We start from the raw sequence: 72,089 nt of genomic DNA on the forward strand, positions 1-72,089 counted from the left end.
AATTTTCTATATACTTCCCAAATGCTTGCAACTTCCCCTAAGCAAATGAGACAAGATCTTAGGTATTAAGTAGTAAAAGAAAATACTGTGCTAGGCGATCCCTGAGGCAGCTCCAAAGATCCCCTCCTCCTGGTACTCACACTCAATTGCCATCCCCTCCCCTTGGGTGTGGGCTGGACCTTGTGGCTCTTGGCTAATGAACAGAATAAGGCAAAAGGGTGGCGTATCACTTCTGAGATTAGACTCCATAAAGACTGACCTTTGACTCACCAGTTCTTGTTTCTCTCTCTTGTGCTCTCTTTTATCTATCTATCTATCCCCTTCTCTCTCTGACCTCCCTCTGGGAAAAGCCAAGAGCCAATGACAATGAACTGATGCCTCTGGCCAACATCCAGGAAGCAACGGAGGCCTGACAATAGACAGCGAGTGAACTTGGAAGAGATCTGAGTGAAGTTTTGAGAAGACCACAGCTCTGTGACACACAGCTTGGTGACATACTCTGAGCCGTTCTGGATTCCCAATGGACAGAAACTACAATAGAGTAAACACTCATTGTTTGAAGCTGATTAGTTTTGGGGTAGTTGGTATACAGCAATTGATAATACAACTATTATAAGAAAAAAGAGGCTAAACACATAACATCGCTAGAGACCTTTTGAAACATCATGATTTCAACAAGGAGTCCATTCCTCTTATTTTGGGAACGTATCAGTTTGGTTGGAAAGGAAGGTCCATTTGGAAATAATCACTAAAAATTAAGAAACCCTAAGCTACCATCCTGCAAGAAAACATGTCTATTAACTGGCAATTAAACCAACAAGCATTTCTAAGACACCTACGATTTGTGCGGCGATGTTTTAGATGGCGGAATGAAAACAACATAATTAAAAGAGAGCCCTGCCATTTATGGAACTGGAGTCCATCGATGCATGAACTGCTCTCCGCGATTACGCGAGGCTGCTTCAAAGCCGTTTTCATCCTTCCAGGCCATCTGGATACCTCCCATGGAAACTCCAAATGGACAACACAGCTTCTAAGATTTGGTTAGCTTACTTCTAGAAATTAGTTTATATAATAGGAGGAGATGCAATTAGAACACCCACATCTGGCCATGTCTGTGTAAGACGGCATAAGGTGGAGGCAGGGGAGTCCACTTGCAAACTTCTCTTTAAAATAACCGTGAAAACACACCAATAGGAGAGTAGCTGCAACAATCATTAAGTAGCAAATATTTATAGAGCACCTACTGTGTGCTGAGGCTGTGTTGTGTGCAGAGGTGAATAAACTAGACACAGACTTTGCCTTCACTATGTTTGTCCTACAGTGGAAAACGTATGAATAAATTCTAATTGATATCACGATGTATGCTGTTGCATTGGGTTGGCCATAAAGTTCATTTAGCATTTTTCTGTACAATGGTTCTCATAGTGCTTAGTTGTCTTTAACTTCATTCAAAACAATTTTGTTAGATTGTATTATGACAGCTGTATCAGCATGCATTTAAAAAAAAACTTAACAAAATTGGTGAATGTTTGTGCAGCCATTTTAATATTGAAGATGGGAGAAAATACGTAACATTTTGGGCATATTATGCTTTATTATTTCAAGAAAGGTAAAAAGGTAGCTGACACACAGAAACATATTTGTGCAGTGTACGGAGAAGGTGCTGTGACTGATCTAATGTGTCAAAAGTGGTTTGTGAATTTCTTGTTCTATTGACATTTTGGCCAAATAATCCTTTGATGTGGACTGTCTTACACATTGGAAGATGTTTAGCAGCACCCCTGGCCTCTACCCTCTAGAAGACAATAGCAGGAGATCGCCAACATACTCAAAATATCCAAATCAGTGAAGTTATCGGTGAAAATGAAAAATGTGTCTTTTATCTTATGGAAAAAAACTAAACAGATCTTTTTGCCAACCCAATGTAAGGGCAAATACAGCATGCAGGGACCACTCCACTGAGGAAGCTTAGTTTCAGCTGCGACCTGAAGGGGGCAGGGAAACGAATCTTCCCGTGGAGGCGGCAGCATTCCCAAGGCCTCGGGGAGGGACAGAGCCTAATCCTCAAGGGACAGACGGAAGACCAGGGAAGCTGGAGTGCTGGGAAGCTGGAGGTAAGGGGTGGCTGGAGGGGAGGCTGGATGGAGACCTGTCACCAGTCAAGAATTTCGTGTTTCATCTGAAATGCAACAGAAAGCCTTGCAGGGGTGTCCAACCTTTTGGCGTCTCTGGGCCACAGTGGAAGAAGTGTCGTCTTGGGCCACATATTAAATACACAAACACTAAGGAAAACTGATGAGCAAGAAACGATTTTAAGTAAGCTTGTGATTTTGTGTTGGGCCGCATTCATAGCCATCCTGGGCTGCATGCAGTCCACAGGCCACACGTTGGACATCCCTGTGAGAGGATGTGGGGGTGGGGGAGCCTGGACTGGCTAATATAAGTCGCTTCCACTACCATGTGTTTGGAGGGTGGGAGGCACGGCAGTCGTGGCCTGGGCTGACTCCGCATTACGCCCACGACTGTCTCTTGTGCCCGCACTTTCTAGATCTACTCTTTAGTCCCGTCATGTCCGCTCTGGTCCCTGCCTTCCACGTCCTGAGAGGATTTACCGACTTCATCTTCTTTTTTTTTTAATTTTATTTATTTATTTTTAGAGAGGGAAGGGAGGGAGATAGAGAGAGAGAAACATCAATGTGTGGTTGCTGGGGGTCACGGCCTGCAACCCAGGCATGTACCCTGGCTGGGGATCGAACCTGAGACACTTTGGTTTGCAACCTGCACTCAATCCACTGAGCTACGCCAGCCGGGGCTCTGACTTCATCTTCTAATGGGCTAATTCAATTCCTCTGCAGTGCCCGATTCTCTGGTTGTGCTATTGTAGTTTAAAACTTTGCCATTGTGCTTTTACTCATCGTCACACAGACTTCTCAAAGTGCAACACTGAGTTTTCTTCAAGTCTGTTTTTATCTTGTTCCATGTGTGCAAGATAGCTTTTATCTTTTGAAAACAATTTCATTGTTTTTTTTTCCTTATTTATAAAATGCAGGACAACTTTACAAGAAGAAAAAAACTAGAAAAGACAGATAAGCAAAATGAAGAAAATGGAAAATATAGTTCTAACGGCGTACTTCAAAGATGGTAAGTGCATGCCCATAGGATGGTAGTTTGTACCCTTTCATTTCACTTAAAAGGCATCACAAAAATCTCTCCATGTGAGCGTTTATCTCTCACACACTTCCCTTGGGAATGACATGTGGACATCTATGCTGTCGTTTCAAGCAGCACCTCCTTTTCCTAGTGACCCCTACCTAAAATGCTGTCATTTCCATGGTCACCTTCGGCACTTCTTTCCTCTGATTGTACGTAATGGCCGTGACAGAGTTCCTCTGTTCTCACGTGTTCTCACAGCTTAAAGGATCGCTTACAATAAATGATGCGGGCACAAACAGTGCCTTTTGCCCAAACCATTTTCTACTTAACTCCAGACTAAGAGTTAGCTATATGTGCTTCATAGATCCATCCGGATATACTGCAGCACTTTTTTAAAATTCTCATTTGAAGACATGTTTGTTGATTTTTATAGGGGAAGAAGGAGAGAAAGAGAAATATCAGTGTGAGAGGAGAAACATTCGTAGGTTGCCTCCCGTAACAAGGCATGCAACAAGAAAGGCTGGGTGCGTCTTTGTCCCCCCTCCCTCCCCACTCTCACACCCAACCTATGACCAGGTCCCTCAGCTCTAACTCCTGGTGACGTTTTCCACTCGTCTTTACCAGTAAACCCTGCAATGGGGCTCTAATCACCCCTCGTGGGAGTTAAAGATATTCTCTCAAATGGTTTCCCTGATTCCTTTCTCTTGATCCCTCCACTTCGCTACCAAGTTGATCATTTAAAATGAATGACACCCTCATCTTGGCTGGCATAGCTCAGTAGGTTGAGTGCTGTCCTGTGAACTGAAACGTTGCTGGTTCGATTCCCAGACAGGGCACATGCCGGGGTTGAGGGCCAGGCCCCCAGATGGGGGTGTGCAAGAGACAGTCATGTGCCTCTCACACACTGATGTTTCTCTCCCTCTCTTCCCGCTCCTTTTTTTTACCTCACTCTAAAAAAAGTAAATAAATAAAATCTTTAAAATATTAAAAAAAAAATAAAATGAATGACACTCCCCTTGACACTCTCCTTAACTTAAAGGTGAAACATCAGGAAGCAGGTTTCAAATACCACCATTTCTTTTCCTTTTTCCTACAATTTCAGTCTTTCTTACTGCATATGGGGGTGCTTCACATGGCAGAGAATAGTTCTAAGCCCCAAACTGTACAGTTCCGTCTTCTTCTACTCAGAGGAACTAACTTGTTCCCCTTAGTTCCAATTAAAAAGAAATATCTTGAGAAAGATGTCGATTGGTCCATCCTGGGTCAGGTGACCATCCCGGAGTACCTAGAAAGCACAGGTGTGGCCACGGGAGACACACGTTAGGGGTGGCATCTCCAACACTGTCAGCCACACACTAGGACCAATACAGTCCCTGTAACTAGAATTCCAGAAGTCTGAATTTGCGTGAATACAAGGGAATCAAATTCCAAAAATAAAAAGAAAGATAAAAACTGACTTGGGTCGTCGAATCTAAAAGGTTCTGGGCAGGAATATTGAAACCACATTCTAGCCATATCTTAATGCCATTTTCAAACACCAAGGATAAATGACAAGTGAACCCAAAGAACAATGGACTAAATACTAGGAGATGTGGAAATGGTCACAGTTACAAGGAAACAGAAATTTTCTCTTAGAATTCTGTGCTCACACTTGCCCAAGCAAGAAGGGGAAAATATGATGTTTGTGGTGCTCAAAGACTGAAAATGGCACACCTACTATGTTCATTTTCTGGAAGCAAACTTTTAAATCCTAGAGTGATTGACTAAATGCTTGCCCCTAACAACAAAAGCAAAAATGACTCTGAATGGAGAGCTCAAGTGGGGGAAAGTAAACACACAATAATGTGCAACATAACAGCTAAATAAACACATCTACACAACTGTGGTCAAATGGTTGGTGGAGCTGTGAAGTTTAATGCAACACTTGGAGAAAAACCTTCAAGTAAAAAATGCTAAGTCAAAAGTATATTGAAATTAAAATTCTGGGCTATTAAAATAACTGGGACAAGGGCAGGTAGAAAGTAAATAAAAGCATATTAATGTTCTTCATTGTTAAAGAATGGAAAGTGCTATAAATGCTATTAAATTCTGGTTGTTCCAAGACAAAGTTCCAGTCTAATACATTTGCTCTAAAACTAAAATGAGATCAGCAAACTAGAGCCCCAGGGCTAGCTGGCTGCTTTTATAAATAAAGTTTTATTGGAACCACGGCTAGCGTCAGAGTGAGGCAAGTGAGAGGCAAGGTGTGCGGTGCAGGATTGGGTGCCTGCGTTTATGTACAATTTTGGTATGTTGCTCATCATGGACTTTTGGCATTGTTTCGATTTTTTAAATATATTTCATGAAAATAGTCTTTATCCTGATCACTGAATTTTTGGTGTCCTCTTAAATTTTACACTCAAGGTCCCCTCTACCTCCTCACTCTCGTCCTGACCTGCACGAAACTATTTGAGCAAATAAAAGAGAGCAATTTGGTTAATCTTTTAAAAAAAAACAAAGAAAAAAGAAAACTACACACACACACACACACATACACATTGAGGGAGAATTGATAAAATCAAAATATACCATATAAAAACTGATGATAAGAAAGCAGAGGAACAGAAATCTCAGAAAAAGGAAAAAATATCAAACAGAAGGAGTGTTTTTTATCTACAATATAGTTATTAGTATTTTTCTACTTGATAAGTAGTATTTATGGATATTTCTATTATTCTGATTCAAAGAAATATAGAGATATCATTTCCCAATCATTATTGCATTGAAATGTATACATCAGTGTCAGCTGGAACACAAGGACATTTATATCAAGTTTTCAAGGATTTTCCACTGTTCTTAAGGGGAAATTAGAAGTCTGCTCAGTCTTTCCTGAGCCCCGCATGATCTACTCCTAAACACTCTCCTCTTTGAGCCCCTCCTCCACGCCAGCCACAGACCCCCCGTGCCAAACTGCTCCCAAGTGGGGTGAGTCCTCCACAGAGCCAGGCCCTCCCCCGGCCCCTCCTTGACCCAGCTAACCTCGCGCAGAGTGTCGGGGAGGCTCTCCTTGGGCCCCACTCTGGAACCTGTCACCCTGTCCTGCATCTCACGGCACCTTCGTTCTTCATCCACGGCACGTCTCATACTTTGTAAACACCCAGTCTGCAGCGAGGGCAGAGGCTGTGCGTTGCTCATGGCCTTTGAACCAGAGGCCAGCACAGCATCTGCTACGTAGTACGGGCGCCACAAATTACTTGTTGAATGATTGCAATTAAGTGTTTACTACTGTTTCCCACAATTTATTTACTATTTCTATTCCAGTACCATAGGGCTTTTATTGTGGTATTTTTAGTATCTATTTATAGCTGTGAGAGTAAATGCCTCCCACTAGTTCTTTTTTTTAAAATTCTCCTGACAATTGTTATACATTTAGCACCAGCTTGTCCAGGTTCAAAGACAAGCAAACAGAAAAGACAGTTGGGACTCTTACTGTAATAACATGATATGTCTCTATTCACCTGGGAAAGATCAGCCTTTGCATTACTGTGTCTCCGTGGCCAACTAGACGCATTTTTCCCCTGCTGCGGTATCCCCCAGGGTAAATGTGCGATGTTTAATGGTTGACAAATTTTAGAGGCTTTAGTTATCTTCATGGAGAGGACCAGAAAAGTCTGGCCACGCCCCTCTACCAACACAACACTCCAGCCACCCACAAAAAAAGGGCAGAGCCACGGAGCATGGTATCAGGATACCTTCGACTCTCTTCACGCTTAGTCCTAGGAGTTCTCCGGTGAGCTCCTCCACCCACACAATTTTCCCGTCACTCACGCACCAAAGCATCCAAGCACTGGTGGCATCTTGGAACCCAGGCCCAGCCTCTAAGATCCTAAATGTACATACTAGTTAGAGGAATTCAAGCACGCTTCACCTTTACCACCTGAAGCCTTGTTTACAGAGGGGTGCAACAGGGCGAGAGTCCGGAGGCAGCTACACTTTCTTAATAGTGGAGCTTCTGAAGCTCAGTTAGCTGGGGAGCAAAGCAACACAGGAAAGCAGATGTCGAGTGGTTCCAAGTACCGTATTTTGCTGTGCATAATGCGCACCCATGTTCTTGGCCCAAACTTTCAGGAACAAAAAAATCTTTCATTTTAATGTTTAACTCAATTATTTATTTATGTATATTTAGATACTTGTTTTTTGAATTATAAAGGGATTTTAGCATTTATTTTTGAACACGGCACAAGAAATTCTATGTGACAAATAATTACAAAACACAAGAACAGATACAAAGTATTTCAGGTACTACTTATATATAATGTGCATCCTTATTTTTCCCTCAAAAATTTGGGTAAAAAAGTGCACAATACACACAGCGAAATACAGGATCCTGCTTTAGGATGCCCCCAGGAATGAGTGCAGGAGCGAGCAGAGCTTCACAGTTGTCTGCCTCGTTTGACTCTTCTGTGCATTTCACGTCCATCTCAGACAGCCAGATGTTTAATAAGATGACAGCCCCAGGCTCTGTGTCTCCTGGTTTCACTTTACATTTTTCAGGGAAGCTGCATACCACAGTGCACACTCATCTTACACAAGCGTCGGTTTCCAAAACCAGCATTCAAGGGGACAGTTGCTTATAGTCAAAGTTATCCCTAAAAATCCTTTAAACCACAATGAGATACAATCTCACACATGTCAGAATGGCTATCATCAGCAAGTGAACAAACAACAAGTGCTGGTGAGGATGTAGAGAAAGGAGAACTTTTTGCACCACTGAGGGGAATGCAGACTGCTGCAGCCACTGTGGAAAGCAGGATGAAGATACCTCAAAAAATTAAGAATGGATCTGCCTTTCAACCCAGCAATCCCACTTCTGGGAATATATCCGAAGGAACCCAAAACACTAATTTGAAAGAACATAAGCACCCCTGGCTTCATTGCAGCATTATTTACAATTGCCAAGATATGGAAGCAGCCCAAGCGTCCATGAGCAGATGAGCAGATGAGTGGATAAAACAACTATGGGACATTTATACAATGGAATACTACTCGGCCATAAAAAATAACAAAATTTTACCCTTTGTGACAGTGTGGATGGACCTCGAAAACATTATGATAAGTGAAATAAGCCAATCAGAGAAAGACAAATACCATACAATATCACTCATATGTGGAACCTAATGAACAAAATGTACCAGCAAGGAAATGGGGACAGACTCATAGATCGAGAGCAGGGTGACAGCTGAGGGGGGAGGTTGGGGGGTGAGGGGATTGAGCAAAAAGGAAAAAGGACTCATGGACATGGACAAGAGGTGGGGATTGATGAGGGGAGGGCAGGTATACAGAAACTAAATGGTAATGGGAAAAATACAATAAAGATTAAATAAAAAATGAAGAATAAAATAATAAAGTGTCCCTGAAGAACAGTATATGGATGTAATATATTACAGTAAATACAACACATTTCGCTTTTCCGCCAGTACTGAAACAGATAGCTATTTAAGTTGCACACCTAGTAAAGACTTGGCCTGTATTTGGGGGCTGTAGTGTGTGAAATATATATATCTTTTTTTTAAAAAAGGAGCATTTGCAGCATGCAGCAAGTTTAAATTTAAGTCATTTATGATAAACAGGCAGATGATGTGACTCCACTATATATCCCTTTATGTAGTTTTTAATGAAATGTATTTCCAAGTAGTTTATGGTTTCTATGGTCATTATAAATGAGGTTTTATTTTTTATTTCAATTTTTTGCTAGTTATAGTCATCAAATGGGAAAGGTATTGATTCTACAAAATTTTCTTTTGTACCCCACCGATTTAATACATTCTTTTTAACTTTATTACTAGGCATGCAAACAAGCAGAAAAATATGGCCCAAAATGAGGAGAAAATTAATCAAAAGAAATAGATTCTACGATGACCCTCATAAGCCCTGGCCAGTTGGCTCAGTTAGCTGGGAGTGTCATCCCATACACCAAAAGGTTGTGGGTTCAATTCCCAGTCAGGGCATGTAGGGGAGGCAACCAATGTTTCTCTCTCACTTTGATGTTTCTCTCTCTCTGTCTCTCCCTTCCTCTCTCTCTAAACAATCAATAAAAACATATACTCAGGTAAGGATTAAAAAAATAAATAAATATAAAATGAGCCACATGACAGAATCAGAAAATAGCATTAAAATAACTTATGGTAACTTAGTCTCTAAGTAACGAAAAGATTGAACATGTCAAGTAGAAAGATGCAAGATACAAAGACCCACACAGAACTTTTGGAGATGAAAAATGACAGTGTGTAAGATGAAAAATTCATTGGATGAAATTAATAGCCACTCAGATAATACAGAAGACTGGTGAACGTGAAGACATAGATATAGAAATTACGTAAAATGAAACACAGAGAGAAAAAGCCTAAAAGAAATGAACAGGAAATCAGTGAATGCAGCTTAAAACATCCCAGTCTTCATGCAATTGGTTGTTGGGAGAATGGGATGAGGGGTCAGGGAAAATATTTAAAGAAATATGGCTGAAAACTTTCTAAATTTGCTGAAAACTGCAAACCTGCAAATCTAATCTCAACAGACCCCAGGCACAAGACATCTGAAGAAAGCTGCATGAAGTAACATCAGATTCAAGTTGTTTAAAACCAATAAAAATGAGAAATCTAAAGAACAGCCAGAGAGGGGGGAAAAAAAACCCTACAGAACAGAGAGTAAAAACGATAAGAATGGCAAAAAATTTCTTTTCAGAAACAATACGAGCCAGAAGTCAGTACGACAACATTTTTAATGCACCGTAACAAAAGCTGTCAACCTGGAATTCTATGCCCAGCAAAAATAACCTGTCAACAGTGAAGGGAAAACAGACTTTCACAGACACACAGAAACGGAAGTCACTCATTGCCAGCACACCTGCGCTGCGAGGAATGTGAAGGGCAGCCTCGCAGGCGGAAGGAAAATGACCAATGACACTGGACTGTAATCTGGAGCCACACAAAGGAATGCACAGCACAGAAAATGGTTAATAGGAAATTAAATATAAAATAATTTTTGTTACTTGTTAAATATTTCTAAAAGAGACTTGGTTGTTTAAAACACAAATAAAAACAACGTATGTGCTCGTTATAATGTGCACGAGAAAAGTATATGACAAGAACAGCACTCGGGCCAAGAGGGGTGGGTAGATGCACGCAATTGTAAAGTTCTTAATGTGGGTATAAAGTCGTATAATATTACTTGAAGGTAATCAAGTAATATTATGATCAGTTAAGATTGTGATCGGTTAAAGGCGTATACTACAAATACTAAAGCAACCACTAAGTTACACAGAGTTACAATAAATGAGGCAATAAAGGGGATAAAATTGAATCATAAAATGTCATTAATCAAAGAAGGCAGGAAAAGGTGGAGATGAAATAAAGAACAGATGGGAAAAATATACTCTATTCTGAGGGGATCATCTGAAGTATGGAAGTCGGAAACAAGGGTGTTCATCGTGGCACTTGGACAACACAAACCATTGAAAGCAACCTACCCGGTGATAGGGAAATGGTTAGTAAAGGCACCGTGGAACACTACCAGACACTGAAACTGATGTTGCTGAAGAGCTTGCAATGATGTGAGGAAATGCTGATGGTGTAAAGCAAATTGAATTAAGGCAGAATGTCGAGTTTTATAGTGAGTATTACCTCATCTATAAAAACGACAAAAGGAAAAGGGCCCAGAAAAACCTAGACAATGTGACAATGGTGATCTTTTTTTTTCTAATTTTCTATAATAAGCTTATGGTCCTTTCATGACCTGAAAATAAAACAGTATTTAAACTCTTACATTTTGTCAGGTCCTGTTCTATGTCTATTTGTATATTATCCTGTGACTTCCCACAATGACGTGGCTTCAAAGGAATATTTCCTGAGGTGTTTTGATAAGGATATTGAGGCTCTGAGAGTATATGCCTTGGTTTGTGTATCAAATAATGCCAACCGTCCGTTGCTGGTGTCTCCTGGTTTCATTCTTTGACTTGGGTGTTATAAACCAGGTATGTCTGGTTCCGAACACCTTCGTAGGTGTTTGTTGCAGAACTAATAAGAAACGGCATGCAATTACTTTTATGTGTGTACATTTGCTTTTCAATTCCAGGGATAAAAGACATGTAAGATTAACTGATATAACTCAATCAATTATCCTGTAAAAATCTGATAGCTACACATAAGCTGAACCTGTTAAAATAGAAAACAACACATCTTCCTTCTAAGAGGTACAAAGAGCAACATGGCACCTACAAAAATCCTTCAAGTTCTTACGAGCATGACCTTCACAAAGGAGGACTGGTCTTTATTGATTAGGACCACAAATACTTCCCCTGATGGAGTTTAGGACATTGAAGAAGACTTTATGCATAGGACAGTAAAAACAAAGGCCACCGTGCTGTTTGGTCAGTCCCTATACTCGGTGGTCTTAGGACACACCAAGCCTTAGCACGCGGCTGGTGTTTTGCACACACTGGCACTCGCGTTTACTAAACACACGTACTGTATGCTCACTTGTCATCCTTAATCACAGAGTAATTTGATCTCTACAGCAACATAATTGAAACCAATGCTAAGTACTCCTACTATTTATAAAGGCAGAGACATCTAGTCTTTAGGCTATCTCTAGTACCACACTCGGAAGGATGATCTATTTTAAGATCAAATAACCTAAATGAATCTGCATTTACGGTATTTATGGCCTGCGAGCACATGGTCTTTATGTCATTGCCACTTGAATTTCTTAATATGTTGAATCCTCTGGCTAAAGAAGTCGGATGCAAAGAGGAAGCACAATATTGTGGGTTTGTTTTTGTTTTTTTGAATGCCGGTTGCCTGGAGAGCAGACACAATGCTTCCACTGCTATGAAAAAATCTGAAGCTTACAAAGATGATTTTCAAAATTAAGGGCAACTCACAGCTGAAAATCGTACCTTTGGGCAAAGGGCCAACTCGGGATGCATTTCACTCTGATTTGGAGCCATGCCCAAGTCCCCTGGTCCCATTTGCTCGCTTTCAGAGCGAACAAAAAGGAAATACTGAGAGGGTAGCTCAAAGGGGGCTGCTTGGAAGTCAGAATTTAAGGTCTTGCTAAGATGCACGTTAACACGGAGCGTTGCTCGGTGAGAACAAGAGTCGCTGGGCCAAGCAGAGCGCGGCTATGGCAGGAGCGCAGCTTGTTAGTGGAGCAGACCGGCATCCGTTCACGGCCCCTGTGAGCAGACATTGCAAAAGGGGAAATGGGAGGGGCTTAGAAGCCCACAGACGACTGGGCCTCACTCCCATGTTAGCCCGGAAACCAGGATTTGTTCAAAGAGCCCCAGAAATGGACAAGGCCCATTTCTAAAACGAATGCACAATATAATCTCCCCCGGGCACCATACTAAAGTCATTGTGTATTTCACCATACACTTAAATAGCTGCTAAAGATCAAGTTCATTGGACTTCACAGTTTTTCCCCCAAATATCTTGGTTAATACCTACTAACTACTATTTTGCAGGCTGCTCAAGTTTTCATTAGGAACATAAATTGGGGAACAAATTCAGCTTCTTGTATTTTTCAGCTTAAATAGAGCCGGAGTTTTATGGGAATGGTACAACTTTTAAAAGAACTGGCTGAAAAAAATACAAAGAAATAGAATAAAAATGATTTTGAGCTGGCCCCTGTTAAAAATTTAGCCTATTAATATCCTGCCATAAATATAAAAAGATTATATATATACACATATATATGATGTCATGTGTATAAAAGGACATAAAAGAATATTTTTGTACAAAAGTGGATCATTCTGCTGTGTGGTGAGTGTGTTTTTCTTTACTTAGCCATATACCACGGACAGCTTTCTATAAACTACTATTTTAAGTGTGCGTAAAGATATTGAGTATCCCTTTTTGAATAGGCTTTAAATGGAATGTAAGGAGCACCATTTAATGGAAGCTGCTTCTTGCTCAAGCAGGCTGCAGACATGATCTGCAATACAAGGAATCTCAATGACTATTGCTCTTGCAAAATACAGCATGGTGATTAAAAGTCTCAGGGTCTGTAATAAGCCTTTCAGGCTGTGTTAGATATAGGGAGCGGGGTGTGCTGTTTGCCCCCAGCATCCTGAATGGTTTCTGTGACACAGGAGGGTTCAACCTGTGTTGAAAGATCATAGTGAAGAGCTCAGGGCCAGAGAGTTTAGCCTTTGAAACGTCAGAGGCTCCCCGTGTCCCGATTGGGTCAGCACGTTTGGGGTGGCATTGAAGCCCAAAGAAGACAAGAATCCTAACTTGGAATAGAGCTTTGATACATTGCTATCGGTTTCCCAGAAGAGAGAACTGAGAGAAGTTTAAGAGGTGACTGGGCAGCAAAGAGTTTGTTTTCCTCTTTCCTGTTGCAATCACAGGAACACAACGGACTCTGTCATTTTTGTCTTCCTGGGATCCATTTATCTGACTTCCAGTACCCATGCCTGACTTTGTCTTTTCGGAACCATCCTTCCCTATTCTTGGCCCCCGTGGCTTGTGTGGAGACACAACCTTCGAACTCCAGGAGGGGACAAGTGACCACAGCTTTGCCCATTGCCGTATTTCAACTCCTTGGCCAGGGTTGCTCCGGAGAACCCAGGAGAGCCCTGAAACCCTGTCTCTGCTGTTGGGGAAAAGACACGGCCTCCTGTCTGGATGTTTCACCCTGGTGTAAGCCTCGGGTTGCGGGGCCCACAATGCCGGACTAGTTTGCTAGAGAAGGAAGCCAATAGGAGAAACACAGAGCTGGTAGTAGGGGGCCCTGGTGACCTCATCTGAGCGCGATCCACCTACATCTGATGATGTTTCTTTTCGTTCAGTGAGCTGATAAATTCTCCTCATTTCTTACTTTTCCATCCCTTTATTTAAAGTTCACTCATACAGAAAATATATTCCAGGTTCCCACGTGTTGGCCATACAAGGGTGAACAAGACACGGTCGGTCTTGGCCTCATAAAAGTGATCCGCGGAACAGACAACAAACAAATATGTCCACAAACATTTACCACAGTGCGAGAACCGAGGCCCATGAAGGAAAACAAGAGCAGATCACGGGATGCTGTGCACAGGGAGATGTTTCCAAAGGGGCAGTGAAGGGTCTCTCTGAACAGAGATCTCTCACCTAAACAAACAAGGAATCAAAACAAGCTCCTCCAAGTATTTGGGGAAGATTTTAGGCAGAGAGACAAAAAATTCAAACCAAAAAGGGCAAGAACACTGTCCATGGAGAGAACAAAGGCACCCATGCAGAGCGGCTCACGCAGGAGTGACCGCATTGCTTTCAGCGCCTCGCCGGCCCACCGTCATCCAACCTCACCAGAAGCGAAACCAGTTAGTGCTACCGAAAATACAGCTAGGCCTTGTGCAAAGACCACCCATCCGAGCCCTCCCCTGACTCTGTGTTATGCCTCCATCCTGCAGGAAGTGTCCTCAGCTGGTCTCGCCCACAAGGCTGGAAGGTTCTGGGGAGGCCAGGTCGAGCCCGGCCATCCTGACGCTCCTGTTGGATTGTTTCAGCGCCACCCGTTTTCGCGGCGTGCTCATCTCCCTGCTGCCAGTTTCACAACAACGTGAGTTTTCAGCCAATTTGTTTATTCGTCATTTTGTTTCCTGGCCTTTGTCGGAGCTACCTATAAAGTGTAAGAGCGGGTAATGTGTTCAGATGAGAGAAGTTTGGCAGAGTCTCGCTTGGAGTTTTGGGGGTTTTTTTTTGAGAGACAGAAAGTGTGCCTGCGGAGAGGGGATGCTGGGTGAAAAATAGTAACTAGTGGTTGGAGTGAAGAAGACACAGTGACGCATATTTTGGCACAAGGAAAAAATACCCAGTGTTTTCATATCAGCCTCACATCTTTCTTCCTAAAAGGCAAATTATAAAACTTTTAGCTCTTAACTGTTTCCTGCTGCTGAGCTCCTACAGTGGCGGCAACATCACGCCACAGAGCACCAAGCCACGGGCAGACGGGCCCCTCTCTATTAATAGGGCCACTTGCAAGTCATCCCTGGCATTTCAATTAGTAGCCACATCCTGCTCAGTTGTCTGAGTAAAGTACTTTGTGTGTGTGTGTGTGTGTGTGTGTGTGTGTGTGTGAGAGAGAGAGAGAGAGAGAGAGAGAGAATTGAGCTGAAGTATGCAGAGGAATTGATTAAGCAGATAAAATGGCCTCCTCACAACAGTGGTGTCAAAATGTTGAAATCAAAAATCTAGCCCTGACCAGTGTGGCTCAGTTGGTTGGGCATTGTCCCACAAAGCAAAAGGTCACCAGTTCGATTCCTGGTCAGGGCACATGCCTGGGTTGGAGGTACAGTCCCCAGTCAGGGTGCATATGAGAGGCAGCTGATTGATGTTTCTCTTCCTCTCTTTCTCCCTCCCTCCCCGCCTCTTCTCTAATAAATTAATAAATAAACAAAGAAATATTGAAATCTAATGCCATGTGTTTCTTTGAACACCAGAATTTTTATTCTAATTGTCAGATATTGTAAACTCGTTCTCATTCCAGGTCTTAATCTAGCAGTAAAACTTCTCCAATGTGAATAGCTTGCTCCTCAGCCAGCTAAGCCTGCAAGTCCTGGGGCTGAAAGATAGCCAAGGGCGCCGTACTCAGGGGTGGAGCACAAAGCTGCACCCTGAGATCGAGAACGAGACAAGAATGCCTGCTTTCACGCTGCGGTTCAACGCTGTTCTGGAAGTGCCAACCAAAGCTATTGGAAACATAAATGCAGACAACTGTAATTGAACAATAATAAAATAATTTTAAAAATAAAATAGGCAAAAAGAAAAAGAAGCAAAGGCATCCAAATTGAAAAGGAAGAGGTAATATTACCTCCGTGGGTGCATGGTTCTATGTGCAGAAAATTCTAAAGAATCCACGCACACACACAAAAAAAACTAGCTACTATAGCTAATCAACAAATTCAGCAGTTCCAGAGTACAAGAGCAATGCACAACAATTAATTATGTTTCTGTACACAGGCAATGAACAATCCAAACAATGAATTGGAAAAGTAATTCCATTTATAATAGAAAATAAAATAAATCTAACCAAAGAGGTGAAAGACTTGTATACTAAAAACTACAAAACATTGCTGAAAAAATTAAAGAAGACCTAAGTAAACGGAAAAATATCCCATGCTCATGGACATGAAGACTACACAGTTAAGAATTCAATAATAAACTCTTAAGAGTCACAGTTAAGAGTCCAAAATGGTTATACACGATGATGATGAAATATTACAAGCTTTCTCCTTGAGATCAGACACAAGGCAAGATGTCGGCTACCACCACTTATTTCTGTTAAGCATTGTATGAATGGCTGTCCTAGCCAGTACAATGGGGCAAGAAAAGGGTTACTGGAAAAGAAGGGTTGGAAAAGAAAAACCTTAAAAACGACATTGTACAGAGCTAGCATAATTGTGTATATGTAGGAAACTGTCCAAATGTATAAAATTCAAAAGAATATGGAGACAAATTATTAGAATTAATAAATGAACTCAGCTAGGTCACTGATTATAAGATCAACATCAAAATCAGTCATTCAAGTGCATGAATCTAATAAAACAAATGAAATAAAAATTACACAAACTACTAAAGAAACATTTTAAAAATGTGAATAAAGGAAAGAATAGAACATAATTATGAATCTAGAGATGATATTTTTAAAGTGTCTGTTCTTCCCAAATTATCAAAAAAATCCAATGCAATGCAATCCTAACCAACTCCCAAACAGAGTTTGCATTTTGGGGTATGTAGAGCTCATATGGAAATGCAATGGCCAAGAATGGCAAAGACGATTTTTAATAGGAAGCACAAAATTAAAGTACTTAAATTCCTGAATATCTGGACTTCTTGTAAAGCCACAGTAATTAAGGTAGCTTGGCATTCAGTGCAAAGACCGACAGATCAGTGCAGCTGAAGAGAGAGCGCAGAGGAGTGTGCAGCCTTCGGCGAACACGCACTGCATGACGACGGCGGACCTGCGGTGCGACGTTCGTTAGAAGGGCGGGCTTCCTCATTCACGGTGCTGCGTGAGTGGGATAGGCGGACTGAAAAAGGAAACTTTTAGTCCTACCTCATCCCATATTTTTAAAAAAATCAGCCAAAGGAGGATTCTGGATCTAAATGTGAAAGGTAAAACCATAAAACTTTTAAGAGAATATCATAAAAATATCTTGAGGTAGACAAAAATTTCTTCAAGTGGACACAAGAAACTCTAACCACCATGGAGAAGACTGGTCCATTGGAGCACTTAAGACATTACAACTTCTGATCATAAAAAGCATCATTAAGAGAGTGAAAAGGTAAGCAACAGATTGGGAGAGAGCATTTTCAATACATACAGCTGTCAAAGGACTCATGTCCAATGGCATCTATAAAACTCACAAGTATATTTTTAAAACACAGATAACCAAATAGAAAAATCAGCAAAAGTCTTGAATAGAGGACATCTAAATTGCCAATGAACATATGACAAGTAATCATACATTATTATTTATCAAGGAAATGCAAATTAAACAATGAGCTATAAGTATACAACCCTTATAATGTTTCAAATTAAAAGCACTAATAAATAAGGTATCACCAACAATATTGGAAAACAATCTAGCAGTACATATTTGCTAAAGCTGAATATATACATACACTATGACCTACACATTTCATTTCTAGATTTTAAACCCAACAGATACGTTGTGGTGTCAATGGACATGGCCATTCCCACATACCGCTGCCCCCCCCCACTTGACTGAGGGCTGAACAGAGGGCCCCTGGCCAAAAGGAATGGATATTGTTTTGGAAATCAATTGTAATCCCTTTCTTATTCCCATTGGGAGCAGCTTCTTGTCCTGGGACTGCTCCTTGACCTTTTCTTTCTGCACGCACACACTGGCGGGATGTGCTCTGACTAGTGTGCTCTGAGCTGCCTGGTGCTCTGAGTTTAAACAAAGGAAAACAATCAGCTTTTAGTTTCATGCAAGACACTAGGATCCATGAGGCCAACTTCAACCTTTCTTTTCTTGCATGATCACTTGCAATAGTTGAAGAAAATGGTACTTCTACCCAATAGATAGTGAGTCAGTGTTCACCGTGAGATTTTTCTGGAACTACAGACATTCATGGTTTTTTCAACCTAAACTGGTTTTTGAACCGCAGGGTGTGGGCAGAACTGAAGCTAGGATTATCATTTATTCCCCTTTTTTTTTAATGAAGAAGTTTGTTTTGACGCAGTCATCTTGGCCGATCAACGCCAACAACAAAACCATTGCCACATCCACACAAGTGGTCCCTGATAAGGGTACAGGAGTTGGGATTTTGCAATGCACGCTGGTTCTCAAAGTCACACTTCTTTCTAAAACAAATAGAAAACTTTACCAGGTCTGCTAGACAGGTCTGTAGAGATCCCTCCACTAAACTTCTTCAGACACCAAAGAGATTTCTGAAGGCTGTGCTGAGAACCAGAGATGGGAACCCCACACCCCATTTTCATTCCTTCAGAGATAGGAATTTTCATTCCTTCATTCGCCCCAGAGATAGTCATTCCATCTGTCTGCACCGCTCACATCCTCCCCTGCCCCTGTCTCTTGTCCAACTGCCCCTCAGGACTTGGCTAAAGGTTTCTTCTCTCTGAAGTTTTCCTTGATTCACCAAGAAACGTTTTCTGCTGTACAGACCACCATGCATAGCACTTGTCTTAATGTATCATCATGGTTTCCCTGCAAACTGTAGGTAAGTTCACCGAGGCAGGAACCAAGCCCAGGGCTCTTCAAACATTAGGTGCTTAGTACCTATTTTTTAATGAATGAATACGTCCAAATTCTAGATTGAAATAAGGAATATATACTGCATTTGGAACACAGAATGAATTCCGTCCTGGAATAATCAAACTGCACTTTCTCTCCTATCTGAGAATGCAGGCTGATTTAAAATACATGGTACAATACTTTCTATTATAATAGCCACACAGTATTTGATTGCAAACAGTTTGCTTCCCCAGTGGTGGGCCAACACTTCCCGTGTCTGTCTAGGTTCCTCATGTAGAAGTTGGTAGGATTAAGCGCAAGCACGAGTTGGCAGGAAAGCTCATCGTAGGCCGGCTTGCCAAAAAATCGGCAAAACACTTCCCCAGTTCGAATCTAAAAGGATAAGAGAAAGGTCTCTCTTTCAGCTAACCATCACCACTCTCGGTAAGTTACCAAGAGGACAAAAAGTACGAGAAAGGGTTCAAACCCCACACTCACCTGCGGGAGAGGCCTGATGGTCTGTCTGCCTTACAGGAAAGGCTGCTCCCGAGTCCCGGTCGCTCGTGGCCCAGACCAGACGGTAGCCTGGGTTTGCCATGATACCTCCAGCCTTGCGCTGGCCCCAGCTGCAGCCCATTGTGGGGAAGCTGCAAACTGGACTTAGGACGATGGCCAGGAGAAACCAGAGGTTTTTGTCAGTTGCTGGCATCTAGGGTCTGGCAGTGCCCTCCAGAGCCCCCCTGACCTGCTCTGCAGCCCCTCTTTGATCCCCAGGAAAAGAGCCACGTTAAATGTCAGAGTGTAGGGCTCCCCTCTTCCCTTGTGACCATGTTCATAGGCTCACTCTGCTGCTTCACAGAACTACACTGGCAACCCCGGGACCTTTCATTGATCCATGGGAGTACAGACGGGGACGCTGGGCTCCAGGTTCATTCATATAAAGAACAGGCATCCTCAAGTTAGCTTGCATGCGAGCTCAGAGGTACATGCGCAGTGCTCTACCTGATGACATGGTCAATGACACCTGCTCAGACGGGGAACAAAATCAGAGGCAGTTCAAAACTGTTCCTTCCCCGCGTCCTCTCTGAATTCCATCCTTTCCTTGCCAACCACTCTAGTATATTCTTTAGCCTTTGTATCTACATTCAATACGTTTGTGTAGACATCATGTAGCGTGAAAAATAAAGTAGTTGTGTGTGTGTGTATGCTTACTTATATTTCTCGTGTTGTGCTACAAATCATTTTCCATTGTTATGTCACCCCATATTTTTAAACCCATCCATTTGCTACATGTAAACTTAACCCATTAGTATTGGTGGTTATAGACCATGTTTTATTTACAAATCCTCTGGTGATCCTTCAAGCCACACAGCTGTGAACATGACCTTGGGCAGCCCGCGTGGGCTGAGTAGGCTCCCTGACTCTGAAGTCAGCCTTGTCACGGAACTGTATTCAGGGGAACACGATTTTGACAAACTAAAATATTGAAAAGCTATTTAAATGCTTTATATGCTTTCCCCTGTTAAATTTCTTTTAAGCTTTCATGCAAAGCTGCCTTTAGGAAAGTTGGGTGTTTTCAAGGCCACCTTCCTCGCTTCTGGAGGATTCTTTCCACCCTCTGTTAGTTCTCTTCTGCTTCCAGTAGCAAATGGCCTTTCCTTTCAGCCTCTTCCATTGTTCACTTTCCCCCCTGATGCCACCTCGGCCAGGAGCCAGGTAGGCAGAACAGAAGAGGGGGACACTGGCATCAACATTTTGCCTGGCTTATTTTTTTAGACGCTTTGTTCGCTTTCTCTGCAATCATGACAGCTCTGACCAGGAAATTTTCCCATCGACTACCACTGTCCTCTCTTTTGGTCCAGTGACAAGGTGTTTAGGAATGACATATGATGTGGCTAATGTGCATTTATTTACTCCTGGTGATTTTAAGTGACATGGACAGATGCCTACTTGACAGAGGATATAAGGCAATGCAACCTTCTGCAAAACTGTCCGCCACCCCTGTGCTCCTTAAGAGCAAGTATCTGTGTCTGCTGGGTCCTCGTGTGTCCTAAGCACTGAGAATAATGTGTACAGCACATGGCACAGACCTTTGATAAGAATGAATGAATGAATGAATGACTGCATGCATGCTCTCCACTGGTGCTCCCTGATCTTTATATGGTTCTTCCTCTGGAGTGTTCTCACAAACCCCAATGAAAGTTCTTATCTGGGAACATCAGCCTCCACCCCAGGCAGCACAATATACAGCAACTTCCTCAGGGCCTAAAATTGGTGGGTCAATTTTTGCCCAAGTCTCTCCACCTGGAAGGAAACCCTCTTGAGTGGAGTTCATTTTCAAATAACCTGCAGGCCTGGTGCCTGCAAAGGGCCCCATGTCTGATGCACAGGAAATACGCCCCTTACTCCTGTTTGCTTTCAGTGCACCCTCCCCTCGGCTGGCTGCTCCGCAGATGGCTCCCGCCCGCCTTTGCCTTGAGTCTTCCCAGCACACCACACCACCAGCTCCCTGTATGTCCAAGCTGCTAACTCTCTGGGCCTCTCTTAGGAGGCAGTTGTAGAAGAAAACACACCCTCCTCTCCCACACAGGGGTAGGAGACAGTGGGAACCACACCGAACTACAGCCGATGTCTCCAACATCCTACCTCCTAGCCTCCTCAGCCTCTACCCTTTTATACATTCAAGGTGGCACGAGAAATGTTCTGTACACTTAGGACATGCTCATGCTAAAAAGTTATTTATGCATGTCTGAAACTGAAAAACAATTGGGCATACTCTATTTTATTTAACAGACTCAGGTACAGCTGGTGTGGTCCTTGGGCTGAAATAAGGACTACTTATCACAAAGATAAACAATATTGCTTCTCTTTGGCCTTAGGGTTTGAAACAAAGAAAGAGCAATAATACCAAGTAAGACCATCCACAAAGCAACGTGTTAAGCCACATAGCATGCACCACTTGTGATTCATCTCATTTATGTCATTCTTTGCTGCCTTCTTTCACTTGATAGACACAGAACCAGGCTATTTTATTCATTTCCGGACTTTCATCTGCTAGAATGGATTCCTGAAGATGTGACTTCTGTCAAGTTCATGCTTTTAGGAGGAGCCATATTAAAACTTTTGCATGGTGGAAAACCCCAAGCTTCAGGATCTCCCGGGGAAGTTGTTCCCTTTGAGAACTGCTTGCTCATGTATCTGGAGCAGCTTCAAGCCTGTGACTCTTCAAGAAGTCGTGTGGTCCAGCCCGCAGGGGCCCCTTGAAGCACTTTGTGTGGGGGGGTCACGGCCCCTGTGGGACAAGAAGTTAAAGTGAGGCTTCTTAAACACATGGACCAGCTTTAAGTGACATGGGGCCTTTTTCAATGTTTCACCAGAACATCACTAAACACACACAAATATAAATGTTAATAGCACCAGTGAAAACTAGAAAAATGAGCTTATTTCCCAAATCCAGGAGAACGTGACTTTAATGCCACCAAAACCAGACTCATAAGTACCAGGCCACAAGGCACCATGTGCATTGCTTCTAAAGGAAAAAAAAACCCACCTGTTCACCTGCACAGAGGAGAAAAAACCTTGGCTTCCTCTCCACTGTGTAACACTCAGCTGAGAGACACATGAGCTTTGCCTACCAAAACTCTAGCTGGCTGGTCCTGCATTGAGCTCGTGTTATTTTTTAGGACAGCCAGATGGTAATGTCTCATTTCACCCTCCCCCACCTCACCCCTGTCTCCATCCAGAGACTGCAACTCCTCAGAAACACCTGGGCAGAACTTAGGTTGTGGGCTCCGGGCATAGTAGTGTCTACAAATAAAATATGAGGGGCCTGGGAGATGATGGAAATAGAAGCAGCAAAAACCAGGGCTATCGTTTCCCATGCGGTCCATCTGTTCCATGTGCTGGAGAGCCGGCGATGGACGTAGGAGTGGGTCCCATTTCTGTCTGAGGGAGCAGAACAAGACAGGAAATGTGTGAGGCGCTGGGCTCACCAACCTACCTACCATCTGTGACTCCAGGGAAGGGATTCAGCCTGTACAGAAGTGGTCGGAGCACAGGGGCTGCCGGCCCCTCCTGCCAGCTTCCTGTGTGAGGATGCCTCGGCCTGGGGAGTGGGGGGGATCTAGGGAAAGGGGACACCTTCTGGGAGACCCAGGAAAAGGATGCCTTCCAGACATTTTGCTCAAGGAAGCAAAATTAAAAAAATCATGAGTTGTTTGTATTTCCATAGATGTGAGATGAAATGGAAGAAAAAAGGAGGTTAGCGAGAAAACAAACCTATAAGCAATTACATAAGAAAAATGGGAGGTTTTGTGAAGGAAGAAATGCTACAGGGAACCGAAGACTTCAAAAAGGCAGATTTAAGCCCATACTTAAAGCAGAAATTGCAGGACTGGCATTGACGAAATGCATAAGTAATATGGAAGACAAACTTGATAATTCAGTATAGAATAAAGGGGAAAAAGACAAAAATGGAAATGGGGAGAGATGGACACAGAAATTCAAAGACCTAACTAAAGAGCAAAGACCTAACTGGACAACAGGGGTAAGTCAATTAAACAATGGAGGGATCAAAATGTAAGGATCGTTTCTGTAAGGGATACCATGGCAACGGTCACTGGAAGGGCATAGGTTGAGAGAAGATGCTTGAATTGCTTCACCTGCCAAGTGACTGCCCTCCAGAACAGCAAAGATGCCTCCAAATCAGGAAGGACAAAGGAATGGATGAGTGCATGACAGGACTAATAAACAAGCAAATAAACAAATAACAAAAAAACAATGGACACAAGATGTGCAAACAGAGTTCACAGAAGGGGAAGCCCCAATGACTAACAGGAGCATGAAAAGAAGTTCAAGCTCACTGAATCACAGAAATGCAACTCAAATCAAATCATGACTCTTCGCCCATCCAAACAGCAAAAATAGGAAAGTTAGCTTCTACACACAGAGCGCTGGTGAGGATGAGAAGAAAGGGTGAGATTACAGATGCCTTTCTGGGATGCCATCTGCAGGGAATAAAATATGCGAACACCGCTGGACTGATGCATCTCAGAAGGAGAGCCAGGAGACGGTGGGAGAGGACAAACAGGGAGAGAGGGGGAAGAAAGAGAAAAGGAAAGTGGACCACTGATCTGGCTGCAGAAAGTAAAGTGATGAACAGAATTAGGGGAAATTAGCCAAAGCTATTTTTATTTTCTCTTTACTTTGGATAATTTTCATTTTAATAATGTATTTTATAATATATATGTATTATGCATGAATATTATAATGCATTATACATAATTATCAAAAGAAGTTATTTTCAAGCATCTATAATCCCACCACCCGAGGTTTATAACTACTGCTAACATTTGGTATATTTCTTTTGGAACATTTTCTATGCATAAGCACTTCCCCAAATCATTAAATCTTCTTCTTCAAAAAATGATTTCATCATTTTTAAAGATTGCATAGCATTACATTAATTGAATATACCATAATAATTTCTAATGTGTTCCCATTAGAGAAAATGTATGCTATTTCCAAATTTTAAAATCACAATGAAATAATTTTACATGAATTTTGTTAGTATTTCTGATTACTTTTTTACCATGCATGCATGGGTGTGGAATGATCATGTTTAAACATTCGTAGGGATCCTTATTCCATATGACCTTATTGTCTTCAAGAACAATTATAGAAGTTCATACTTGCCCTACTGTGTGACTTCTCCTTATCCTATCACTGAACTTGTATTTTTAAAAGTTGATGCCAATTTAATAAGTGGAACATTTGTCGCATGGTTTAAATTTGCCTTTCTCATCAGTAGTAAGTTTTTCCAATTTTACACTTGCCTTCTGTTTGTCCTGACCTCCCCACAAGCCGAACGGAAGTGTCACTTGTCTCGTGGGCTCCAGCTCCCTATTCAGAACAGTCCCCTCACCCCCAAGTCCCTCTACCCTGCTCTTCTTTCTGCTTCACCATAGCAATTACCACCTCCCTGTATATTTTATTTTTTACTCAATCTTTATTGTATTTTTCCATTACCATTACCTGCCCATACACCCCGCCCTCAATTTCCCCGATGTCCTGCACATTTTCTCTCCCCCGCTACCAAACAAGCATCCGTGTCAGAGCCTGGGCCCCCACTGGGAAGAGAGCTGGTCAGTGCTGTGCAGCGCGGTGACCTGGCCAGCAGCGTGGGCCCAGTGCAGCAGCGCTGTCATGGCCCCACACCCCTTTGGCCCCGGCCCCTTCAGTGAACGTGGCAGGGCTTCCCCCTGCTACACCTGCGTCTCTGTCAGAGGGCTTCCTCCGACTGCTGAGGTCCACTCTGCCCACAGGCTCAGCAGACCAAGCTCAGTCCCTCCCCTCACCACTAGAAACAGATTCCAACTAATGACACGCTGCCCTCCAACTCCTGTTACCCTCGGGGGGCGTGGCTCTGGGGCAGGTGTGCTACACCGCGTCCCAGTGCTTCCCGGTGGGATTAGGCTCCCTCTTGCTTGCCTGTCGCATTTCCCTACTCTCCCGCCACCGTTTCCTGGGGTGACCTCCCAGCAGACTTCTTGTCATGGGATCCTTGACTCAGGGCCTGCTTCCGGAGGAATCCAAACTAACAATCCAACGTCTCCTCGGTTCCTTGTATTTTACTCAGTGATGGAGACGTTCGCTTGTGGCTTTCAGTCGTACAGATAGTTCTGTGCATTTGGGGCGACAGATCCTGGTCCCACTTGCCTAGGACCAGGGCTTGGGACATTCAGTGCTAAAACCAAGACAATTCTGGACACACTGGGATGAGATGGCCACCCTACCAGCACATCGCCTGCCTGCCTGCCTGGTGAACTTGGGCAGCCATTTTCATCCTATCGGCAGACGGCTGGAGGGAGCTCTGAGTCAGCCAAGGGTGGCTCAGTATCATTAGCATGTGGGTTAATTAACTAGAAAAGCAGAACTCTTCACCCGTTGTGCACAACAGGCATGCCCAGGCAGGAGAATGAAGGGCCTGAAAGTCGGAGTGGACCGTATGAGCAGCCGTCATGGCCTGAAGATACGTACAACTGGGCACCACTTAACAGTTATTGATTTTCCTAGCTCTGCCTAGCACAAGGACCTCATGTTTTGCTGGAAGTCCTGCAACACATCATGGGATGTGAAGAAAATTAAGATATTCATTAAACCAAGTGTCACCAAGTATAATGTTCAAGCCTTTTTCAAGGTGTGTTAAGGTTTCTTGTGCATTAGCCAGCTGATGTTCTTGCTAAGTTCCGAAATGGGCCCTCAGGCATATCCTTGCAATGGAAAAATATAAGCACAAACAGTATTTTCATAATATAGCAGCACTCTGTAACCAGGAACACCAGCCCAAATCCGACCACTAGGTTCTACCTGGGATCACCCAATTCCTCCACAAGGATACTTGGGTTGTAATGATGTATGAAAACACTTTGTCAACCATAGAGCATTGTGTGAGTTGATTAACCTATAATTCATCCATCACATACCATTGTAACAATTAAAACTATAAAATTTTATATTAATGTGCTAGAATCATTTTGATTTGGACTGTGAGCAGGGATTTTTTTTTTCTTTGTTATCATTCAGTTCCAGCCCTAGAAACATGAATGACACAGGTCAGGGAGTTAGCACAGGTTTGCCACCTGAATATATAACCAAGTAGTTGAGTTAGTGCCGCACGCTGAACCTGGGCCTGCGCATCAGGGCCGGGAGTCCTGGTGTCCTGGTGGGAAGGCTTCCCCCAGGCTGGGGTTAAAACAAAAAAGTCATTTCATTACAGTTCTTGGATTGTACTACAATCCACTACACTGCAAACGCCTCAAACTATTCCTTCCTTCTTTCAAAGGCCAGCTCTACCTTTCAGAATTTGTGTATTAGCAAATACTTTTTCTTCCTGACAATAGGCTTCCATCTTTTTGGTAATAAAAATTACACAATTTTCCATGTTTCCCTTTTTGCTTCGGTTTCCAGGAAGCCCAGAAATAAATTTGATACCTATTTCTATTCCAATTGAATTTCATTTTTAAAATTCTTTTGATTCCTAATTTTTTTAAAAATTACTTTTCTTTTAAGGCATGCCGTAAGTTTCTGGAAGATAGACTATATATACAAATACTTAGTATTGCAAATCGTACAAATTTAAAAGAAGGTGTCTATTTCATCAGGACCTGTTCTAAACCTGTAATAGTAAGTGTCTCTCTTACTTGACGAACTGTTGAAAATCACCACGTGGTGTCTACAGAACCTAATCACTTCCCCTTAGGGCTCATGAGAACCGATCTTTCATGTTCTAACCACATCGGAAAACAGTAGCGTGGACTGGCTCATGCGGCGGGGAAGTGGTTTGGGCTACATTCCTCCAGGGGCAGACAACGTCTTCATCACGCAGGTATGAGAACCAGCTCCCTCCGCTAGCCCCCTCTGCTAGCCCACAGTCCAAATCGGGTTTTCTCTGCCGGCTGAGGAGCCGAGGCCCCAGACCCCACGTGGCCAATAACACAGCCAAACTACAGTCTGGTCCCCTGTGTGTCTGGGACCAGCACTAGGGCCTCTGAAATAATCATTTCCATCTTGGCAGTGAAGCAAAGCAATTAGGAATGTACAGTTTGGCTTTAGACAAGTCACTCAAGTGTTGGTCACAGTGGGAGCCCTCGGTGAATGGTGGGTTTGACCTCCCCGCACTCTTTTCTGAGCTAAAAACTTCCAGTGTCAGAGGTCATTTTCTCCCATAGAGGTTCCTGGTCCCTGGGAATTAGGTTTGGTGTTCCTTCCACATGCTGCCCCAATCTTCTGAGCTTCCCTCACAGACGTAGCTGTTTTTGCTCAGCCAGCCGCCTCTCTCCCCTGCCGGACTGGAAGCTGGGCAAGGCAGGAGCTGTCTGCACCTGTTTCACTCACCATTGTGTCTCCAGCAGGTGGCCCCATACCTGACGCAGACTGGGTCCCTGATGCATATGGTGAATAAGTAAATGAACAGGTAGATGGAGTGAATAAAGGAAGGACCTTAGAAGTCTTCTGGTGTAGTCTCTTTGTTTTCCATGGAAGTACCTTAAATTTGGGCTACAGAAGGGAGTTGTCAGCAGGCTCCTACGCAAACACACCTGAATTCACTGAGTCAGCAAAATGCAAGTGCAAGAAGTGGGATCCATTTGAGCCCATGCAACAACCTTGGTTTTTTTTTGCAACTGTTGGCCTCACCCGGGTCAAGCTCCAAATAAACCAAACTTGCTCCTGTAAGCGTGGGACCAACTTCTGGCAATTATCGCCACGGTATCATCCCCAGGGTTGGAACCTTCTCTATGTCTGTCCTTCCAATAAACCCCTCATAGATCAGGAAGAACAGAGAAACGAGCCACCCACACAGTTCTCTGAGATGTCCACCCAAGGGACACACCTGCCAGGAATTATCAGTCAGGGCTGGGACACTAGCTTGTCGGAACAGGTTTCTCTGTCCTGATCCTCGGGATTCTGCTTCCTAATTAGAGTCCATGGCCCCTAACTTGGTCATGCAGCCATGTTCTGCAACCTACCTCAGTGCCTGGGCGTGGCCTCCACACCTGCCGGCGCTTCTTGAGGGGTCCTGCCCTGCTGGCAGAGCCCCTCACGGGACATGGTGTAAGTTCCGGCCACAGCCAGCAGCCCCCCAGTGACCAGATGACCCAAAGGTGTGTGTGCGCAGCACGGATGCAGGTCTGCCTGCTCCAGCCCACCCTCCCCAGCCGCTGGGACTGGAGGGACGGGCAGTGCTAACACATCACCTGACATGCAATTTCCAACAGGTTCATGACTGATAAAGCAGAATCAACAGGCCTGGGGGGCACTTTTGGGTCCTCTTACCTACACCCTGGTTCAGACCCAAAACTCCTCTTCATGAATTCCTTCACGAAGAAGTGACCTCCCTGGTCCTCCCGGGGTGACTGACCCCCAAGCTGAACTGAGTCCCTCCTTGTGGCCCCTGGATCAACACACAACCTCCCTCAACACATAACATATATTTTGTTATATGTGCTGTGTACTTTTTAGTTCAGTTATAATTTCAGTGCCCTTGGTATTTTAGTATTAAAATTGCACATATGGGTATCTGTCTCCCATCAGTGTATGAGCTTCTCAAGTTCAGGATGACACCTGGTCCATCCTTGTCCCTCCATTGGCTGGGACAGTGCCTGAGAGACAGAAAACAGGCAATAAATGTTGGTTCGACAGTTCCAGTTTCATAGGGAAAAATGAGATTATAGTTACTCAAGAACTATTTGTCATTATTAAAGCCTAAACTAATGTATAATATCAGAAATATATAATAACACCAGTAAGAGTGTCTAACTGGTATATTTCACGTTAGGTTCCCTTAGGCTCCCCCAAAATACCTCAGTAAAATTATCTTACAGTTCAAACTTGTATGTTTCCTTCTATAATGGTATGCTATCGAGGAAGGCATGCCAAACACCCACATCACCTTCGATAGGATTCCAGCAGATAACCTTTTGCGGTTCTAATTCTCATCCTTTTCATCTTCAATTAAAAAAAAATGAGGTGAAAAGTTAAAGTAGAATAATATTGCTGTGTACACAGATTTTTCCCCCTTCCAAGTGTTTTTCTCCTCCATGTGCGCAATTGGTAATTAAATATATTTCTGCTGGTCTCGTGGCCATATGCCTACAATATGTAAAAATACATTTGCGCTCCCCCCCACCCTCCACTCCTTTTGTTCCCAGCGCTGAGTGCTGTCAGGGTGCGCCGGCCAGACTCCCGTGTGCTGGTATCCGCGGGCCGGGGCTTGCCAAGCTGCCAGTCTGGAGCGTCACACCTTACTGCCTTTAAAGATTGCCCTGCAGAGATAGAGGGAAATGGCAATTTTTACATGATGCAGTCTGGCGACCCAGGAGATTTGGAGTCAGAACTGGTGCCAAGATGCACCCAGGAGAGCACGCAGAGGCGAAATCAGAGAACCTGGGCCAAGAGGAAAAAAAAAAAAAAAAGAAGCAGAAGAAAGAAGAGGTGGCTGGGGGAGGAGGAGGCCACAGTCAGCTCTCTCTGGGGGTCCTCTCAAAGGGCTGATCTTAAGGCCACAGCACGGGTGATGGCCCTGCTCGCAGGAGTATGTGGGTCCTCGGGAAAGTCAAAGGGAAGAGGTGGGCTTTTTTTGCGTGCCCTAAATTGTAGTAGATTGCAGAATGTAAATGAGACAATTATTACACCAACGCTCATCAAGCTGGGCTGGAAAGACTTCAATAGCCTGATGAATATGCATGCAAATTTGTTAATTAAGTTAATTATTCTGCTGAAAATTCATTTGTCTTCCAAGGACATTTTCCCAATGATTTTAACATGCTAGCGCCATTAGTCATGCTCCATGCTATTTAACATTACTTTTTGTCCACTTTCGTTCCCCCCCAACCTTTCATTGTTTTCATATTTTCAAGTTTGAAAAACAGTCGGTTGGTTCTTTCTGTTGACCCCTGCCACGTTGGAAGACGCCTGGAGCCAGCTCTGTAGGCATTCTCAGAAGCACGTTTCAATTAAATATTTCCTCGATGTGTAAAATGTCTGCGAAATGTCACATTGGTGGGGAGGAGAAGGGCTCGTTAAAGCCGGGATTCGACTGGTTCTCCACGGTGACTGCGCGAGGGACCGTGTCCCTGCTGTGGCGCGCTCCCCAGCTGTCACTGCCGTTCGCTACCTGCGTTTACCTTGCGGGGGCAAGCACACTGACTCCAGCCTCCTCGGTCCTGGCGCTGCAGGGCAAGCGCGACCCAGAGAACATGCGTGTTCAGACAGGAACCAGTACTGTGCGACTTTTCTGTCACCCGTGAGGACCCAAATCTGTTACCATGGCAACAAAGGGGCACAGTGTGTTTAAAATCACATCTAAATGGCAAATCGAGATATTCGAAAGAAACAGTCATTTAACTTTGTTAGCCAACACTAGTGCCACCGCCCCCCTGCCCCCACCCCCCACCCAAGAAAAATTGTAGTGTAGTATTTTTTAAAACTGCATGTTATTTTGCTGGGTAAAGCAGGTTTACTTCATTGAGGCCTTCGCTGTGGTCCTCAAAATTAGAATCTTTGTGGCTCTGGGTGAGCTTTCCACCTGGTTCTTGGTCTCCAGGCCCAGAGACACACGGGACGCACCCCACTCAAACCTCTCAAAATCTGTGCATGGCGATTTCTACTCAAAAATGTGTTCACATGGTCTTATTAATGCCAGTGTTCTTAGTGGAGCAGTAAGATGGAATATTTGAACTGCAGACTATTCCAGGAAATCACAGGAGCACAGTTGCCTGCCCACCTCCGGCAGTCACGTGAAAAGGAGGAGGACGAACGCACGCGGCAGCCAGGGCACTGCCAACCGCACGCCAAAGGGCCCCTCTTAAGGTCATTTCTTTTCTTCAGAAGGAAGGCAGATTCGGCTGCTCCTCGCCCCTCCGTCATCCTAAAAGAGACTCCCCGGTACAGTTTCAAGGTTACAACCTGTATCTTCACTGTCAGGGTGGACCAGACTTCCTTGGGGCCAGGCTAATGGAAAGACAAGATTTAACTGAAAGCGTTAAAGGAAAATCAATTAACGTGCTCTCTCTTCCCAGCCGTTGGCGTGTATTTTTTTACAGTATGAATGGCACTGTGTGTCACGTAGATCGTAAACCAATTAAAATGATATTTTAAACCCTGTGATTTCTATAATTCCATCTGTTTTAGAAGGTTTAATTAGCAAAGTTACAAAAGCCAAATATATTTGAATATTTTGAAAGCAGGCCAAACAGCGAAACCTGAAAGGTTCCCATAAACAGTTAACCACACCGCCATGTACACATCCTGAGAAGGACCTCAGATTAAAATGGTACGTGCAATTTTTTTCTAAATTTTGCCAACAATAAACCGCATCCAAAGAAAATTATGCTCATATGGTAGGCTGTGTAAATTAATTCAGGGCTTTTTTTCTCTCGTTTTCATCAAACTTCCAGGGATTTCTTCTGATGAAAATCCCAAGCTTGTCATTTAATCTCGATGGGGGAGCCCAGAGGAGCAGCAGCTACAAAAAAACAAACGCTATTGAACATTTTTCCTTAAATATTCTTCTCACAGCCTCTTCAGAGAGGTTCACTGTTTTGCAAGTAGAAGGAAATACTTCTCAGATTTACCCAAAAAACATTTTTCAGCCTATCAGGAACCTATGTTTGATAAGTAAGACTACAAGAAGGTTGGGTCATCTTTAAAATTTGAAAGCAAAATCCAAAGCTACAAAGTAAAGAATCCAATCCATTTCTCTGCTACTACAGGAAAACATTCCTTTGAATTTTTTCAATAGCGGGTCACACAGAAGCTCTTGCTCTCTCGTTTGGGTTGGATGCTGGGCTGAGCAGCTGTGCGTGATTCTGGGCCTCATATGGTCACAGTCACCAATGATTGACAGAACGATGGTGACAAGGTGACGTATAATATTCTCTCTTATCAAAATGCTTGCCGCGCCAGGACTGTGACTCAGTGGGTGTCCAGTTGTCTTTCCCTTCTACTGGATTTTTGACACGTAACAAGGTATAATTAATTTTTTTATATGCCTGCCTTTTCCATTACCAGAAATTTGGTGAGTGTAATTTATTATTAATTCTGCTTCTCTTCTGTGTTACCTGAACAAACAATCAATTATTGTTTCCATTTGTATTATATACTGTCAAGTGAGAAAAATGGGTAATTAAGTAAAAGGAGAATCAAACCCATCTATATTAAGTGTATACATCACTCTGGAAAACACACATTTATTGAGAATTTATTTGGTGCATTTTTTATGTGTACCATCACTTTTAACCTTTGTGCCAACCATCCAAGAAAAGTAGAGTTATCTTCATCTGGCAGGTGAACAAACCAAAAATCCAAAAAGGTTACATCCCTCGCTCAAGCAATGAAAAAGAAAGAAATAAAATTTTCCAATAAGCAACCAGCAGGAGCAAGGTTCGGAGCCAGAAAACATTATCCAGATTGTTTTCCCAAAAACTTTCAAAGATTCTGATGTACCACTACCGCTCTCTAGAAGCTCACCTTGGAGAGCCAGAATATTCCCCCCAACACTTCAGGTTGTTATCATCTGCCACTCTCTGTAGTAGTCACGAGTACTGCCTAGACTTCTCGTCTTAAATTCATTTTGTTTTATTAATTTCTACTCTTTTGCGGGTTTTCTATCTTTTGAAAGGATTATCTTCACTACTTCAATCTATTTTGACTTTAAAAAAATGGTAAATTTTCCCAAGAAGGAGGGTAAGTAGATTTTATGTGTAAACAGTCCCACAGGTGCAGGAGGCACCTGTTCTTTGCACCTCACCTGCGCCACTCTGCCTCGCACCTGCCCTCCTGCCCACCGGCCATGGGCCCTTCCTTGCGAGGCTCCATCTCCCCACCCTGCGCTCCTCAGGGTGTGGGGCTATGCAGAGTCCCAAAGGGGGAGGCTGACATATATGTCTGAGGAAAGAGGGTCTTCCTCCTAAAATGACAGACGAAGAAGAAGGGTCTCTGGAGGTAGGAGGCCATCTTTGCTGCTGGGATGATGAGTGAGGTGTTTCCCGATGAAAACCAACAGAGTGGGAAGCAGAGGGGACAGAGTCAGAAAGGTATCAGCTCAGCTTGTCTAGAACGCCGCGGGGACAGGAGTCTAAAAGTTTCTTCTCTCTTAAGCTACTTTGAGCTGGACGATTACCCTAACAAACACAGGCATCTGCAAGAGTCAGAAGAAATATTATGCACCAATTTATCTTTCTTAATGCTGTGTTCTTTTTATTCAAAATGTCCAAGGTCAAAAGTGGATCCATATCTCAAAAGCTACATGTCCGCTAGCCCATCTTTAATTATCGATGTCTTTTTGGCCATTGACCTGTACTTACCAAATAGTTGAGCAGTCACGAGGAATCGTCCATCCACCATTGCAATGTATCCATTTGTAATCATATGCCAGAGTTGAGTTTCTGTAGTTGAGAAATTGGCCACGAGACAAAACTAAGTCTTTTCATTGTCTCTGCCTGTCGGTAACCCTTTTCAGCGTGACGTTTGGCAATGACCCTTGTGAACTGCTAGCGGGTAATCCACATCGAAGAATCCACTCTGTGCCCTGAACTGCCTAATTTGCTTGTCTGTGCTGGTAAATTTAACATTTGTTAATGTTGTGTTCATATTTCCAAAGTTCTAAAATGGATCTAGAACTTTACTGTACTCTTGGGAATTAACATTTTTCTATTTGTCAGAGATATTTGAACCATACTTTGTGGTCATCAGAGAATGTTATGGTTGATCACAAGAGGAGTGAATTACCAAGCGGAAGTAGTACAGGGTCTCAGAGCTTGGAGTCAAGTAACACACTGACACAGCTTCCAAACCTGGCTCTGTCTTAATGGCATTGGCATGACCTTGGGCACATTACTTCAGCTCTTTGCACCTCACTTTTTTTCATGTCCAATATCCCCATACACCAATGTTGCAGGTTCAGTCCCCGGTCAGGGCACATACGGGAATCAACCAATGAGTGCATAAAAAAGAGGAAGAGCAAATCAATGTTTTTCTCTCTTTCTCTCTCTCCCCCTCGTTATTTTACCCTTCCTCTCTCTCTCTTTCAAATGAATAAATAAAAAATAAAAATAAGTAAATGTCTTCAAAAAATAAAAGATAAAGTCGCATTTAACAAAAACTTTTTAAAAACAAAATTGGGATAACAATAGTTTCTACCTCACAGAGTTGTGCTTATTAAATGAGTTAATAATTTTAAAGTGTTTGAAAGAGTCCCTGGCACATAAGCAGGACTCAAGAGATGTTATTATTATTGGGTTTTTAATTTACTAATGAAATTGCTTCCTTGAGGGAGCTTCTCCCTACCCCACTAGCAGAATGCACAGCAGTGAGTTAGTGTAACTGATGCTAATTGTATGCAAAATTCTGGCTAAAATTCTTCATGTTTCTTAGGAGCTATATTTCCAAGACCTACCCAAATAATTGACAGCTAGCTAAATCTATTTGTCTAAGTGTAGTCTAACTGCTCATATGCCAGATGCACCTTGAAAAAAGTTCTAATTTATGTCCTGATCACCTTGCAAAGGGTATCACAAATCTCCCGTGTGTGAGGAGGTGCTATGTTAAGAGTTTATGGTCCTTAGTGTCGCAGGTTCGATTCCCAGTCAGGGTACATGCCTTGGTTGCAGGCCATGACCCTCAGAAACCCCACATTAATGTTTCTCTCTCTCTCTCTCTTTCTCCCTCCCTTCCCTCTCTAAAAAATAAAATAAAATAAAATCTTTTAAAAAGAGTTTATGGTCCTTACCACAGATATGTGTTGTAAAGAAATGCAGGCCCGACCCTTCACATTAACAATAAGTCTGGAAATTTATATGTATACACATACAGATGAAAAACTAGAACACAATGTCTAAGGTGAGGCATGCTGCAAAGACAAGTGTTAAGGGGCTGAACTGGGTCCCCCTGTACTTACATGTTGAAGCCCCAATGCCCAGTACCTCAGGAGGTGACCGTATTTGAATATGGGTTCTTTAAAGAGGTAACTCAGTTAAATGAGGTTAGTAGGGTGGGCTACAACCCACCATGGCTGGTGTCTGGTTAAGGAGAGGAGATCAGGACACAGGTGCACACAGGAGGAAGACCACGCGAGGGCCCGAGAGGAAGAGCACTGTGTACCAACCAAGGGGCGGGGCCTCGGGAGAAACCAGCCATGGCCACAACTTGATCTCCAACTTCTAAGCCTCTAGAATGGGGAGAAGATAAATTTCTGTTGCTTAAGCCACCCAGTCTTCGGTGCTTTAGGCACCAAACTAACACAGTAGGTAAAAGAAAAGAGAGTGACGCACGGATTCGGAGACCTGCAAGTGTCTTCCTGGGTGGGAGCCTTGGAGAACGCTTTCTCGGGGTGACCTCTCTAATGGCCTGTGGAGGAGCAGATGGCCACACGTGGCCGGAGCAGCTGGAGGTTTTGCACAGTGGGAGGACTGTGTCAGGGACATGGTCGTAGAAAAGCAGAGAAGTCAGCTCTTTACCGCGGAAGCAAGGGAGAAGTGACCCAAAGTGTAGGTTGAGGCCGAGAGAACAAGTTTGGACTTCAGGCTGAACGCAAAGGAAACCCACTGAACTCTTCTCGCTGGCACTGCAGCCAAATCACAGCTGAGCTGGAACTAGATTGACCTGGAAGTCGTGGGATGACCGGTGGGAAGAGGGACCCACCGGGCGGGGGCAGAATGCTGGCAACCCAGTGCCGCAGAGCAGAGCAAGAGGGTTGGGAAGAAGGTTCGGAAAACTCAGGCCCTGAGCAGGGCAGATCCCTGGGCCCTGGCAGGCAGCTTTGCTGCGGGAGGCAGGGAGACGACGAAGAACTGAAGAACCAAGAGACAAGTGGAGGCGCGGGCTTTGTGGTCTGAAAGGATGGGATGATAGGATAAATCACAGAAGTAGGAACGGAGTGAAAAAGCAGGTCTAGGAAGGTGATGACCAGGCCAGTTATGGGGCTACTGAGGACAGACCATTGTAAATGTGGTTGAAAATGTGGAACTGTAGATATGCAAATTAGGACATATATATGTGTGTGTGTGTGTATAGGTTATATCCTATATATATTATATAGGATATATATATATGATATGCATATGATCCTATATGATATGCATATATGTTATATATGCACAATCTTTGGAAATATAAAATTTATTGGCTTTTGGAATAATTGGACTGTATATGCTTAGGACATTTATAGTCTTGGAAGTAAGGGTGGAGGTAGAGATTTTTGGATCACCACTGAAGCCACGAGAGGGGATTAAGTTATCAAGAGAAATAATAGAAAAATGGAAGAGAAGTTTAGGCAGAGGACAGAGGGGGCATTCCAGAAACAGGGGTCAAAAGAGAAGCAAGTGGTTATTCTCTGGGGAGACAGGAGAAGAGTTTCTGCTTGTCCGGAAGCCTCCACTCAGCCTTGGTAGCTGTTCCAGAACTTTGGAGAAATCCCCTGTAAGTACATCCTTTAAATGATTAAAATGTTCAGTGGAAGAGATGGAAGAATTCACCATTTGATAATACAATAGGTCCACTCTTATTTGTGTTACCAGAAGGAGAACCAGGAATCTCAATTTCCTTGTAGCTATAATAAAACCTAAATATAAGTATCAAAAATCAAAGAATTTAGCAACTACTATTTATTCCTCATCCCAAAATGTCCTTTAAGGAAAATACATGTGTCCTTACAACACGTGGTGAGGAACATTCCAATAGAGCCTTGTAGAATATTGGCACTAGAAGCTGTCCAACGTCACCTCTTTCTCCTAAGCTACAGCAGCATGTAAAGCAAGGAACTCAGTGGAGGTTGCATTACTGGCACTGGCTCACCATGCATTTATCCATCAATGAGGAAACATTGATATAAACAGCAAAACTTACAAAGCTACTTTCTTGGGTGCATCGCATGGTCTCCTCTCTCTGCTTCTCTGTGTGAGGCTGCCAAAGGATGCTTAGGTGTAGACATGCGCAGTTGTGACCACGAGCAAGGACTGGCCAGTGCCCATCAGATCTTGGCCGGAGGGGCAGAATCCATCCCGTTCTGCAAAGAGGGCTGTAGGGGTGCATTACAGCTGTGACCCCCACAAAAGACAACAATCACAGAAAAAATGAGCTGAGAGGTCCCCCAAGAGATAGCTTCCTTATCATCTGTCTTTAAACTCTTTCTTTTCATTCTCCAAACCCCTGAGCTTGAAATAGGTAATGATATTTTATATAAGAGGATTTATGGGCTGTTGTAAGCTTTACAAGTTACTGAGCCTTCTATGAATGTTGGCTATTGTAGAATAAAGGCATTAATACCAATTAGTTTAATATTAACCTATAAATCCAGTATATGGATTTAAATCCAGTTCAGCTTTTTATTTTGAAGATTATAGTGGTAACATCTTTTTTACTTTCTAATAAATTCACATTCTAATTAAATTTAAACAGGAAAATGGCCTAAGAACCAAACAAAAGCCTTAGAAACAATCTTTAAAAGTCAAAGTTGCAGGTAGTATTATATCTAAATAACCACAAACAGATAGATTTCCCTCACACTGACAGCCATTCCACAGACAGGCTCCCTAACCGAACTCTTGCTAACCAATAGAATGTCAATGTAATACATTGAGTTCATTATTCCTATTGCAAATCTTGGCTGTCGATATCCATCAAAATTTGCCCACAATGACTCAATTAGCCTTCTGAATAAACATTTAAAGAATTTATAAAATATAGATTTATAGGAAACACAGACCCTATAATGCAGTTCAGGAAAATTTATCATTATTTCTCTTTTGCAAATAGAAACTCAATGGCTAAGAAAAATCAAAGGTTTTTTTTGTTTGATCAAATCAACTCACAGTCATTGATCTGAGTGTGCCTATATGTCTTTTCCCAAATAAGATTTGAGAGTTGCTACTAATAAATAGAGTACATTCAGTACATTTATTATAGAAATAGAAAGTCAGAGTCATGACTAGTAAAACAGGGAAAGCTGAAATCCACAGCAAAAAAAAAGAAAGCTAGCCCTTCTTCTATATTTCCATCAATACAAACCGATGGGGTTCAGGACACGCTACCCCCAAGTATGGCACCTTGGTATAGAAATATTTTAAGCTGAAGGAGTTGGAGAAGACAGAAAAAGGAGGAAAGTCACTTTGACCCACTCCTCTGCCCCCTCCACCAAAACAGGACATAAACCCCTCCTGGAAGAGGTGCCTCCCTATACCTGGAAGAAGGGAACAGCCTTGTCTCTGAAGACAGAAGGACACCACCCTAACAAATCCCCTTGCTAAAGTTTCCCCCAGTTGATTGCCATGAGCTCATCGTGTTAACCTATCACGTTTCTACACGACAACCCACTCTTCATCCGACCTAGCATAGACGTACGCAAGTCTACCTGTTTCTCCGGGTCTTCTTTCCTTGTGACGTGCCCTGTGTCATGAAAAACTTATATTTAATACATTTCTGTGATTTTTTCCTGTTGGTCTGTCTTTGTCAACTTTGAAAAAAAATATTTATTATTTTCTGGAGAGAAGGGAAGGGAGGGAGAAAAAGAGGGAGAGAAGCATTGATGTGAGAGAGAAACATCGATCAGTTGCCTCTCGCATGGGCCCCAGTGGAGGACCGAACCTGCAACCCAGGCATGTGCCCTGACCAGGAATCAAACCGGTGACTTTATGTTTTGTGGGACAACACCCAACCAACTGAGCCACACCTCTAAGACCGAGCCAGCAACCCTATAAGGGTCTAGAAAACTTATTCCTTTCCTACAAAATCATTAAGCCAAGAAAAGCACATCTCAAAATGCATTTGCTAGTGTGCAATTATGTAACTAATAAATGCTGACCATCTCAGGGATCCAGTTAAAGAAGTTTAAAAGGATTTTCTCTCCACCTGCCTTATAGGATATAATACTGGCACCCCTGGGGCTTACAGAAGCATAAATTGTTAGATTAAACATCGTAACCACCCTCATATGTCCCATCCCAACGTTTCTTCCCATGCGAAGCTTTTCTGAATGTTTTATATCAACAAAGAATTATTTTGTATCCTAAATGGAATCTGTACACAACCATACTATCTTTTTAAACTGTGCACAAACCATGCAGCATTCCTGATATTAAATTTCCCTTTCAAACAAGGGCAACTTTGAACTTGAAGATGTGTCTACAAGCCTTAGTGTCTCAAAGATAGAGGTGTTTAATTACAGTGGTACAAGAAATTAATATGCATCTGTTCTACAAAGATTAATTTCAGTTAAATTTTTATCATAAGTGCATTGATGTTGCAGGATTAAATGGTGTAAAGATTGCTACAAATGCTATTAGCTTTGAGGAGGGTGGGAACCTGGGTCAGCTGAGCTCGTCTATTGAAGAACTGTCCGCCGGCTGTGGCGCTGCCTGTCGAGTCTGCCTCCATCGAGCATGACTGCAGGTCCCCAGAAGGCTGTTATTGATAACATAAAACCCCACATTTTATTTCGGTTCAAACAAAGAGCCAGGGCCAATATCAAATATATTTGATCACCAAGTATGCGACAGTTAAGCATGCAGTCTTTCTGTACCACGGCTTGTTCATAAATGAAAAACCTTGGTCTCTTGAAACACGGGTTTGACATGCAGCTCAGTTTGACAACAGAAGCGATGGTGAAGGAATGCAGGTTTCTTTGATGATGTCCCATCTCCATATTAAAAAAAAAAAAACAACAAAAAATTATAAAAATAGTTGAACCTCATCACAAAAAACTTCTGACTTCCATAATCAATCAACATTTCCTGAAGATGTACGTGTTTTTCGTCATCACCTATATAAAATGGCTCAAAACCAGCAACCCAGCACCCCACTGGACAGACTCCTTGCCGAAGGAAACGATGAATCGGTAGTGTGGGTTATTTTAATGGACGTATCACTTTAAACAAAGCCATCACATCTGCTTCGCCTTCTAATTACAAACGCCAAAGGAATACAATTCACCAATGCATCATAAAAAAGTAAAACCTAAGTGATTTAAATGCATGTGTATGTTCCGTAGTCAATGCAGCATGCAATCTGCTATGTTTTTTACATGTTCTGGGCACAAATCAGATGGCAAACCTGCTCTCTGATGAAATGCGATTTCTCCCCACTGGGTAAGTGTGGGGCTGTCACCACAAAGCAGGGGCTGGCACAAATGGCTTACAGTGCACCCCCCACCCACCCAGCAAGTGACCCTCACTGAACTCTAGGTGTTTTATGGTCAAGACAATAGCTGTGCCATTCTGATGCAGGTTGATATTAAAATATATTAATCTTTTGAGAAATCAGCTGGCAGTCTGATGGAAACTCCTTTGTAGGTTACTGTCAGCTGATTTCTCAAAAGAGACCTTACAGGCAAGAAGGGGCTGGAAAGAAGTATTCCAAGCCATGAAAGGCAAGGACCTACATCCCAGATTGCTCTATCCAGCACACTATCATTTAGAATGGAAGGGCAGATAAAGTGCTTCTCAGATAAGGTCAAGTTAAAGTGGTTTATCATCACCAAGCCCTTATTTTATGAAATGTTAAAGGGATTTATCTAAGAAAAATAAGACAAAAAACATGTATAGTAAAATGACAGCAAACTCACAATATTAACAACCATACCTAAAGCAAAAAAACAACAACAACAACTCAGCAAACAACTAGGACAGGAACAGAACCACAGAAATGGAGATCACATGGACGGTTAGCAACAGGGGAGTGGGAGGAAGAGAGAGGGGGAAAAAGGTACGGAGAATAAGTAGCATAGATGGTAGGTAGAAAATAGACAGGGGGAGGGCAAGAATAGTATGGGACATGTAGAAGCTAAAGAACTGACGACACATGGATATGAACTAAAGGGGGGAATGTGGGTGGAGAGGGTGTGCAGGGTGAAGGGGAATGAAGAGGGGTAATGGGACAACTGTAATAGCATAATCAATAAAATATATTTAAAAATATATTAATCTGATGTACAGGAGAGACTTTCACTGATACATAAGAAAGGATTTTTCTTTCTTCATAAAGTCAGAAGCATCAGAAGTATTTTCATATGCTACCCACTGTCCTTGCTCACAGGGTGACTAAATAGCATTTACTGTTCCCCAACAATTATTTAAAGAACTGTGTGTAGTTTTTATATTACACAGTAAATACGCACCGGTAAATGATGATATCATCTTTTTTTAATATTTTATTTATTTATTTTTAGAGAGGGAAGGTAGAGAGAAAGAGAGAGAGAGAGAAACATCAATGTACGGTTGCTGGGGGTCATGGCCTGCAACCCAGGCATGTACCCTGACTGGGAATCGAACCTGTGACACTTTGGTTCGCAGCCCGTGCTCAATCCACTGAGCTACGCCAGCCAGGGCTGATATCATCTTCTTTCAGAAAAAAGATAGCTTGTTCTTGTAAAAGTCGTACCGCTTAAAGAGAACATTTGAGTGGAGTTTCTTTCCTGGCTCAGGAAGGCACGAATTCGATTAGGCCAGGGGAAGTAAAATTCCGAACGTAACTAGGACAAAGCAGCGTAGTCAGGGTGTCAGGGTAATCAAAACTGAACTCACAACTTAAGCTTCAATGTGAAGGAAATGCTTGTTATTGTCTCTCTTCCCCAGTCAAGGCTAGATTCACCCCGGTTCGGTTCTTTGGCCCGCTTCTCACCGGGGCTGGGCGTGCCGCACCATTGGGCACCTGCTGAGGACAAGGATCTCAGTGATTCAGGGGACGATGTGACCTGTCCGGTGGGTATCTGTTAGCTCCTTTCTCCAGCCACCCTAACACGTGGACCATGGTCCCATGTACGAAGTGGGCATGGTGGCAGAGAGGGCAGTGTGCGCAGGCACAGGGACACGGGCTGTCCCCCCCAGTGCTCACCGCACCGCATCCATGGCTGACCACTCACACAGCCGTCGGCAGAGAGCAGCTGCGAACCTCCACTAGGGCATCACCCCGGGCAACAAAACGAGCAAAGGCTTTTACATAAAGTCAAACAGATCACCTTGAAAGACCACTCTCTGTTCTGAGGTCAGGCCCTTCTACTGTTGGTGTCGAATAGTTTTTATCTGACTACACAATGATGGCAAGAACTACGACTAGGGTTTGCTTCCTTTGTCCTTTGTGTTTTGCTCAGTTTATACCTGGCAAAATAAAATACGACTATGTTATGTTGGTTTCTGGGAATGTTACTAGTCTGTGGAATCCAAAGGTCTAAAAACCACTGGTGTGTCCGCTAAGAGCGCTCTGCCCCTGGGAATAGAAAGTCCCAACCCCAACCCCACCAGTGGGGAACATCTGGGAGAAATCTACTTACCCTTTCTGGACCCCAGGTTCCTCATTGACTTTATAGGGTCTGGGGGCAAATTAAATCATGTATGGCATAGAAAGTGCTTCCCCCCCCCAATATCTGACATCTAACCAGAGCTCAATAAACATGTTATTATCCGTTGTTATTATTACTATTGCTGTTATTATTACTATTGCCACATCAGTTCAAAGAATAGCAGCAAAGAAGCTATTGGAACTTCTACACCACTTTGGGTGGGCATCTCACAATGTTGCATCACCTGCTCTTAGGACACAGTGCTATTCCCTGGATTAGACACCGATGTAAGAATCAAGCAGCTTGGATACCCACCTGCTGTCTCCCTAACTTCCTGAAGAGCCACTGCCTTGCTTCTCGTCTGCACGATGCCAGATGGGAGGAAACAGTTTCTAACGGTCCTTTAAGGCGCTGACCTTGTGTGGCTGCAGGAATCACCTCCAAACCGGCTGTAAGCTGTCCGAAATCTCCTCATCGGGAAGAGAGATTGAGAGTAGGATAGCATGACTCAAACCTGTTTGCTTTCCAGTCGCTTATGTTTTTAGGGGAGATTCACTTGAAATGAGTTACTTTAAAATGTACAATTTAGTGGCATTTGGTCCCTTCACAATGTTGAGCAGCCACGACCTCTATCTAGTCTCACAGCATTGTCATCGCCCCGAAGGAAAACCTCGTGCCCATGAGGCAGACCCTCCTCTCTTCCCTTCCCTTCCATGCCCGGCACCACCGACTGCTTTCCGCCTCTGTGGGTTTGCCTGTTCCGGGCATTTCATGCAGATGGAATCACGTACTATGTATTTGTGTCTGGCTTTTCTCACTTAGCACGTTTCTGAAGTTCATCTATAATACAGCAAGTACCAGTACCTCTTTCTTTTTTATGGCTGAGTAATAGCCCGTGGTACATACATACACGATCTGTCCATCCACTTATCCACTGATGGGCATTTGGGCTATTACATGTAGGGGGCCGGTTTGTTTTGGTCTGGCAAATGCGACTCAGCTCTGGATGGGAAACCTACAGAAGCGAGGTGGTGGGCAGGCGCCAGACCTTCAAGCCGAGTTTCCCGTGGGAACCAGGCCCAGAAAATGCACACAGACTGTTATGGCTTGCTCTTCCTAAAACTCCCTCACCCTGGTCTGAGACAGTAGATGTGTATTGCCTATCTTCAAGGTAATTTCCAAAGCCTGTGTAAATGTTCCCAAGGATGGAGCTAATCAGCTCACCACCTTTCCCTTCTGCGTGTGTTATTTTTATTGCTTTGATTGTACCTAAAATGTGGACAATAATATTCTATGTAATAGACAATAAATCCTTCTTTGATGTAAGACCCAAGAAACACAATAAAAGCTTGTCTAGGCAAGGGTCGGGGAGCCCTCCCCTTGAGAGAGTGGCCATGCCGTCCCCTTTCCTCCACGGGATGGCTGTCGCCTGTGCATTTGTTCTCGCCTTCAGTCACAACAGGCGGACTCTGCTGGCTGGAGTCTGCCCCAGTTACAGCCACTTCTTACCTACTCGTTATCATTCATTATTTCCAGCATGGTTATCCCTTTTTTGTTTTTAATTTGCCTCCCCTATTTCACAGTAAAAGACATTCCAGACCATTCGGTGCATTGGGTAATGTTAAAGGGTCCATATTCCAACAGGACCTTGTTTCAGAAGATAATTCCTGGTGCAACAGCCTCTTCCCTGACTCAACTCATCCTCTTTGCTCAGAGAATGGCCTCAAGTAAAATGCGTACCCTAATCTAAACACAGTCGGGTGTGCACAAGGATACACTGACTGTGTGTGTGTGTATGCGTGTGTGTGTGTGTGTGTGTTTCAAATAAATGCATTCCAGAGAAGGAGAGAGTGCCTCAGTGAAAACTTGCAGGGCTGACAACATGGACTGTCACAAGAGACAACCTCAGTCCAGTCAATAAGATGGCAAAAGTGGCCCATCTTCATGGCACTTGTCTCCTATGTGGTCTATCCTGGGTCCCACGGGCTTTCTGTCACCTCTTCTACTCTGTCCACTCCTCGGTCTTCTCATCACAGACCAATAGCATGAGGACCATTTCCTTAACTGGATAACCCACTCCCGGCAAGATTAGCAAAAGTAGGGATCTACAGCAGTATCTGGGGGCCTGCTGAGCTGGTTATGTGATGTGGAAGTAAACTAAGTCCAGGCCTCTCGTACAGGTTGTCCGCATGTAAGAATGTCATTGTCACTTACTCTGTGGTGCTTGTGCCTCCCCACTTAGATTCTGCTGCTACACGTGATAAATACTATCTCCGGAAATCCCTCACCCAAAAAGTGGTGTCTCCGCCCCGCTGAGGGAAACGGAGGTCTGGTAATGATCCAGTTCATTTGATCAACATAGCTGGCGGAACCAGATAATTTAAGCTCCAAATTTCCCCATTAATCAAAATAGTCTGATGACGGATACATCTGCTTTTACTTTGGGTTGTGTGGACACAGTCTAATTGTGCATTTCCTAAAAACAGAACTGTATCATCTGTACCGTTTGCGAGCTCTTCCTGCCCACATTTCTTTCCCAGCCTGCTCGCCCGAACAGATAACTCGGTAATTAAAATTCATAATCAACACATGTTGAGCATTCTTCCTCTTTCTTCTGTTTTTACAATCCCTTTCCCTGACTTCTGGGTGCTTTGCCAACTGTTCCACTTTTCAAGAGTAAACACTAGAAGTTACCTTCCATGGGGCCACCACATCGGTCATCTTTCCTAAGCCTGTCCTCAGGCCCCTGGCTCACCCCCATCACCTCCGGAGGCAGGGACCTCAGAAACACTGACCGTTCTGACCATACCTAAAGGCCAGTTGGAGAAGAAAGTGGTGAGTGGTCGGAGAAATATGGAATGGAGACAACAGAGGGGGTGGTTGAAGCTGTATTTACCACTGGGCTTACCACTCTGACCTCCCTTTTCAGAAGAGCTGTATGTCCTGGACAAGCCCACAGGCGTGCGCCCCGGGATGGAACCCAGCCCTGGCCACCAACCCTGTGCAGAACAAGGAACGGTCTGATGGGCAGGCAAGCAGCTGAAGTTGTAGTTAGTAGGAGGTAAGAGGGTCCTTTGTAAAATGTTCGCCCAGAGACCCAAAATGAATACATTCTGCAAGGGAAAACCGAGCTCACGACCCTGCCTGGGGCTCTGGGAGTTGACGACACAAGAGCCACATTCAACTTCAGAGAGCAGAGCTCTCAGGGCTTCTAAGGTAAAGCTGAACCATGACATCACCCGTTCCTTAACTGGAAACGGACCCCAGAGCCAGGCGGTCTTCTGGAGTCCTCATGTCCTTCCCTTCAACACGCTGGTTGTTTCTATTCTCCCCATCGTGTAGGAGAGCCTTCCCCATAAAGGGACAGCTCTCACTCCCTCACAACAGTCTTGCCCCTCCATCCTGGACAGAAAGCTACCACCAAAGTCACACCTTGACTAAGCTGCCAGCCCTCCCCTTTCCGCATCCTGAAGCCTTACCCGGGACCACACCTTGGGGCCCAGAGAGGCTGCCGGTTCTTTTACATTCAAAGCATTCAGATCCAGAAGCTGTTGTTGCATAATCCAATGAGAGAGCCACTTTTAACTGGCTTTTGCATTTCCCACCCTCCTCAGGGAACACAAACGAGGAGGCAACCTTACAGTCCCAGGAATCCACGAAGCCGAGGGGGTATTTTTAATGCACCCACTTTCAACAACGTCTGCGCCCTCACACTTTTGCTTCTGCTGTTGGCGCAGGTGAGGGGCTGCCTACCGGCTGAGCTCCGGATTCGACAGGTGTGGCCCAGGGCGGGCCTCAGAGTTTTCCTAGGGTGACGCTTTCCCACCTGGAAAAACACACAAATGGTTTCGGTAGTTGTGGCTCAGCTCGCTTCTCTGCGTGCATTTCGTAGACGGAAAAAGCAGCAGCTCACGATGGAAGTTCTGGCACCTTATCTGTTTCACTCTGCCTCCCATCTGGGACACACGCACGGGAGGTTCACTTTCTTCCCGAACTCCAAATAACTTTCAGGATTGTAGCTAGAATCTTCTTCGAGTGCCTGGAAGGGCCCTGCATGTTCCCCACACCCCGAAGAAAGTGAGGTCTGCAACTCTTCACCCCAGACAGAAGCTGGTCCAGGAGCAGTGAAATTTCCTACAGTTAGCAGTTCCGGGGACACTTCCTCCTGGCGGGCGAGGACTGTGTGGGCCTGCACGTGCGACGCCCTTCAGTCACGCTGCAGCGCCCCTAGGGTTGGGCGGCCTGGAAGCACGGCCACCGGTCAGTTCTCTCTGTGGAGGGAAATAGGAGACTTTGGTCTTTTACAGCCCCCCACAGTGCACGTGACCTTGGGTGGTGGTGAAGGGTTCCAGAACACACTGGTGAGGAAAATAAAAAAGTTATTTTGAGCAGAGGCATTTGTGCTCCTGAACGGAGCCCCCCAAAAGAACTCCATTGTTCTAAGTCTGCTCCCCAGAATTTCTGACAACCTGGGCTGGTTGACTCTTACCACCAAACGTGAGACTTTGTCATAACACTGTCACATGTGCCATCTTTTCTCCTAAGTCCCACTTAGCTTTCCAAAAAGTCATTTGTTTTCCCCTAAGCTCCCTTTTCTCCCCCTCTTCCTTCAGTCACCCTTCCTGTGAACTCCCTTCGGCAAAGGCAGGAGGGGCTGCGAGTGAGCCCATGCCCCCTGCGGCTCCTCGAGGGGCTGGAGGGTCAGGGGTCGCTACGGAGAGCAGGGGCAGGCAGGTTAGAAAAGGGAAAAGAAGTGGAAGAGAGGCCCGCTGTTGACAGAGAAAGTCTCCGAATTCTCACCATGCCCTAAGCTGATCTCTAGTCTCACACGTCTCCGACTTTCCTTGGCATTCCAGAAGCCCCATCAGACCCTGGAGCTTAGAGAGTAACATGAGCGGGACATTCAGAGGTCAGGGCTGGGAGCGTGGATTCCAGGCGGTGTCCCATTGGTGGCATCCCCGTCCTCAGGCCAGCTGGCGTGCCGAAGCCCCCGGCCACAGAGGGGCTGAGGCTCCTTGCGTTCCGGCCTCAGGAGAGACATCCACCTCCTTCAAGATTTCCTCTGTCAAAGACGCGAAGAGGCAATTCACGAAACATCCAATAGCACACGGAAGGTGGGACAACCTCACGGCGGACCAAAGACGTGCACACCAGGGCGAGGTAAAGTTCCTCGCCCATCGAGCTGCTGAGCACTGAGAAAGGGGGAGACCCATCACGGGGGAGAGTTGAAAGACACGCAGCCTGTCGTAAATGATGAGACCGTCCTTCTGGTACTCCTTAGAGAGCACCAAGACCCCAAAGAGTGGCACCCCTACCTGTCACTGGGCCTCTCACTCAGACATTTATCCCAAATGACTAGTCAAGGATCACCGAGGTACTGACTTTACTGGGTGGTGACCTTTTGTCCCATTCTCAACCCTCCCCCCCAGACGACCAAAGACCGCACTTACCCCTCTTCCCGAGCGGTTCTCCCTGTGTTACCAGCTGGGCGAGGAGTGATTTTCAGTAAGCACGTGTAGGACAAAAGTGTCATATTTGTGACCATACTAACAAAAGTTCCAAATCTGTTAACTTTCTACTCTGGGCCTTAGTTTGGGGCTTTGTTTCCACTGCCCCTTCCCAGAAATAGTTCCATTCTTCACACTTTCTTTTTTAATTGAAATGTCTTATGTCATATATAGGACAAATAATTTAATACAGATTTGGCCCATGCTGGGCTAGTCAGGAGAGATTAAGATATGGTAACCAACAGCCTCCAAATTGGTGTGGTTTATCACCACAAAGCTTTCTTTCTTCCATATCCCACATGGGTCAGTGGGAGGGTCTGCTTCCCGTCTCCCCACTCGGGGACCGAGAATGCTGGGGACTTGCTGGTGGCTCAGTCAAGGGAAGGGACGGGGTGGACACCACACGGTCATCCCATTCCCCAACGTTGGAGAGACACCCTCGTGCCCACTCACAAGTCTCGGAACAGAGCCAGTCACCTGGCCACACGAGCAACCGCAGGGATGTGTGAAGGCCGGAAACTCCCACACTGGGAAGGCAAAAAACCGGGGAGTCAGGGACTCGCCCTCGGGCCCCCGCCCTGGCCGGCACCAGGGAGCAGGCCTCTCAGCGTCGGACTGCAAAACTCACAGCTAAAGTGCTCTGAGTGCCTTGGGAGGCAAGAGGAAATGGGACCTGTCCCATTAACTGATGATGCATTCGGCAATTAACCATTGAGCATTTATTCGGCATTGTGCTAGGCATTAGGAAAATATAAAGAATTATAACCACAGCATTGCCAGGTGCTGAAATCTCATTACAGAGGTGACACTTGACATGTGAAATTGCATGTAAAATGGAGGGCTCAGTTGTGCTGCTGGACCACAACGCAGGACAATGGTTTCTTAACCTGCTCCGGGGGCTTTAGATCACTCAGGGAGATGTTTCAAATGACACACCACCACGTTCCCGTGCCGGAAATATCGAGGCAGCAAATACTGAGCGAGGTGAGAACCAGGCACGTGAATTCTGATACAACTCCTTAGATGACCCTAACCCCACCCCAGGTTAAGAACCCGTGTAATGTGAGAATCCAACCATCCTGCTCTTACGGGATAAGAGAGTGTGACAGACATGATGCAGAGGTTCGGAGGAGGAAGAGGAGAATCCGGAGCCGGAGCCCAGCAGTCAGGGAAGGGAGAAAGGCGGGCTGGGCCCTGGAGGAGGTGCAGGATTTGGCTGTGTGCTTCAAAGAGATGAGGCCTGGCCAGGGGTCCAGGGTAGGTGTTTGTATACATAACTCATACTCGGAGGGATAAGAAGTATTTCAACCAAGTGAAAACTTGAGCTGCAGTGAGGGTTAGAATCCAAGTTTCCTGACAGTGTATACTTGGTGGAGACCAGTATCTGACCCTACAGAAAGCCTTCCCATCGGCGTCCTTCCTCAGCCCTTTGGACAGCGACAGGCAAATGGTAAGTGCTTCATTAATATGTGTGGAATTAATTAAATTATTAATTAATCAATTCTGAATCGAGCAGCTGAAGATCCAACTTCAAAAGTCTAGGAAGGCAATTAATGGCTGTGTATGAATCATTTATGGCCAACTTCTCCTTTGGTCCCACTTCTCTCGGAGAGTGAGACAAAAAGTTATGTGGCTCTTTTGTTCCTTTGAATAATGGATACACCCCTCCTGCTCCCATCGGGCCGCTGGGGGCTCACCGAGTGCGTGGAGGAGGCATCGGTGCTCACCTGAGAGACCGAGCACAGAGCACACGGCACAGAGGTTGGTGTGCAGCCTCGCGGCCAAAACCACAACTGTTTGGGTTGAGCCAGTCTTGCTTTGTCGCTCACCAGCTGCTGCGTGACCTTGGACAAAGTAGGCAAAGCCTTTGGAAGGTTGGGATAATAATATATAACTCAGAGGATGTTTTGAAGGCTAAATAATACCAAGACCGTAAAGGCGATTTAGGAAAATCCAGGATAATGGCAAGGTCAGGACCAGCACAGCCTCCTCGCACCTACCCGGCACCTTCCCCTGTGATGGGGGAGGGTATCAGGACATGCATTCAACTGGGGCAGCAGAAAGACCGATGTGATAAAACGCAAAAGAGCAAACCTCACAGAGGCAAGGGACCGGCCTTAGCCAGTGTTAGGTTTTCGTTTTACTCACACAACTGCGTTAAAAGCGCTGGACATTTTGCCATCTGCTTAAACTCCTCGCCAATAGATGGGAAAACGCTCTGCATGTCGTTTTCGCAATCACCGAGATGCGAACGATTTAGCCAACAAACTTTCTTTGCATTGGCCTGACCCGTATTTACCAGGTTCTCTGCTGGCCGCCCCACCTGGTGCTCGTCCCAGCCCCGGGCCGCCAGCTCAAACAAACACACGCATCTGCTCGTCAGAGACACACTCAGGTCTTTGTCTCTCCCAGGCAGGGAAACAAAACAAACAAGTAAACAAAAAAAAGGTTGATGTGATACAAAACGAGCCAGCCACGATTTTTAACGAAGGAACACCAAAGTGGCTATGCCGATTTCAAAAATAGAAGCCGACTTGACTGGATGAATGCCCGATTTAGTGGACATGGATCCAGTTCAGTGGGTTCCTAACTGGCCAGATAAGAATGATTATAAGAGCAGTTCACATTTTTAAGCAGTATACTCCATGCCAGGAATTGCACAAAGTGCTTTGCATGGATTACTGTGCTCTCCACACGACGCCCTAACGCCATGCAGCCCTGGTTCACCCGCATTTCCCAGACAAGGCAGTGGGAACACAGAGGAGAAGCGACTGACCTTATCCTGAGTCGCTAGAACTCACCCTGTGACTCACTGACCTCATTTCCGTTGCTCGGCCATTCGTCGGAGCATCAGGAGGGCCATGAATGTGCATCTGGATTTGAACGTGACGGTCAGCAAAACATCCGGAAATCCTGTGGTCAAGATCCCAACATATCAGCTAGGCTTTTGCGAAATGAAATCCGTGTACGGCACACTGACCTACTCTGGTCAAGTGGCGTTGATTACTGTCACTATTATAATTATTGTTATTATTAAATTTTATGAAGGTTGGTGTCAGTGAGGTCCTACACAGATGTGTCTTCCTCTAAATATTACTGACTCAGGATGAAAACATAGAAGAACATTTAATATGTGTATATGTGACCTAGTTGCATATTACAAACAATGTAAGTAATTATAAATCAAAAACAAGACTCAAAGACCCTCCATAGGCTCATTCCTTTATCCTACAAACCTTTGTTTTGGGAAGCATCTGTGAAATGCTAGGCACAGTGATGGGCCTTAGAAGCATAAAGCTGAGAGACCGAGGCTCTGACCTCAAGGAGCTCATCGTCTGGCTCAGAGACTGATAGTGCACAGAACTGACAAGTGGGTATTGATGAGGTAAACAGAATCCAGAGCCTGGCCTCCAACAATCAGCCAGGTGTTGGGTTGTCGTGTGGAGAGCTCAAACCAGGTACAGGATGGGGACTGAGTGATGTGGCTCAATGGCCGTCGACCTGAAACAGACTTTGGAGTTTATTGTGCTACGTGTTCCATGATTCAAGAGCCAAATGTTGCGCTGAGACACCAGTGTATTCCTGGAACGTGTTAATGACGGCATAGTGTTCAGAATAAAGCCCGTGATAAGCCAGCCCTCTGGGAAGGTCTGATCTAATCCATGCTTCCGGGTTCTCTTCTGGGTGCTGAACTCTAAGGGGTGATGAGAGCCATTTGCAAACCGGGGCAGGCCTAGAAGCTAATGGTCACCGGGGTCATGATGACTCTGAATCGTGCTTTATGAGGAATGGCTGGACACCCGACAAAGAGAATTCAAGGAGCCTCGGAAGCTGCCTTCATATATCTCCAGACCAGCCAGGGGAGAAGCTGATTAGATGTCATCCAGCAACTTCTCCCAAGGCAGACTAAGTACTAATGGAGTAAAATGTATACAAGGCAAGATCTTCAAACACTACAAATGTAGCAAAGTCAACGGAAAGAAGACAGAAGCTTAAAGGCGGTGGTCTATTGTAGGATTGACTTCCTTACTAATCTGATATGCGGCGCCTACAGAGAAAGAATGGTACCCAGGATGGTCCCCACGGAGGAGACTGCAGTGAGCATCTCGTGCAGCAATCCGCACCATAGGGAAGCATTTTCATAAGCATCCCCTGCACACAGAGCCGAGGGTGGGGGAGAATCTCTGTCTCCCAGAAAGCTGTGATTGGGTGTGGAGCACATGCAGCTGACTGAACCACAGAGCAAGTAACAATACACTCTCAGTCCCTATGAAGGTGCTGTTCCTTCAGGAGTCGTTAAATCCCGGGAATCCTTCCCTGAAAATGTCTCCTGGGGCAGACTGCCCAGCCCCTGCCACCCTGATCGTTAGCCGCCACTCCTGACTCCTTCGCCAGAGTCCCAAGGGACAGTCCTGCTTCAGTTCCACACTGGGTTTTTGTGTGGGGTGCGGGGAATGGACAAACGAAACATGTTTAAAGAAGATCACTCTGGCACTCGCATGGGAGACAAACTAGGAGTAAAATGGGGCATTCCCACCCCTCTTCCAAGTTCAAGGGCTTCCCTTGTACTACTGAATCATCCTGTAGGTTTCTTTTAAAATGAACCCTTCCAATTTATCCTCATTTGATAGAGGAGTAAACTGAGGCACGGCGAGTTTAAAGACTTAGGACCTCATAAACAGTGATAACCCTTTGCCTCCCCACCCCATTCCCCATCTGAAGGCAGATAACCCACCCCTGAAGTCTGCAGCTTAGCCACTATGCTGTCTGCCACCTAGCCACCTAACAACTACTGTGTACATCAATTCCTGGCCTTGAGAACTAACAAGGGTTATGAATAGTGGAGCTACCCCTCGGCAGAGCCTTCCTGTGAGGTCGTCAGGGCTGTTTGCTTGTTTCTGCTCTGGGCCTCCGTGTCTTTGTACCAGGATGGGTTCACAGAAAGGGTCCCTAGACCCCTCTCGGCTCTAACATACGGTGGCTCCTGATGCCACAGGCCGAATGTGGCAAGAGCAAAAATTACAATTTATTCCAAAATGTTACTGAGCCATCTATGTGCATTCTTTTCTTCCTTTCTACCATTAAGAAGTGAGGCGAACCCCAGTCATTTATGAAGCAGAAAAAAATCAACCTCTCCTGACTCGGGCGAATCTAATGTTCAGTGAGGGAACCGTGGGAAGGAAGCCTTGGCCCCCGCAGCGGCGCAAGGGCTGGGACAGCGGGGTGCGGCTCGGTGCCGCCAGGACCCCACCGCAGCCCAGCTGCCTTTGGAAACCACGTGCTCTGGGCGCCCGGCTCTGCTGCCGCGCCGGAGAGGCGCGGATCGGGACAATCCCGGGATCAGACTGACCCCTAGGGGCCGCGCGGCGATCCGCAGCCCAGGCTCCGGGCACACAAAAGGAGCCGCCCGGGCTTCCAGCTGGAGCCGCGAAAATCTGCCAGGAGCGCTCTCAGATGCAGCCGCCACAAAGCCAAAACATTAACATTTTGCTTGATATTTATTCAGCTTCTCCGTCTTTAATTCCCCCTCGCCAAGTAGCCTCCAAATGTGTCTCTTTGAGTATCAAAGTGATCACTTTGGATTAAAGTATTCCTTCTCAAAAGATACCTTAATTAAAATGTTTGCGGGGAGGGGAGGAGGAAGGAAGAAAGAGATCTCCTACTTTTAATTCCTCTATGAGAAAGAAAAGAAATAGTTAAAGGGAAGGAGAAATGGCCTTTTCACAAGATACAAAATAAGTCATTTTAAGCCTTTTTATTTGCTCCTTCCTGGTAATTGTTCAAACACTTTGGATAATGATGTTAATGATAGCAACAGTAGCAGTAACATTTACCGAGTGCTTACTGTATGCTAGGCGCTGCTGTTCTGAGTGCTTTCAAGTGTCACACATTTCATTTTGAGGGAGCTAACGAACAGAGAAGTTAACTGACTTGCCCAAGGTCACACAGCAGGCAGGCTGCCGATCCCTTCTAGGCTGCAGCTCTCAAGACATTTTTCAAGCCTGAATTTATACTCAAGGGCTTTATCCACTAAGAGCAAAGTTCTGTTAACACTTAGTCCTGTTACCCTGCACCCCTCAGCTCACAAGGAAAAGTCAAGGGTTCCTCACAGAGAAGGAAAGGAAGGGGGTGGGTCTACAGAGCTGGGTCGCTGCCATAGACAAAGACTCAACCCTAGAGACGAATCCCAGTTACATGGGATGCCACCTAAGGCGCCTTTGGCTGAGACTCTTAAACGGCCACACTCAGTTTCCTCCTCTCAAAGTGGGAATGTGTAAATACTTCATGATAAGGCTCTTGCGACATTATGTGAGGTGGTCCCTACTTAGGGCCTGGTCGGAGGTGAGCACGCAGAAAAGGAACCTGGGTTTTCAGTGTGCTCGCCATCGGTTCTTCCCCAAACCCAGCTGTGTGGGTTCAAGGTGGTAGAGCAAAGGACGTTTGTGAAGTTGATTCCACGTGCAGGAAGCCCGTGACCGAGAGGGGGAAAGGGGGATTCAGACTAAACGTCTCTGACACCAGGCAAGACAACACCTGGGAGGTGGGTCCCACGGGGCGGGGAGTGAGGGGTGGGAAGGGCGCTACCCGAGGTGGGAAACAAGACCCATCCCCCTGTGTGCCCACAGCCTCGTCCAGCGCCCAGGGGCTGAGAATCGGCTTGGGCGTCACTGATGAAGGATTCTTGCCCCAGATTTCAAACCTGAGCCTCATCAAGCCCCCAGCCCCAAATACCAACCTGCAGGTGACACAGGAGACAGAAGAACATGTCGAACCACCCTACAGAGATGGGATGAACAAAAAGCAGAATGTGGGAAATCCTACAGAACAAATGATCCAGTTTCTTTAACAAATGAACGACAAAAATAATAAGAGAAAATGTATCGATTAGAAGAGATTTCAAAGATATTATCAACCAAATGGAATGGGTGGATTTGTTTGAATCCTGATTTAAATAACCAAATATAAAAGATACATGTTTAACAAACACTTAGAAGATACCTGTGGAAAGTTAAGCATGACTAGTTATCCGACATTAAAGAATAACCATTCAGTTTTTAGATGTGATCGTGTTATTGTGGTTATGTTTTTTAAGAGAAGCTTTCATTTTTAGAGATACTCACTGAAGTTCTTATGGATAAAACTGTAGGGTGTCTGAGATGTGCTTCCAGATGATCTATTTGGGGGTGAAGGTGGAGCCAGGTGGCCACGTACTGGTCATCGTGGGGGCTGGGCGACAGGTCCAGGAGTCTTCATTTCATTGTTCTGTTTGGGTGTATGTATGTGAGGTTTTCTACGGAAGTGTTTATGAATGCCTGCGCTAACCCTGTATAAATAAGGAACCAGGTCACAGGACCTTCGGGTGTTCCGTGCAGAGGTGGGAGCCCCCAGGCGCGCTGTGCGGAGAAGTGAGCATTGAGGGGAACGCAGGGCAAGGTGACCCGGACTCTGGGCAGAAATGCTGAGGTCTCACAATGAGGAGCCATGAATACCAATCATGAAAGAGCAGCCAACGTTTTCTGACAATGACCATGGGCCGAGCACACAGTTTCTCTAACACCCTCCTGCGTTAGATCGATAACTATATTCTAGAAAAGAAAGTGGTGCTTACGGAAAGGATGTAACGCAAAAGGGCACACACTTTACAGGCTGAGGAGTCAAGATCCCAATCAAAGAGTCCAGCTCAGCAGCCGCGGTCCTCCCTCTGCGGGCAGGCAGGGTGGGGCCGAGGCGGGGCCTGGGGCTGGGCTTACTCAGAGCTGCGTCCATCATGGTGTCTGAGAGGTGGAGAAAGCCTGAACAAAGGAGAGAGAAAATAGACTGACGGCAGAAATGCAGAGAATAAGAACTTATAAGGGTCAGATGGCAGACTGGATTTAAATAGCCACGCCAAGGAAACTATCAAAGACAGCTGTGGGCTTGGGAGGGTATTTAGAGAAAATGATTCCTTGAAGCTGCCATTGTCGCGGGGAGGGAGGACATACGTACGTGCTGCGATGCGTGAGTAGCTACCTTTGGGGCACCTTACCCGCTGGGGGTATATTCAGACGGCTTTTTACAAATTAATGCTTTGTTTGCCTCATGACTTACACACAATTATCTATTTCATTTCAGCTGCAAAGCTGGAAATAGACAGGTCTTTTCAAGAAAAAAAAAAAAAAAAAAAGCCCTGGCTGGTGTAGCTCAGTGGATTGAGCGCGGGCTGCGAACCAAAGCATCGCAGGTTCGATTCCCAGTCAGGGCACATGCCTGGGTTGCAGGCCATGGCCCCCAGCAACCGCACATTGATGTTTCTCTCTCTCTCTCTTTCTTTCTCCCTCCCTTCCCTCTCTAAAAATAAATAAATAAAATATTTAAAAAAAAGAAAGAGAAAAAAAAGCAGGCTTTGATACACTTCTGCGTCTCACAATTCCGAGGGAACCCTCGGATCCTAGACCATGAAAACGGTGCTCCCTGGAACAAGGGGCCTCTTGACAGATCAGGGACAAAACCCCTCTCCCATTGAGAGGGAGACTTAAAGGGCCCTGAGTGAGAGGAAGAGCCTCTTTGTGCAGAAAGAAAACTGAGTCCCGGACGCTCCGGCAAGCTCTCCACGTGTGACTACCAGGGACGGAAGGAACTCTCGTCTCCTGTGAGATGGCTGCTCCGAAGCCACGCGGGTGCCCATCGGCGGAGGAGGGCCTAGAAGTCAGGCCTGCCGTGTGTGTGTTCCACGGACCCTGCGATTTCCAAAATCTTACTGTGCTGCACCCCAGGAGCAATGAAAGCCTTCTTAATAACTCCTCCCTTGAGGACTAGTTTCTCGTATTTTTAAGACTAAGAAGCCAAAACTCAAGAACCAGCTCAGCAGTCAAGGTACCAGCCTCCTGACGCGGTTGGTAAATAACTGGACTTAACCACGGGCCACTGCACGGTTTTCCCGGGGATGAACGTGGCTCCTTGGCATTACTCTGGGGAGGGTGCCTTTGGCCTTTGCGCCCGGACCCAGCTCACCATGGATACATTCTACACCTACTTGGTGAACCCGTGATGTGGATTTCTCAGAGAATGAACTTGACCTGGTTATGTCTCCGCACCAAGACAAGATGAGCTCAGTGAGGTTTTGCCAGCTTTCTTTAAATGCCCATTGATAAGTTAACAAGTGCAGGTCTACCAGGTCCCCGGCAGACGCCTGAGAACTCAGGCAGCGTCGGGAAAGCCTCTGTCCTCGGGGCAGATGGGAGAGCCTGTTCCAGCGCTTCAGCCTGGCATCGCGATGGAGGTACGCTGGGAGCCACAGCAGTGTCGGCCTGCCAGAGGCACTCAGAGACATCTGGTGACTCTTTGGAGAAGGCAGAGACTGAAACCATCCGGGGAAATTCATTCGGAGAAGCAGGATGCGCAGTTCCATGCCGCTGAGGCTGGATCTCACGGAACACGCATCGAAGGTAGGCAGGGAGCACCAAGAAATGGACGGATCTTCCTGTCCGAGCATGACTCTGCATCTGGGGCAGGTTGAAAAGGAAGCCTTTAGGGTCACTGGGAAGTCATCAAAATGGTAAGGAAAGGTACAACGGTGTCCTGGCAGCAATGATCAGCAGTACCAATAGGCATCAGTGTGGCTTCTGGTACCCTGGCTGCTCCCTGCGATTTCAGCCCCGGGACTCACAGAAGAAGATTTCTGTGGCAGTGACCCACCCGTGTGCAGGCCAGCAGCATCAGCCCGAGACCAGCACACTGTGGGAGGACTGGGTCATGAACCAGTGGTAGACACTGTGAGTGCTGACCAGACCCACTGTCCACTTCCTGGGCCAGACACTGTGCTACAGATACTAGAGACACAAAAACAAAGAGGACTCTAAGTTCCTACCAGCAACAACATCATGGTCTAACAAGGGGCCCAGATCAGTGATGTACAATGTGTGGTAGGCTACAGTAGAGGCATAAAAAAAAGCTCTGTGGGAACGTAGAGGAAAAAGCAACTGGGGACAAATGGTGGCCAGGGAGGCTGAACAACAGAAGCGACACCTGAGGAGATGCTACGTGAGATCAGCTCACCAGGCTGGGGCAAACGTCACTCCCGGGAGCAGGGTCAGTGCGGGCAAGGTGCAGCCAGCTTGCAGACAGGAGGACCCAAGGCTTCGGCCTCTTGCGATGGCCTCACAGCCTCCCGTGTGGGACGACTTCACACTCCTACAGGGTTCCTCCCCAGGGTGTGGTTTAGGTCACTCACTAGATTCGTTTTGCTTCTGCAGACTCTTCTAATGGCTCATGTGTGGACCAGTGGTGGAGTGAGCAAGATGGTAGGAAAGGAAGTCCTCTCTTTAACTTACAGAAGTACAAGGAAGTAAAATCTCAGGATTTGGAGCTAAAATAGCAGCTACTAAACCACTCCCTTCCGCTCAGACACACTGGAACTGAACGCTTGCGTCGCGGGCTGCCTTGCGCAGCACTGCAGGAGCAAGGAGGGAATGGTAGCTCCGGGTTCCTGGCTTCCCACCCAGACCTCCGGTCTCCCTGACTGCTCCGTCGCGGCATTTTTTCAGAAAAGGCTCCTTGCCGGCTTATCCCTTCTTGCAATGAAAGGTGTTATGTGCCCTACCAAATTCTATTTTTATTTTAAATGCTCAGTTGGGAACTTTAAACTTGTTTTGCTAACTCATTTGTAACTGAAGCTGAGAAATAGCATATGATCCAGATTCTGTAATTTTTTTCTCCTACTTTCAAAGACTTTCGCTCCCAAGAGCTTGAACTCTGGCACTATGCACAGCCACGTGGTGTGAATGTGTAGAAGGGCTAGGGGTAAAACTTTCCATCGGAACAGCATTTGGGGCTTAAAAATACGTCCCACAGTCACACTCGGGGCATCCCTGCCCTCCCATCTACATTTTTGCTGCCCTGACCGATCATTCTGGTGCCCACAGTGACCCTGGCAGGAAAGGAGCTAACACCGGAAGTGGAAAATGGGAAGAGAAACAAATACAATGGACGTTCCCTTGTGGGATTCCTGTGTGTGAGTCTCTTAACGCAAAAGTGGTCCCATCTACGTTACTGCACCAGGTAGTGGGGGAGACGCAGTCCCAAAGAGAGGAGCTGTGGGGCAGGTAGAGAAAGAGAGAGGTGGAGGCAGAGAAAATGCATGAGGCGGGGTTCTCCAGAGAAACAGAATGAATAGAATAGAATAGAGTAGAATAGAACAGAACAGAACAGAATAGAAGATACAGAGTCACCTTTGCACATTTTTTGCAAGACAACTACCCAATCCAATATATTGCTGAGAAAATAAGATTTTTTTCTGAGCAAACACCTGTTTCATTGAGATTAGAAGAGATCTGAGTATGAAAGTTTATAAACTGTTATAAATTGCACATATATCCATTCTATTATTCAAACTTATCAGCCCCTTGGTGCCTTCAACAGAACCAATATCTGCCGACCCGCAGCCTCGTGGCTGAGAGGACACGAAGGATGGCTGATGACAGCCAAGAAACCTCAATTCGCAAAAGCCCCGCTGGGAAGCCCGAAGCGGGTGGCACAAGGGAGACTTCGGCACGTCAGTGTGCAGTGACGGTGGGCTCTGGGCAAAGGGGCCCCCGTCCAAGGCAGCCGTGGGACTTACGCAAAGAAGGGAGAAAGAAGGCTGGAAGAAAGAAGGATGGAAGGGATTCAGCTTCTTCACCAGTGGAAAGTATTTGTTTTTATTCCTTTTTTCTGGGTCATGTTCTTGGTATTTTACGTAGTGTTAATAGAAATAGGAAAGGGTAATCATTAAATGCTTCATACAAGACTAGTTAATAAAACCAAACCCTCGCTTCTCCCGATAAATAGCTTTTACAGAAGTTTTCTGCCGAAGGACACTCTCAGCAGGCGGCACAAGCCGGCGTGAGGTGACCAGGCCAGGGGGGGTCTCCTGCCAGCGTCTGGCACCAAGGGCATTCGGCAGGAGTGGCGACGGCAGCTGTGGGCGCTCAGAAGCTCATGGATTTTTCTGCTGGAATCTGACTGCTTCCGATCTACAGGCTGTCCACCCTGTTGGCTATGTTTCCCATGCTTGACGGCGTTAGGCGAGGGTCAAAGGCAGCGAAGATAAAGTTTTATGGAAACAAAATGATCATTCAGGGACTCCACCGGTGAATACTGCAACACTCTGGGGGGTGGGAGGCAGGGGGCGGGGCATGGGGAGGAGGGCGGCTTTGGAAAAGCCAGTGGTAACCTTCCTCTCCCCATCTGAGGCAGGGCCTGTCTCTTCCTGCGTCCTCGACTCCCTTCAGGGACGAAGAGACGAAGAGACGAAGAGATGAAGAGACATCTGAAATGCCTCCTCCCTGAGTCTGAAACCCCCGAGCAGAGCAAATCCCCAAAGGTTAAGTCCACATAGTCCTACAATCACAATGAATTGGTCTAATATCTTCCGTTGCTAGAGGGGTTTTTGTTGTTTTGTTTTTCTTTTTCAAACGAGCTGATTCCTGCTGCGAGTTCGAGTTTCTCTCTGGGCAGGCTCTCTGCTCTGCACACGGCTGTAGAACGCCTTAAGTCGGCACTTCGTCCATGCCTGCGAGGTCACGCCTTTGAGAACATAATGAAACTGTAGCATCTCCATGTAGAGTGACACACGTGTGCACATACGCACACACACATGCAGACATAGCTCCGTGTACAAACTCCTGCTCTCCAGAATTCTCCACGGTTCCCCATGTTCCCGTGCTTTCAAAACATCACCTGTGCACTCACACCAGCCTATGCCTGTTCCCCAGAACCCGTGCGGGGAGACTTCTGGGCAGGCCCACGCACGCAGGCCCGAGTTCAGCAACGACGGAGGGTGTGGATGAGCGAGGCCACAGAGCCTGGAGCTGAGAGCACGAGCCTCGGTTCCCCTGCTGGTTGACCTGTCCTGACACTGACACTTTGGGCAAGTTACTTTCACTCTTTCCCCAGCTGTATGAAAGAGATACAACACAGGCCAGGGCCCACCCTACAGTGCCAAGCACATGGCAAGCTCTCAATGCACTTTAGCAATTAATTTATGCTTTTATGAGCTCACACCACGCAACCTTTATTATTTCATTCCCCTCTCCTCCATCTTATTCCAAACCTTATGATTCGAAAACACACAGAATTCATGAGAGGTAGAAGAAAGGAACGGAGAATCCAGTCCAAGGTCAGCCCAGACAGGTGGTCACCTGTCTCCCGGAGTACTTCCTGCAGGACATCTAAGGTGCTGGTCCTGGTAAACTGTCACGAGGTGCCACAACAGGAAGCCCTAGTGTCCCTTAAACAGACCATTCTAACTTGAAACAAGTCTGTTCATAAGGACGCTTTTCCTGCTATTAAACTGAAATCTTCCCATCTTAAAGTCGCCACCATTCCTCCTGGCTCGCACCTCAGAAGCCGGCGGATGAGAATCGTCCAGGAGGCGGGACTCGTCCACTCCTCTTCTATCACCCCAGGCTCCGTGCACCGTGCCCGGCCTCAATGGGTGCTCAGCTTTCGGCTACATTTATTAAGGCTGCAAGTATTTGGAAGCAGCTCTGAAATACCCCCCCCAGCCTCACCTGTCCCCTCTCAAAAGCTAGCTCCCCCATGTCTACCCACGTCCTCATACAAGGTGGTCACTAAGCTGTCCCTGGCTCAGCGGCGCTGCAGGGTGGGCGCAGTGTTCCAGGTGAGTGTGACCCAGTCAGAAAGGGAACACCCACACCCTTGTTCTGTTCACGCCACTCATTCATCCGCACCTGCTAATATTTTCTTTGTTTCTAACCTTGTTTGAAACGTCTTGGAGAGTTAACAGTGGGGGTTGTATCTCACACACAGCTCAATACACTTGACCGTTGACAGATTAGTGCCGTTCCCTTTGGGGAGAAGCCATGAGAGGTCTGTCTACACCTGTGTGGCACCAATTTCAGCTCACGTGGACCATGGGGTCGTTTTCTGTGTTTCACTTGGGACACTGAGTGTCTTCAACTTTCCTGTCCGACCTCATCTTTATCCACAGTTAATATCCACAGACACCAGTTTCCCTGTTTCTTCCTCTCACGATCCTAAGTCTCTGATTCCTTCGGGCACAGCTTCCAGGGACTGTGTATCCTTCCGTGTCTCGGCAGCCAACACGCATCTCTCCTTCCTTTGCCCCGTGCGGCTGCAGAAGCGCATGCCGGCCGCTCCCGGAGCGGCTTGGCCTTCCATACCAAGCCCCCGGAGCCACGGGGACAGAGGAAATAGAAGAGGAAGATCTATTTTGCTCAGTCGAGATTTTAAAAACCAGAACACTGCTTCCACACTTCCGCAGGCAAGTCAGCGGCACGAATGTCTGAAACTTCGTGTCCCTCCCAAGGAACAGCCGGCACGTTTGATTTTAGCGCGATCCTTGAAAGAGCTCCGGGAGCCCAGGGAGGCTGGCTGCACTATAAATTCATGAGACAACACGATGCGGGGGAGGGGGGTCCCCTAATAAATATTGATACTGGCTCTCAGATTTCCACAGGATGACTGTTTTCAAATGGAGGGTCTTTTATCTGAAGGAGCCCATTGACAGAGAGTGATTTGGTAGCTCTTTCATCAACAAAATGGGTGGAGAAACATCAGCATAATTGTCTCTGTTAGCCGCTGACTTTGTTCGAGATCTGCGATTCTGCAACTCTCAATCCACTAGTCTCTCTCTGAAGTCTCATTCCCCAGGTGGTCCAGGAAGTTCTACCAACTTCTTCAAGGCTGAACATCGGGCCAGGGGGAGACTCGCAGTCAGGCCGCCTCTGCGGGGCTGTGGCTGTCAGAGAGGCACGTGGGGTGTGGCGAGTGGGGCCCTTGGTGGGGCGGCTGGGGGTCTGAGGCACAGGAGGGGCCTGGGGGGGACCCTGAGGAGGTGAACACGCTGTTGTCTCACAGCATGGGTGCAGCTGCCAGAAGAAGAAGCCGCCAGAGCACCCTGAACCCCGGAAGGCCCCCACTGACACAATTTTAGAGAACAGACACTGCCCCAGGGGAAACGGGGGGGTGCAGCCCCAAGGGACTCTGAGCAGAAAACAGAAGGGAGTGTAGCTGGGGTCTCCATGTCCCTCCCTAGAGAGTCCTGACTCTGGGAGAGAAAGGAGGCTGGGGCGGCGGCCAGCTGCATGGGACACTACAGGTGCATTTCACACCATCAGTGTGGCGGTGCCGGCCCGAGGCAGGGTGCATCCCATGACAGCTGCGGAGACATTTCGGGGAGATGCTTCTGAAAGCAGCAAGAGAGAATAGTGCCCGTGAGAAATGATAAACACAGAGTATGACGAGAGACAAAACCGCATGCACATATAAAAAAGAAGAACATTTGGCTACTTCAGAAAACACATCAAAAATCCTAACCTCTTAATAGTATGATTCTTACTAAACCTTCGTGCAAACCATCGCTGGTATAAAATCCATGACTTCCATTCAGCCTGGAAAAGCACTGCGCCTTTCCAAGGAGCGTGATCTGACTTCCACGGGCCCACGCGAGATGCTGTGTGCGAGGAGCTAGTCGGTCACCACTCTGTGCATTCGTGTGCTCCCTGATTGGCTGCTTCCATGAGGATTCACTGCGCAGCAACTCCGCGCGGGGCGCTGCGGCCGGTGCAGCCAGTAAGCAAACGGAACTACTTCTTGCGCTTAAAAGGCTTGTTGGCTAGTGAGCTCTCCACAGCACGTGTCGTATCAGAGAGAGATATTTGAGGACAGACAAGGGGGAAAGGGATTGTAATGAAGATCTTGCAGAGAAAAGACCATACTTTAGAGAGTTAAAGTGAGAAAGCTTGCAAGTCAGCTGAGCAAGGACCCACGCCGCCCAGGGCGATGAGGAGGGGAATGGTTGGGTTACCTGGTGGGCCTCCTGGAGAGGTGGTTCCATCTTTGTGCCTCATCTTCACGGTCTGTAAAATAGGAATAATGATGCGCATTTACAGAGTTGCCGTAAGATGTGAATGAGGGTATGTATGTCAAGTTTATGGGACATGGTAAGTACCCAGCAAACAGTGAATTTTTTTAATGAAAGAAAGTTTTTACTTTGTGCTATATATTTCTATATTATTTGCAGCTTCACTATAAATATATATTACGAAAATCAGAAAAAAAAAGAAGGGAAAAGGTGCTTCCCAAAGTACAAGTATGAAAATTAATCTCCCATAAAGTTGATCACACACTAAATACAAGGAAGTATATAGGTGAAATGCTGATCCCCCAAACGATGACAGAAGGATGCAAAGCCAACTTTCCCCACCAGAGGTCGTGCTGTGGGCTGAAGCACCCACCCGGTCAGCTCCTTACTGGAAGCGGAGCCCAGCTGTGCGGGGACCCTGCACCCCGACACGGGTGTCTGCCCCACCCACTAAGAGCCTGCCACCGCCAGAGCCTGAGAAGGGAAGTCCCAGGCCGAGGGTCCCCCGGAAGGTCCAGCTGCGCGGAGACCTTTCCCACGGCAGCCTCCTGGGGCGAGGAGCACTCGCTTGTCTGATGCGCCCAGAACCGGATGTTAAGGGGCTGTGTCACGTGGGGAGAAAGGAAGCTTCAGAAAACAGCTGCTCAGCTTGACCAGTTCAGATTGTCCCGTGTGAATCGGTCAGACCGTTAGACGCTTTATACAGTTTTTCGGACACTCTGCGCTCTGCGGTGGGAGGAATAGGACTCGGATTCAGACGGGGCTGACGTCAAACGCTGCTCCTGTCCGCATTCACCTGCGGTCACCTGTAGTTCGCCCAGCTACCTGCCTCTGCGCGCCTGACTGTAAGAGCACGGACAACACTACGCCCTTGCGAACGCCTTTACACGGGCCCGATTCATATTGTCCTACAAATGCGAATGATTCCAGGAGCAGCGGCGATTTCAAATCGTTTTACACGTGGACCGCTTCAGCAAAGGAGGGGACCTGAAAACGCCCTGCTTGCGTCCATGTCACCTCGCCGGAACATGCACTTCAGCAAAGCTCGTAAGTGAATCTGGAACACGACGCATTAAGCAAAAAAGCAAATACATGCATATCTACTAGTGAGAAGTGCTGTGGAGAAAAAAATTAAACAGGGAACTTTAGAAAATAATAAAAATGTAGAAAAAGTAGACTACAAGGGAGCCTTAAAATCATTTAAAAATTAAAGTGTTGCGTGAACTTTGTATTATGAAGATGGTAGAAAATGGGATACAAATTCAAAGGATGTCCTTAAGAGAGAAATGTATTTTTTAAAAATAACAATTATGCCCTGGCTGGCGTAGCTCAGTGGATTGAGCACGGGCTTCGAACCAAAGTGTCGCAGGTTCGATTCCCAGTCAGGGCACATGCCTGGGTTGCAGGCCATGACCCAGCAACTGCACATTGATGTTTCTCTCTCTCTCTCTCTGTCTCCCTCCCTTCCCTCTCTAAAAATAAATAAAATCTTAAAAATAAATAAATAAATAAAACTAATAATTATGTACTGGGCATAACGTACTCTACCCTGAGACCAAGCCCGGTAATTCCTACATGAATATATTTTACTTATGATTATTTTATTTTAATAGCAAGGAGGGGAAACCATTCTTCTCTATCACTCTCTATCAAAACTCTCTCAATTTCACTCCATTTATTTTTATAAATGACTTTCAGGATCACTTTGTCACATGTGAAAGATGACATACATTTTGCAAAGGTTTGTTTTTGTCCTCACCCAAGGAGATGCTTACTGATTTTAGAGAGAGCAGAAGGGAGGGATTCGGGGGGGGGGGGTAGACATTGATGTAAGAGAAACACTGATTGGTTGCCCCTCGAACGCACCCTGACCAGGGACCGAATCCTCAACCCAGGCATGTGCCCTAACGAGGAATTGAACCTGTGACCTTTCAGTTTATGGCATGACACCCAATCAACTGAGCTACTCAGGCAGGGCTATATTTCATAAAATTTTTCAATTATATTAGCGTAAATCGTCCCCTTGAATTTGGTGGCCAATATCCTTTTTCTCATTTCCAATTCTGTGTCCGTGTTTTCTTTTTGACAAAATCAGTCCAAGACTTATCTATTCTGTTCTCTCTTTCAATGAAAAAATTATTGGAATTTTTTTTGGTTTTACTTATTTTCAAAGAAAAACAGTCAAATACATACCACAAGATTTAAATGTTATGGAAAAAGCTAAATCTGGGTGATGAGCAAAATAAGGGGACAGGGGCCTATTTTGTATGATGGTCAGAAAAGCCCCCGTTGGCGAGGAGCTCCTTTGAACAGGGACCTCAGAGCCAGGAGGAGCCAGCTCCGTGGGGCTCCCTGGAGGCAGAGTGTCCCAGAGACAGAGGGAGCGTGCTCGGTGGCAAACACACCATAAGCAGGTCACGTGGGTGGGGAGGGACACACAAAGGTGAAGACTGTCAGGAGGAAGTGCTGAGAGGCAGCACTGGACCAGATTTCCTGGGGCATCCATCGCAGGACCTTGTGAGGACTTGGGAGGGTCTTCAGGACAGGCATGCTATACACTGAACGGTGTTCCCCCCTAACTCACCTGTTGAAATGTGACTCTATGAAAGACAGGGCCTTTAAGAGGTAATTAAGGTTAATTAAAGTCGTAAGGCTAATCCAGTATGACTGGTATCCTTGTAAGAGAGACACCAGAGACCCACACACGTAGAGAAAAGGCCACGTGAGGACATAGCGAGGGGCAGCGACTTGCACGCCAAGGGGAGGGGTCTCAGGAGAAACCAGTGCGGCTGGCGCTGTGATCTTGAACTCCCGTCCTCCAGAACTCTGAGAAGATATACTTGTGTTGTTCGAGCCATCCACTCTTCGGGGTTTTGCTACAGTAGCCCTAGAAAACTAATACAGGAGTGACATAGTCTGACTTCCTTTTGTTGTTGTTGTTGTTGTTGTTGTTGTTGCTGCTGCAAACACTCCTTTCTTCCCAGTCCCTCCCTTACAACTTAGGATATCTTACGATAACTCTGCCAGAATCTTCATCTCTTACATTCAAGGATCTTGGGTTCCTTGGAAAGGTCCAAACACGGACTAATTCTCTGTCATCTTCTTACAATTTGGCATTTCCAATCTTGCATAAAACTCCTTCATGATTCTGGCATGGGGAGGCATCTTCTCTCCTTTCCAGTACTGGTGTGGTTTTGCCCTATTTTATATTCAGATGGCCATTTCCCTGAGAATCTGCAAGCATGGTGTTATATACACATACTTCCTTCTTCAGCTCTCTCAGAAGTCTGCTGAACCGTCTCCTTGAATGAATATTGGCTATAGCAGCAGATTTGTTAAAGCTTCCTTGATGTAGCAAGGTTTTGCATTTAATAGTCTTTCTAGTTTACGAAAATCTTCTTACCTACCTGGTAATGAAGCAGCAGACAAACAACATCTGGGCAGATATTTATCTTGTTAAGTTAAACATGCACCTGGCCCCTTAATTATCAACTGTAATTGACAACTTCATCATCGGAGAGCACTTTTCTGTCCATGCCACAGTGGTGCAAGTAATTAGGTAATAATTAATGATTCTTTAAGTGCATTATTTCCGGTGAGTTCAATTTTCACTGCATGTATATTTAAGGAGCAACAACCCTGTTTGTTTTGCCCCTACAGACAAACGTTAGGATGAATGAAAATCGCCTTGCTTACAGTGGGTATCTCAGAGCATCGTCTATAATCATATCTGACCCTTTTTCTATCCTACCTAGTGCTCGTTCTATTTTCATTCAGCCTTACCAAATGACCAGAGAGTTTTGGGCTGATTATAGACACCAAGTAAGTATATATTCACAGATATATTTATCTCCATGCCATACCTAAGAAGGAAACATGGAAATATAGAAATGACTAACCTTGAGGAAAGGGTAAGTAAATTATCATCCATAACTAAACAAAATATTAGACAAATTTTCAAAATCACTGTAATGATGGTAAATATATTAAAAAGTTATCAAGTTAAGAAGAGGAACATAAAATCCTCTGATTATAATGATAAAAAAGATGCATGTTACTAGACTCATAATGAAAGGGAAAAGTCCAGTAATGCCCACAAAGGAAAATTATCTTGCTGGGACACCGTAAAATGCGTGTTTTCTCTCTACAAGTACTTCACTTACACTCACAAGTAGGCACCGCATCCGAAAGATGTCGGGAGGTACACACTGCAAGGTTGATGTCCACCGTGGGCCTGCCCCCAGGACCTCGTTCCATTGCCTGGGAGTGGCTTTCTAGAAAGTACTAACTTTCTCCAGTTTTTGTGTATTGCTCCAAAGACAGTTTATGAATTTATAAAAAAAAACAAACAAACAAATCCTGCCCTGGCTGGTGTAGCTCAGTGGATTGAGCTCGGGCTGTGAACCAAAGTGTTGCAGGTTCAATTCCCAGTCAGGGCACATGCCTGGGTTGCAGGCCACGACCCCCAGCAACCGCACATTGATGTTTCTCTCTCTCTCTCTATCTCTTTCTCTCTCCCTTCCCCCTCTAAAAATAAATAAATAAAGTCTTAAAAAAAAAAAACCTGTGCATGTACAAAGAACTCTTTTCACACAAGTGGCAGCCGAGACAGCCTCCACGGTGCTCCATACCTTGCTCCTCTCACTCAGTATCTCTTGGAATAATTCCATGTCATTACGCAGAAAGCTATCTAATTATTTTTAATGGTTATGATGGTTTATTATATGAATTCATCATAATTTACTTAGCCATCCTGTATTCCTGTAGATTTAGGTTCATTTCAGTCTTTTGCTATTTGAAATAATGTCCCAGGCCATAGCCAAAGTGACACATTTATAATGAAAATGAGATCGGACTTCTGATTTGAAGATAACATTATGACGCTAAAATTTTTCCCTTTATTTCCCCACAAGTGTTTGTAAAGGAAAAAGGAGAATCAGAAATACAAACACAGAAACCATAAACATTTTCTTTGTGGCAATGTTATAAAAGAAAAACCCCACCTATGTCTATGAAGTTCATAGGAAAGAAATAAAAGTCAAACAAACTTACACATCAAACCCTGGCTTTCCACAGAGCCCACTGGTAAAAAGCTTGCTCGACTCTAAACATTTACAATCAGAGATGCATGCTTCTGGTCATCCGACAGCAGCTGGTTCCAGACCAACTCTCCCACTAACATCAACTAAAATGCTTGGGAATATATCTTTTTAAATATGTATTTGAAGATATTGAAGAATACAAAGGCAGTGAGGACTTGAGGAAACAAAATCCTGGAGAAAGGAAATTTACAAAAGGTTAGCTTGTCATTAACTAAATACTTTTTCTTTTTTTAAAAAACGTTTTAAAAAATATTTTTATTTATTTATTTTTAGAGAGGGAAGGGAGGGAGAGAGAGAAAGAGAGAAACATCAATGTTCGGTTGCTGGGGACCGTGGCCTGCAACCCAGGCATGTGCCCTGACTGGGAATCGAAACTTGAGATGGGAAGCGATGCTTTGGTTCACAGCCTGAGCTCAATCCACTGAGCTATGCCAGCCAGGGCTAAATGCCTTTTCTGATCAAGGAGTCTGATGATTCCAAAGCGGTGGCTTAGAGACTGGCTGAGCAAGGGTTTCCTCCATTCATCCGAGACTTGGGGGAAATCACTGGAGGAGGGGTCCTAGCAACACCCCCAGATTTCCACCGAGAGCCCTGAGGGACTTGTAGCAATAGAAATGGACCAGAAAGAGGCCCCCCTTACAAAGACTGAAGCCCAACTGCCAACAGATTCAATATCTGATTAAACTGAAATGACCCTCTTGAAACAATGGTATCCTACCCTAACTACTTACCAGAGGCAAAATACACCATCTCGAGGCAGAGATAACACCATCCAGAGCATCTCTGAAATGTTTTCATATTCACTATAGGGATTTAGTCCAAACTGTTACATCAGGAAATAAAACCAGATGGTTTAAATCACGGGGGGCGGGAGAGAAGAACAGAAATAGAACCACCGGTAATTCAATAACGGTTTGATCAGACATAGTCTTTAAAAATAAGTCACTGTCGTTGCTCCGGAAATGAGAGGGCAAGGTGGTCGATGGTATTAGAAAATTTTACATGTAAAACAAAAAAATAAAGCGGAAAACTGAAATTGGAAACAGATGTGCCCGGACCTACACCAGCACCGCCACCGTCACGTGTAATCGGCATCAGAAGCCTAAGGAACTGAGAGGCCAGCAGGAGCCCGACGATTTCAGCAACACTAGCCTACAGTAATTGGGTTGATTTATGTAACAAAAAAGCTCCATGAGCATCTAACAGCAATACATGTATATATTATAGACAGAGATATAAATACAGGTGGAGATAGAGAGAAAATTTGTTAACTGGGAATAGGTCAAAATATTACAAGTGAAGCATTAAAAAAGAAGAAAGGGTGGAGTAAGAGACAGAAGACAGGCAAAAAAATGTAATACGTATAATCGTAACCCAGGAGAGAAGGTGAAACATGAACGGGGCAGAAGCACACCTTGAAGCGACGCTAGGCAGAAGTGCTCTCAAACTGATGAAAGGCACCAAGCCACAGGCTCAAGAAACACCATACACCCCAAGGAGGAAAATATAAAGAAAAAGCACACCTAGATTCATCACAGTAAAACTGCTGAGAAAAATAGAAACAAGAACAATGTGTTGAAAATAACTAGTGGAAAAAGGAAACATTTTCTTTAATGAAGCAAAAGAAGGATTAACGCTTCTGCCCAATGAAAATAACTGAGCCCAGCTGACAATGGAGTAACACCTTCAAGGGGCTGAGTGAAAATAGCTGCTGAACTTAAGTTCTTCCCAGAAAAAAAAAAATCTAAAAAAAAAAGACATGTGACAATAAAAAGCTGAGCGAATTCAGCAGCAGATATACAATAAGTGGAATAACAAAATACCAAAGGAAGATGACCCCAGATTAATCATGGAAATGCAGAAAAGAATAAAAAGCCAGCAGCAGGTCGATATGAGAGTGAATCAACATAAACATGATTGTATAAAAGTAATTGTTCATAGGGACTAGTTAGCCTATCAAATTAAAATATAACCATTCCAGGGTCTTTGCATTAATGGACAAGTGCTAAAAATACTAATTTATGTTCCACTTTAACAAGTAAGTGTTTGAAGATGACACAGTTGCATGTAGGAAATTTAAAACCTTAAAGATAATTTGTAATGCCTAATAAATACATTTAACAAAATTGTTTTATGCAAAAATTAATTATGTTTCTTTAGGCAAGCAACAGAAAATCAGAAGGATCATAGCATACCAATATTTATCCTGAACCAGAAGACCTGGTTCAGACCAGTGACTAAAATTGTGCCTATTCGTTCACCAAACATTTCCAAGGCTCCACAGTTCCCACCAGTGGCTTTCGATGGCCTTACAATGAAGTCTTTATCGGCTCCAGTGGCTTCAAGTACGTACTCTCCATTGGCCTTGGAGAAAGTCTAAACTCCTGGTGGAACTCTGTACAGTGTCTCCAGCCACACACCCTCTCCTGCCCTCCCCACCAGAATAAAAGTCTTCCAGTCCTTTCAAAAAGACACGTCCTCTCACCTTTCTGCTACTTCCTGTGTCCCAGGGTTTCTCAGCCTCAGCACTTTGTGGCTGCATTTATTGCAGGGGCCGGACTGTGCGTTGTAGGATGTTGAGCAGCATCCCCACCACTTTTTCCTCCCCTCAGGGCATAACACCAGAATGTGTACAGACATTGCCAAAAGTTCCTTGTGGGGAAAAAAATTGAGGAGTGGGGGAGCAGGGAGTGGGCCCCAATCACACGTTCCTGAGCAACTGGGAGAAGGAAAGGAGTGTCCTTCAGAAATACCCCTGTAGACACTTAGCCCAGAATCCACGGCAGCTGTCAGAATTCACAGCAATTTCCACTTCTCCAGACACGCCCGCAGCCCCAGCAGACCCGGTGCTGCTCTGCCTGCGTGCACACGCACACATGCACACACACGTGCA

General features: G+C 45.2%; 1 long non-coding RNA gene across 1 annotated transcript; it reads left to right on the forward strand.

Moving 5' to 3' along the window:
- Positions 1-2,328: 2,328 nt before the first annotated feature.
- Positions 2,329-27,007, forward strand: LOC118496977. The gene is made up of 3 exons (XR_004899516.1): positions 2,329-2,402; positions 6,315-6,317; positions 26,992-27,007. It is a non-coding gene; the product is annotated as an uncharacterized LOC118496977 (long non-coding RNA).
- The last annotated feature ends 45,082 nt before the right edge of the window (positions 27,008-72,089 follow it).

Source organism: Phyllostomus discolor, chromosome 10 (assembly GCF_004126475.2).
Source record: "Phyllostomus discolor isolate MPI-MPIP mPhyDis1 chromosome 10, mPhyDis1.pri.v3, whole genome shotgun sequence".
Taxonomy (NCBI): domain Eukaryota; kingdom Metazoa; phylum Chordata; class Mammalia; order Chiroptera; family Phyllostomidae; genus Phyllostomus; species Phyllostomus discolor.